Source organism: Macrotis lagotis, chromosome 2 (genome assembly GCF_037893015.1).
Source record: "Macrotis lagotis isolate mMagLag1 chromosome 2, bilby.v1.9.chrom.fasta, whole genome shotgun sequence".
In the NCBI taxonomy this organism is placed as follows: Eukaryota; Metazoa; Chordata; class Mammalia; order Peramelemorphia; family Peramelidae; genus Macrotis; species Macrotis lagotis.
In genome coordinates this window covers 5629861-5701949 of record NC_133659.1, presented here as the reverse complement: position 1 = coordinate 5701949, position 72089 = coordinate 5629861, and the positions used below count along the sequence as shown (strand labels likewise).

General features: G+C 35.6%; 1 protein-coding gene across 1 annotated transcript; it reads right to left on the bottom strand.

Moving 5' to 3' along the window:
• Positions 1 to 21529: 21529 nt before the first annotated feature.
• On the bottom strand, positions 21530 to 55301 carry LOC141510822 (uncharacterized). The gene is given in 5 exon segments (XM_074220277.1): positions 21530 to 22059; positions 22061 to 22609; positions 24424 to 24504; positions 26023 to 26073; positions 55158 to 55301. Coding segments are annotated over 5 exon segments (933 nt in total). The 3' UTR covers positions 21530 to 21951.
• Positions 55302 to 72089: the final 16788 nt, after the last annotated feature.

The window sequence follows — 72089 nt, the reverse complement described above, 5'->3', positions numbered from 1 at the left end:
ATAGCACCACAGAGATGTTGTAGGGGGAATAATACATAAGCATGTAGGAAGGACTTGAGAAGGACTACAAAAGACAACCAGAACTGTTTGTAGTTTGTCCTAGAGAGAACCAGGTTGACACTGATATTCTCACTGACATTATATAAACATGCTTACGGAAAATCATTGGCCTGAAATTAGGATAGAATAGAGAAAAGGAGACAAATTAAGATGAAAGTACAATTATCTCAACTACAGTGGATAAGAACTGAGATAAGATGGTACTTTTAACAGCAAAGACAAGGCATCAGCTGAGAGACGAGATATGGAAACAGAACCAATCAGAAATCTGTGAAATGAGCAAGAGTGAGGAGTTGAGTACAAAAAGGTCACAGTCTTGGAAGGCTGAGAGAGGATTCTTCAATAACTAATTATTTTTACATGTTTGAATTCAGTAATGCTGGTGTTTGAAATTGGTTAAGATAGAAACATTGAAATGTATAGGATATTGTAAGGTCCTATTGATGCATTTGTTCGATATGCAATATGCAATAACCACAGTTGTATACATTCTCCTAGCTCCAGTTTTTTTCCAGGGAATGATTATAGATGGAAAAGCCATATTTGAAGTTTGGCATAGGATAAGCAGATTTAGGAAACAGTGTGAGAATTTTGAGAATGAGGGAAAGTACAGTATTGAATTTATTTGTTTAATAATAGGGTGGAGGTTGAGAAGAATAATTTGAACAATGGGCAATGATGAGAGAACCTCTTGAGAAACAGAGATACCCAGGAGTTAAAAGGCAGATTACAAATAGGTTTAGAAAGCATGAGGTACAGGGAAGGATAGAATGATATAAGATTGTCAGCCCATAAGGGAAAATGCAAGCTTTTTTTTTAAAAAGTGGAAGTCTCTTGGTTGAGAGTGAGCTATTGGTTATGCCCATCCTTGGATGTGGCTGAAATGAAATTGAAAAGTAAGTCAAAGGATTTTAAGGAAAATTGATGTTTGTCCTTTGATCTTGAAGAAGATCTTGACTTCAGAGGGAAGCCATAGCAAGCAGATGACCTGAATCTGAGTGGGGGGGGGGGGGCTGTGCTAAGTCACCAGCTTTACTTTTCTCCTCTGGGTCCATCTGGGACCCGTGGCCAGATATGGATCAGGGTGACTGGTGCTGGTCCTGGATGCCCAAGGTCACACAACTAGCATCAGAGACTGGATTCAAACTCGTGTTCTCCAGATTTCAAGACCATTACTCCCACCACTTTACAACTTAGTGGGATATAAGGTGTTTAAGAAAGGATCAGTATAAACATTGTAGTTCCCCCTAGCATTTTGTTAAAATTTTGGGAAGTGAGTACATAGGAAATAAGTTGAAAGACTCCTTGAAAAAGAAAGCAGAATCATGTAGAGGTCAGTAGCCCAGTCATCATAGTCCTTATAGGGAAAGAAAGAAATAGAAGGAATATGATAGGATTAGATTACTTTTTAAAATTTTAATTAAATATTTTATTTGAGTTTTACAATTTTTCTCTTAATCTTACTTCCCTCCCCCCACCCCCACAGAAGGCAATTTGTCAGTCTTTACATTGTTTCCATGGTATACATTGATCCAAATTGAATTTGATGAGAGAGAAATCATATCCTTAAGGTAGAAACATAAAGTATAAGAAATAGCAAGATCAGACAATAAGATAATCAGTTTTTTTTCTAAATTAAAGGTAATAGTCCTTGGTCCTTGTTCAAATTCCACAGTTCTTTCTCTGGATACAGATGGTGTTCTCCATTGCAGAGAGCCCCAAGTTGTCTGATTGCTGCACTGATGAAATGAGTGAGTCCATTAAGGTTGATCATTGCCCCCATGTTGCTGTCAGAGTGTACAGTGATTTTTGGTTCTGCTCATCTTGCTCAGCATCAGTTCATGCAAATCCCTCCAGGCTTCCCTGAATTCCCATCCCTCCTGGTTTCTAATAGAACAATAGGGATTAGATTATTGCTGAGTGGTGGTACATAAGAAAGGTCCAAAAGAGGACATGGTGAACAAGGCATGTTCTGAGTATAAGGCATCACTGCTCCACCATTTTGGAGAGAATATCCATGGATTCTATGTTAGTGTTCTTTCATTTCTATCCCTTCCCCCCATTATTTACCTTCATATTCTAAATATTTTGCTTCATCATCCCAATGAATTTTGATAGTTTATCTAACAAGTATTCTGTTGGTTTTGAGTGATGCATCAATAATGAATTTTAGGTTTGATAGTTTGTGATTTTATTCTATTGACACAAACTAACCAAGATCACCAAATATTCATTTGTTGAATTTAGTTGTCCATTATTTCTGAGGAGCACGTTGTATTTGAATCTATAAAATTTTTGCTTGTGCTTTAGTATTATGACCACTGAAAATCTTATACATTTTTGAGTTATTTTCAATGAGATTCCTCTTTATATACCCTTGCATTTTATTGTCATGATGTATAAGTATTGATTTTTGTATATTTTGTAACCTGATCATTTGGTGAAGACATTGATTGCCTGCATGAGCTGTTTTGGTGTTTCTCAAAGATTTTCTGTTAACAATTATAAAATCAGTAAATGAAGATATTTTTGTCTCTCTACCTACCTTAACTTCAGCTTCCTTCTTCTTCATTACTATTACTAGTATTTAGAGAATTATTGAAATAATATAGGATATTTTTTTTAAATTCTATAATTATTATTTAAGATTTCTGTATATATCTATTACATCAGATGATTTTGATTTTAGATACATAATGATTTTAAAGATTTGAAATATATATATATATATATATAAATATATATATATATATATATATTAGAGTATCTCAGCATCCATAAGTGATAAGTGTGAGCTTTTATTTTGGGGAATTTTTTTATTTAATTTTTTTTTCATTTATATGGAAGAAGAATTTACATTGATTTTTGGTAGGATTTTGGATCTCACCTATTTTGTCTTCCCATCCATTTCCCCCACCTCTTCATGACATCAAATGATCTGCTAAAGATTATACATGTATCATCATGTTAAACATAATCCCATATTAGTCATGATATGAAAGAAGAATCAGAAATGGGGAAAAAAACATGAGAAAGAAAAAAAAAACATACAGCAAATTTTAAACAGGGAAAAGAATATGGTTTGACCTGCATTCAGACTCCCTAGTTCTTTCTCTGATTATGAATGATATTTCTCATGTCTTTTAGAATTATGTCTGATCACTGTATTGTTGAGAAGAGTTGTCTGTCTTAGCTGACCACATAATGTTGCCATTAAACTAGACTGTATCTTCTATTGACTCCATTCATTAACTAGTCATGCAAGTCTTTACAGGTTTTTGCTTAGAAATCTGCCTACCCAAGATTACTTATGACCAACAGTTTTCCATTACATTCATATAGCACAATTTGTTCAGCCATTCCCTAATTGATAGCTACCCCCTTTTGTTGCTAAAAGAACTACTATATCGATATTTTCACACATGTAGACCTTTTACCCTTTTTAAGGATCTTTTTGGGATACAGATGGAATAGTGGTATTGCTGTATCAAAGGGTATGCAAAGATTGATAATCCTTTGGGTCTAGGTCTAAATTGCTCTCCAAAATGGTTGTTTCAATTCACAACTACAGCAGCAGTGCGTTAGGGTCCTAGGTTTTCCACATCCCTTCTAATATCTGTTGTTTTCCAAAAAGGAAAAATAAGTATTGTCAGGTTAGGCAATATGACGTTGAAGGTGGCCTCTCAGAGTCATTTTAATGTACTTTTCTCTAATCAATAATGCTTTTGAGTATCTTTGTACAGGACTATACTTTTAATTTCTTCCTCTGAAAACTGGCTGTTCATATCCTTTGACTACTTCTCAATTAGGGAATGACTTGCGTTCTTATAAATTTGAATCAGTTCTCTATATATTTTAGAAATGATTCCTTTCCCAGAAACATTGGCTATAAAAAGTGTTTCACAGTTTTTTGTGTTTCATCTAGTCTTGGTCACATTGGTTTTGTTGGTGCAAAATATAATTTATTCAGAATTATCCATTTACCATTTTTAATGTTCTCTATATTTTGTTTGGTCATAAACTCCTCCCCATTCCATAGATTTTATGGATAAACTATTCCTTGCTTTGCTAATTGGTGTATGGTTTAACCTTTTATGTCTAACTCCTGTATAACTTGGTAAAGTGTGATAGTTTATTTAAGAATTGAGATATTTTTGTCTGTTTTTATTCATATAATTAATCATATTCTCTTGATAAAATTGAAACATCCATTCATTTTTGTTATAAGCAGAGTGGCTTTTGGGTAACTTTCTCTAGTCATTTTTATCATATTTTTAAAAGATCAATAAACACTAAAGATATTGGTTTAAAATTATTGTTCTTTGTTTTAAACTTCCTGGTTTTAGGATTAGGGTTGGTTATATTCGTCCTATTAAAAAAATTCAGTAGAAAATTGCTTATACAACTTTTGAGAATAATGTATATACTGTTTTTTTCTTTAAAAGTGTTAGCAAATACTACAAAATCCAAAGAGAACCAAGCATTATTCTCCCTATAACCCCCCTTTTTGTTTTTCTTTTGCAGCTTCCTCTATTTCCTTTTCTGAAATTGGGTAATTTAACATCTCTGATGTTCTGTCACTGTGAGTATCTTTTAAAAGGAAATCTATACCTTTTTTTGTTCAAGTTTTGTTGGCACATGGCTGCAAAATATTTATAATTCTGTTTATTTCTTCATGTTTTGTTATATTAATTTCATTATCATGTTGCTTTATTCTAATTTTGCCTGTTATTTGTTATTTTGTTGACTTGTTTTTCTGTCCTTTCTTGAGAATAGGAAAATTATATATATATATATATATATATATATATATATATATATATATATATATATATATATTATATACACACACACACACACATATATATACATATATGAGGTTTTCAAAGAAACCACAGAAGATTTTATAATACTCCAAAATTTTTATCAATGTGTATATTTTCCCCTAATTGTCAACATTTGCTCTTGTGTACCTATGTTTTAGGTTATTTGTTGGGCATACAATTTAAAGGGAAAATAAAGTTTCTTAAAATAATTTCCTCTTCTATTTTGTTAACATATTCTTTTAGAGTTATAATTTTCTTCCCTGAGGAGTGTTTTAGTTGTCTCCCAGACCTGTTGGTAAGTTGTTTCATCAGCATCATTGTCTTTCACATAATTATTGCAGTTTTTTATTTGTTCTTTGATTCACTTGTTCTGGTAAGATTTCATTTTTAAATCTCTGTCACATCTATGTATTTTGTTTGTGCTTGACCTCCTCATTTAAAATTGTTATGATCTAAAAAAGATGCTGATGTTTATTTCTTTTTTACAAGAAATTGCAAATATTCAATGCCAAAATTGATGGTCATTTTTATACAAGTTATATGTAGTTCTTAGGAAAAATGAAAAACATACATTATATAGATATAGATATAGATATATATACACATACATATATATATTCTTCAGTGGTCTTGTTCTGAATACAGTGTAATCATTTAACTAATTTCTTGTATAGTTTTGAATTCTATCTTTCCTTTCATATTTTGATTAAATTTTTCCAACTCAGATTAACTAAAATTAAATTCTTCTATACTAATTGTTTTATTTTTCATATTTCTGTATAATTCAGTTTTCATTTCATGACTTTATACACTATAACGTTTGAACATAGTAATTCAATATTTATATTGATTTGTAGTCTATGGTTTCTTTCTGATGAAAATATATACTATATTTCTCACAGTCCTGTAGTTCCCCTCTCCCTTTTTTATGAATGTTACATTTTACAATTTAGATCCTCAGAATAATTTGATTAACATTTCCTTGGGCTTTGGAATAGACTATTTTCTTTGTCACACAATTTTTTTAGTTTTTTTTTTGCTAGGCAATAGGGTTAAGTGACTTGCCTAAGGCCACACAGCTAGGCGATTATTAAGTGTCTGAGGCTGGATTTAAACTCAGGTACTCCTGACTCCAGGGCCGGTGCTCTATCCACTGCACCACCTAGCCACCCCTGTCACACAATTTTTAATAGAATTTTGTACATTATTTGGCTATTTTTATGCATCTTCCCTTCTAATCATAATATTTTCTGTTGATTTATCTGGTTTCACTCCAGATTTGTAACAGATGTTTTTTTCTCTCTTGAGTTTATTCTTATGTTTCGCCTTTTCTCTTCTCTGGGTCCTTTTCCTTTGACCCAGCAGAAGAGGTCAGCTTCTCATTTTGGAGAAGTTTTTTTTCACCAGCCTCAGTTCCTGCCCCAGGTGCCTTCTCAGGGGACAGAGCAGATCTCTGGTGGATTCTAAGGTCCTTTCCTTCAGGTTCAGTGCAGTCACCCAAGTCATCTTTTATCTCATTTCCCTTTATCATTTAGGACTCTGTCTAAGTCAGTATTTGATAGATTTGGAGGATGAAGATGTCTAAAATGATTTGTATTTCATTCACTTTGAGGCCACATTGGTCAAAAGGAAGCCCTATGTCCCTTTTATGAGCTCCCCTCTCCTCATGCAGTTGAATATCTGATGGTCCCTTTTTTGTTTCAATGGAACGACTGGAAATGGAGAAAGCATAGCTTCGACTATGTCACACTGTTTAATGAAATTCAGTGGCTCTCTATTTGTGTGAGGATCAATTCAAATCCTATTTGGCCTATAAAGCCCTTTCCCCTTGGTCCTTTTCTCCCACTCTGGTGTTCTTAGATTGTACTCTGTGATCTGGACACACTCCCCGCCCCTCTCTTACTGCTCTTCCACAAGCCATTCTAGATGCCTAATTATGTTAATTTGGACCCCTTGTGACTGGAATGCTTTCCCCACTCATCTTTAACTTGTTCCTTCTTACCTCCCTGGGACCTTTACAGTTTTAAAATATCATACTTTTTTTTACTGGAAAATCCCTTACAACAGTAAGGAATGGAAATAATAATATTTCCATGTAATCAATACGGAAATGGGCTGAGATAGATCAAAATGGGCCTATTGTCACACAGCCAGCAAGTGTCTTGGATAAGATTTGAATCTCAATCATCATCAAATATTTAATAAGTACCAACAATGTGAGAATAACTCCAATAAATATTGAGTTAACCTCAGGTCAGAGAACTTCAAATGGGACCCAGAACAGGTTGTGGCCCTGGAAGACATAAAGCAGACTGACTGGAGTCCTTCCTCTTGGGGTCATATGACCCTTGCAGGTTCATTTTTCTGGAGGTCTGTGTTTCTATGAATGCACTGGGTGGGATTTTTGATAGGCACCAATGCATGGCCAGAATTAGCCACTATTGGGCATCTACAGCTCCAGGCTCTACAAAGCAGCCACTCACCACACTATTTTGAAAAGTAGCTGCTTGTCTCTTCCTGGCCCTAGTTACTATTCAAAGGATGATGCAGGGTAATGATAAAAACAAGGTTTATCCAATGTTTTTGCAGGTTAGGATGATACAACAGAGTCCCTCTAGCAAGATGGGGAGAGCCCAGGAGCCCTCTAGTAATAAAGGGATATCGTGTGATATTTGGATTGCCTAGATCCTTCTGCTGATAGTGATTTTCACCAACAGGTAATGACCATTCCAGGGTCTAATAAGACCTGTTTTTTAGACTCTGGAACATTTCCTCCTCTACTGACTCCAACCTAAAATTATCTGGTTCAAAAGGAAGACAATTTTGCCCGTTTTCTGATGTATCCATCTGCTATGAGAGGCTTATGCAAATACTTTTCAACAGCCACTAATCTGGTAGCAAGAGATATTCTAGTAAGTAGAAATTCTGACAAGTCTTTTCAGTCGACTGCAGGGTTGGCAGGTAGAGCCTTGAGGGATGGGAAAAGATCTTCATTTATGTAAGTTCCTAGGCAGTGACCATGTGTCTGTCCAGGTGGTCTGTGGTCTCAAAAGCTCAGAACTAGATGATCAAATGCTCTCCTTTTTGGGGTCAGGACCAATGGTATAACTGTGTTGTCATTCATTTCTTGGAATTGTTTGTAAATCATAATAAAACTGAACAGAGACATACATGACTAATCAGGTTGGAGCCATTTAAAGAGTCATGAGTGTTAGGTTATGGTTCCAGTGTCAATTTAGACAATCGAATGATTGTACTATGCTGTACTGGGTATAGGACTATATGACCTCCTCCCTCACTAAGGATGAAACAACCATCCTAAGTTGAGATGGCCATCAATCTTCCCCTAACTGGCAAAATCCAAGTTTCCCTCTAAAGGAGAAAAGATTGTCCCTACTGATGAACAGGTTCATCTTTATGGCCTGACTATCCACATCAGCTATCTGACCATTTATCAGCCATATCTTATGACACATCATTGTTCCCCTGGAAAGGAGATGACCTCCCTTGTCCAATGATTTCTTGAATGTATTCTCTAAAAATAATACCTAATTAAAAATAATTTTTAGTTCTGTATGTCTTTGACCCTTCCTTAGCCTCAAGATTGTTGCTCATTAAGAGAGTTGAATATAATCCTGGAGAAATACCACAGATTCCCCTCCATTGTAAGAGTTCCTTTCCTTTGGAATGGTTCCAAGCTCTCCTTCCTAGAAAAGACTTGAGACGTCCAAGGATAGTCACTGGATATATTTACCTGGAAGAAATGAGATCCCTTCTTTTTCCTTATGGTGATTCTGAGTCACAAGATCAGGGTGAGGGAAACTTTTACAAAAGAATGAGGCTACCCTTCAGAGACTTGTAAGAGAGCAAAACTTTTATCCCATCCCCTTAAGACTTCTTTATTTGGCCACTGGGTCTGACAGGGCAGAGAGAGTGACTCAGGACCTGCTAAGATCCTGAGATAGATCCTGAAAGACTTAGGGACCCTTTATTCTCTTTAGGCAATGAGGAATTGTTGACTTTGTCAGAAGTGTCCATTTAGAGTCTGCAATGTAACTAGAGCTGGTCCCAATCATCATTATCACCTCATTCATTAAGAAGTGAAGAGGAGGAGAAATGGCTTGCTGTACAGAAGGTATCAACATCTGTGTGATGGTTCTGATTTCTTAGTGATTCTGTGGCCCATCATTGCCATTGTGCATGAGGACACCCAGCATCAAGTCAAAGGGGGTGCCACCACCCTTCACAAGGCACAAACTGCTACTTCCAAATCTTTTCAATCCTTTCTTCAATTCTAGAAATAGTGTTGGATCTCCAATTTAAGGAGACAAATTTGATCTTTGGTCCTCTCTGGGATCCATTCTGGAGTCTTGAAATTTTATCAAACTGTAGCAACTTCATCAGCCTGTAAGTTCCCTCTATCCCTGGATTTCTTACACTGTTAGTACATCTCTACCTTGGTGGCCTCTTATAAATTCTGTTTGGGGATAAACACAAATTGAAGTCAACTGTGTCTTTTTTTAATTTAATTTTTTTCTTTTTTTCTTTTTGGCAAGGCAATGGAGTTAAGTGACTTGCCCAAGGTCACACAGCTAAGCAAGTATTAAGTGTCTGAGGTTGGATTTGAACTCAGGGGCTCTTAACTCCAGGACTGGTACTCTATCTACTATGCCACCTATTGCCCCACTTCTTATATTTCATTAAATATTTTATTTATTTTTCTAACAATAAGGAATATTAATTTTCAGGAATCATTTAGCTGCAAAGTTTTGAGTTTTATACATTTCTCCCTCCCTCACTTCCCTCACCCTCCCCTCCCCTGATAGAAAGCAATCTAATATAGATTATAGAAGAATAACTATGCTAAACATAGATCCATATTACTCATGGTGTAAGAAGAATCAAATGCAAATGAGAAAAAATTAGAAGGGAAAAAAGACATAATACATAAGACGGCTTTTAAAAACTGAAAGTAGTAAGCTTTGGTCTGCATTTAAACGCTACAGATCCTTCTCTGGATATGGATATTACTTTCCATCATGATCCTTTAGAATTGTCTTTGATCGACTGCTGAAACGAGTAAGTCCATCAGAGCTGATCATCACCCAATCTTACTATTGGCTCTTCTGCTTCTTCTCACTTCAGGAAATATAGTTCATGCAAGACTTTCCAGGATATTCTGAAATTCCCTCGATCATTATTTCTTATAGGATAATAGTGTTCCAGAATATACAAATACCACAATTTGTTTAGTCATTCCACAGTTGATGGGTATCTCCTCAATTTCCAATTCTTTGCCTCTACAGAAAGAGCTGCTATAAACATTTTTTTTACGTGTGAGATTTTTACCCTTTTTTCGCAATCTCTTTTGGATACAGACCCAGTTATGATCTTTCTGTGTAAAAGGATATGAAGTTTGATAGCCCAAGGTTATTATAAATTTTTCTCCAGAAAGGTTGGATCAGTTCACAACTCCACCAACAATACTTTAGTGTACCCATTTTCCCACATCCCTTCCAACATTGGTCATTTTCCTTTTGAGTCATATTATTCAATCTGATATGTGTGTGAGGTGGTATATATGAGTTTTAATTTGCATTTCTTTAATAATGATTTAGAGTATTGTTTCATATGACTATAGGTAGCTTTAATTTCTTCATCTGAGAATTAATTGCCTTTTTATATCTTTTGAGCATTTATCAATTAAGGAATGTCCAATAGTCTTATAAATTTGACTCAGTTCTCTTTAATTTTAGAATTGAGTCCTTTGTCAGAAACACTTTATGTAAAAATCTTTTCCAATTTACTGCCTTACTTTTAATCCTCCTTGCAAGATTTCTTCATGCAAAAACTTTTCAAATTAATATAATCAAAATTATCCTTTTTTTGTTTTTTAAAATGTTCTCTATCTCTTCCTTGGTCATAAACTACTTCTCTTTCCACAGATGTGACAGGGAAACTATTCTTTGTTCTCCTAATTTGCTTGAGGTATCACTTTATATGTTTAAATTTTGCACCCATTTTGACTTTATCTTGGTATAAAATGTGAGATGGTGATCTGTGCCTAGTTTCTGTCACATTAATCTTCCAGTTTTCACAGCAGTTTTTATCAGAGTAAGTTCTTATCCAAGAAGCTGGAGTTGTTGGATTTATCAAATAGCAGATTACTACAGTCATTTACTTCTTTTTGAGCCTCATCTTTTCTACTGATTCACCACTTTATTTTCTGGCTGGTCTCAGTTTTGATGACTGATGCTTTATGATATAATTTAAGATCTTGGTATGGCTGACCACCTTTGCATTTTCTAATTTCATTCATTCCCTTGAAATTCTTGACCTTTTCTCCTCTGTATGAATTTAGTTACTATTTTTTCTAGTTCAGCAAATTAATTGGTTGGATGTCTGATTGGTATGGAACTGAATAAATAATTTAAGTTAGATAGAATTGTCATTTTATTATTTTATATTGACTGGTTCGCGAAGAATTGCCATTTCCTAGTTATTTGGATCTCATTTTATTTTTATGAAAAATGTTTTATAGTTGTTTCAGTATAGTCTCTGAGTCTATCTTGGCAGGTATAATTCCAAATATTATATGTTGCCTACTGATCCTTTATATGGAAGTCCTCTTTTTTATCCCTTACTGCTGTGTCTTGTTAGTAATATATAGAAATGTTGATGATTTATGTGGGTGTATTTTATTTCCTGTAGTTCTGCTAAGGATGCTGATTGTTTAAAGTAATTTTAGATGAATTTTTAGGATTCTCTAAGTATACCATCATATCATCTGCAAATTTTGAGAGCTGTGTTTCTTCATTACTTATTCTATTTCTTTTTCCTTTTTGATTTCTAAAGGTAACATTTCTAGTACAAAAATTGAATAAAAGGGCTGGTAATGGACCTCCTTGTTTCACCCCTGATCATATTGGAAATGTTTCTAGCCTATCCCCATTACATATGCCATATTTCTCCATATTTAAGATGTACCTTAATTTGGGGTCCTGAAATTTGGGAAAAAAAAGTATTACATAAAATTGAACTCAAGTTTTATTCATCGTAAAATTCATCCACTCCTCTTCTCTCCTTCAAAACTCCCATCCGTGAGCTTTTCCTCATCTTTGTTGGATAACAAATCCCAATCTTAGGAGAGGCTCTGCCTGCTATTCTGCCTGTGTCCTGGTCTGGGGTTGACCACCAGCACTCCCTGCGCCTAGTCCATTGTGTCCTCCTTGGAAATCAGACACTTTTTTTCTTCAGCCATTCTTCTTGTCTCATGTTGAACCATCTTGGTGGACACAGGAATTTCAATGCCCCTTTACTTTTCAATCCATCTCTTCAATTCCCTCTCAAACTCTCAGAGGCATTGAGCTGCCTCACCTCCCATGGCCTTTTTTCTTCCCCAGTCAGTCTTGGATTGTTTTCTCAGTTGGAGAAGGACCAAACTTACTGTAGAACAGTACAATTGCCCTTCATTTTTGCCAATTGGATAACTTTGAAATTGAATTGAGCACAATGAATAAAAATCTTTTCTGAGCCATTTCTGGACAGAATGTCACCAAATGTAACCTAATATACTGTTAACAAATGCAAGACAATGAGCGCAAAGACAACAGGTGTGAAAATGAGGGAAATGCAAGTCAAAATATCTACAAACACTATATAAGATGTTCCCAGGTTTTAGAACACATATTTTTTTGACAAAGGGTGCATCTTAAGAACATTCCATTTATTCCTATGCTCTCTAATGTTTTTAATAGGAATGGGTGCTGTATTTTACCAAAAATTTTATCAGCATCTGTGGAAATAACCATATGATTTCTGTTAGGTTTGTCACTGATATGGTCAATTATGCTGAGAGTTTTCCTAATAGTAAACCAACCCTGCATTCCTGCTGTAAATTCTACTGGATCATAATTTATTATCCTGAATGTATATATAATACCTCTTTGAGCCAAATCTGATGAGAGTAAGATTCAAGCACTTCTCACTGCCTCCCTTCTTTCCGTCTATTTCATTAAGTCCCTTGCTCCTCTTCATGTGATGTGATTTACCCCATTTTGCCTCCCTCTTCCTCCTGTATTATTAACCCCCCTTTGTAATGGTTTAATTATTTTAAAATCATTGTGTAAAAAATCAACTTATGTCTATGTCTTCAGCCTAAATATTTTCCTGCTAATAGAGCTACAGTTCTCAAGAGTTATAAGAATCTTATCATCCTTTCTGAGCTCTTCTAAGAAGTCTCTCTGGACTGGAGACCATTCATACTCACTTCTGAAGCTTCACATGTAGCCTCTCTCTGTTCTGCCCTCCTTTTCTAAGCTAGTGTTAATAGACCTGCTTTTCTCTGTCCTTTCTTATTCAATTGGGATCTGTTACTTATTGCAAAGTTATTGTGTTGGTAGAGGGGCTCCCTCACAGAGCATTGGTGTTGAGAACCCTAGATACTTGCTTACTGGTCTGGGGTTGTCCATGTTTGGAATTCCAGGGAGTCGTTCAGGAGACTGACCTGTAAGGAAGTCAGAGGCTCTTTCACTGGACTGTCACACTGGGGACATCATCTATTGATTCTGTTGACTCCCTAGGTCCTTGGGAATGGTAGGAAAACCTGGGGCTATTTCTGGGCTATTGCACTGGCACTCTGGGCTGGGAATAATAGGGACTCACTGTCCAGGTTGCACTGTTTGGACCAGTCATGTCTCCTGAATGGGGGTCCTGGTCACCCACAGACAGCCTGAACTGCAAAACCTCTGATCTTACAGTTTAGACTCTTAGGCTAGTCCCTGCCTTGATCCTCCCCACTCCCTCACCAGGAGCCAGGGCTCTGCTCTCTGCCTGGTACACATCTATGTTCTCTAGTGACAGACCTTGCTGGAAAATGTTCCACCAAGTTCTTTGGGGATTTCATCACTCTAAAAATCTGTTAATTGGTTTGATTCATGCCATTTCTGAGGAAAATTTAGGAGAGCTTTACAAAGTTTCTGACTTCCCTCTGCCATCTTGGCCAGAAATCTTTCATTTTGTGTCATTTTCATGTGAAGATGGGCTTGCTTTCTTCTATTCCAATACTAGTATCTTCTCTTTGTTATCTTTCACCTTCAGAATGTGAGTCTTTTTAAGAAGGGGTGCTCCTTTTTTCCATGTTTACCTCAGTTTTCTCAGTTGTGAAATGTACACAATAACACATTACAGAGATATTGTAAGGATCAAAAAATAAAATATTTAATAGTACAATGATGTCAAAGAGATGCTATAGAAGTGCTTGTGGGTATTTTTTTTTCAACTATCACAGTAGAGAGAGAGAGAGAGAGAGAGAGAGAGAGAGAGAGAGAGAGAGAGAGAGGGGAGGAGGAGGAGGAGGAGGTGGTGGTGGTAGTGGTGGTGGTGGTAGTTAATTGTGAGCAGGGCCCAGACACCAAAACCAGTTTTAATTGAAAGGAGGCTACTGCTCTCCTTCAAGAGCTTAAAGGAAACGTTTTGTTAACATACAATTTCCTTGATTTTCTCTAATTTCACTTAGGGAATAAGCAAATCTGAAGTGGGCAAATATTTTTTTTTTTCTAAATTACTACTAAGAGGAAAATGATCATTTGTAATATTCATAGAATCCTGTAAACATGAATTCCACTGAATGAAAACCTAAAGCAAGATTTATTAAAAAAAAACTTCAAATGTTCTGACATCTTAGGGCAAAGGTTTGGTCATCGGTAAGACGATAGGGAAAACATGGATCTGTCTTTTACAACTTTGGACATTCTTAGCCATGCAGCGTTTAGGAGAATGGCTAGCCAAATACGTTCTTCTAGTTAATATGTATTTGAAAAATGCTCTGCTTAGCACCTTGTGGCTTTCTTTGGCAATATGAATTTTCTTTTGGAAACCTCCCAATTTAAGGGCATGTTGCCCAGATTTTGGAATTGTAAACTTTGTTATTACTGCAAATAGAAGTGGAAATAACCAAAATGATCAGTTTAGTCTTAAATAATGAAGTGTTTAGTCAGGGAAAGACATCTAAGCCCTTTCATAGAGTTTGTCCATTTCAATGCACCCCCCAAAAAAAGACTGAAAACCAAAGTTGGGCTGCTCACAGTGAGTTTACTTGATTGAATTTGCAAATTCGCAGTCCTGTAAACAGCTAATTCTTCCAGCCCCATCAGTGGCTAGTTGAGGTTGTTGTTGGTGCCTATTCAGCCTCTCTTGTCATTGTAAACAGCTCCATAAATCTTTCCTGGCTTCTAGGGACATAAAGAGTCCTGTGATAAAGGAGCCGGCTTGGGGGCTTTCCGAGCTGAAGGCTAGTTTGGGGAGCTGAGGCATCCTAGGGACCTACTGTCTTAGCTCTGGCACAGTAGACCAGATTTTGATTTCCAGCCAGGGTAATTAGCGCACTTTAGGATCTCAATACACAAAGCATGATGGGCAGACCTTAGCAAAGATGTCCTAGGAGGATTCTGGAAATGGAAGGGAAAAAGAATCCAAGGGGCAGCTTCAGTGTAAAGTCAGACCTTTAAAGTAAGGACTACCCTTCTGTACATTTGGGCCTCAGGGAGGGTTGGTGTTCATTAATGCAGAAAGTACCAAAACAGTGTCTTTATTACCTGTTTCTTGAAGTTTTTTTCCCATAATTGGCACAAAGGGAAAATTAGAGAGAAAACCACACACATGCCCACACAAAAGGCTACTGATTAAGCCAAAAATCCATATTCCCAAGAGACTAGATCTCAATAGAGGCAACTTTAAAAGGCTTTCCGAGTAGCAACCCAGCTGGCCTTCAGCGGAAAGTTCCCTCCAAATACGGAACTGTTGAGCCATTCTTAAATAAGTGTCCTGGCAGGTGGATGCTCCTGATTTACCCTGGCTGACTTTTCTGTAAGCAGATGCTGGTGGTGTTGTAGTGGAGGAGAATGTTCTAGGGAGTCAGAGCTGTGATCAGAGAGGGAAAGGTCATGTAAGGACCATCTGACCCTGTGCTAGTGGAATCCTGCCCTAGCCAAATTGTGGACAAATAAATCAAAGAAGAATGTGTCATGTACCCTAAAAGTGGTCACTACTGATTGGTTGGCATCCAAGGCCAAACTCCAAATTAATTCTAACAAGTGTTGGGACCAATTTTCCAACCTTTCACCCTTAGGTATGTTTCTATTCCTTCTAGACATTTTCATTTAGACTTCCACTTTTATTTTTAAAAAAAAATTATAGATGCACCCCCTCCCCATGCATGTTTTATTGATGACAGGTGTAGAGTTAGCTGGGCTTTTTGAGGCAAATTCAAATACAAACCACTGGGTTGGGATGGCAGGTATCTATGGAAGGAGAGATGACATTCTTATGGCATCATAAAGGTTCTAATGTACTTTAGACACAGACTAGTATTTGCTTCTCACAACACTGAGCTAGGAATTCTAATGACGCTTTCTTTTTGAGTGAAGATAAGGCCAGAGGTTCAATGATGGCTGATATCGTAAGGGTACTAAGTCCACTCCAACTTCCAATCTCCAATATAGGACTCTGTCTTGCATCATGAAATCTATCTAAAGGAATAAGAACCAGCTAACAGCACATTTATGGACTAAATATGTAAGTAACATCCTTAGACTAGGGACTATATTGTCTTCTTGTGTCCTCCAAGAACAAAATGCCCTTCTTCCTCCTAGTCAACATTCAACAGATATTCATTGGGTGCAGCATCTGCAACTTCTACTATTTAAATTTGTCTTTTCCTCCCCCCCCTTCCCCAATACTTTGACAGAAGTCAAGGAAACATAGTCCCCATGTCCTATATTATTAGTTTGCTAGAGTGAGATCATCTTCAGATAGATTCAAAGCTGGGATGGACTTAAGGGGCACTGAGTCCAAGCCCCTGATGTTCCCAAGTGGAACAGGCAAGGGCCATTGGTGGACTTTCAATGTTCTCTCTGCAGTTCTCTTAGGAAAGGAATGAGGCTCATTGGTAGGGTAGAGGGAACAAGTGAGGCATTTACATCATGCCTCCCATGTGTCAGGCCCTGAAATGCTACTGATATCACAAGGGATCCTCACAGCAAGCATGAAGGGGTGACTGGAATACCCCCATATTACAGCTGAAGAAACTGAGGGTAAATGCCCATTGTCACACAGATACTGACTCTCTGAGGACAGACTGGGACTCCCGTTTCTGACTCTGGGCCTCTCACCAATGCCCACTCAGCTGATGCTATGAACACAGGAAGTAAGGAGAAGCATTTTCAATTGTGAAGTCAAATTAGTTATCTATTTGGACATTTTACTTTTCACGTATCTCTATCATATGTCTAAGGAAATCCTTAGTAGTACACATTTTTTAAAAGGTTGAAGTAATGACCTTTCGTATAAAAATATATTATAAAGTATACATACATATATATGCATGTCTATATAAATATATATGATTTACACACACACACACACACACACACACACACACACACACACACACGATGATGATGTTTGTTCATCCTTCTCAGAGAAGACCATCACATCAGGGAGGTGCCTGTAAATTAGATTTTAGTAAGGGGGATTAGGCTAAGTCACTGGCCTCACTTTCTCCTCTGGAACCATCTGGGTCCAATGGCCAGATGTGAATCATGACAATGGAGATAGCTCTGAATGAGAGATAGTCAGGGGGAAGTGACTTGCCCAAGGTCACACAGCTAGTAAGGGGCAGATTTGAACTCAGATTCTGCTGACTGGGGTTCATTCCTAGGTGCTTCTTATGCACACACATGTACACACACATATTTGTGTCTGTAGATATTTATTTTTCTCACTTGACATTTTATAAACACATCCAGAGACTATCAGCTCATGAATAGACATGTTTAATGGTTATCAAATTTCTTAGTCTGTTTATTTTAAAAGATCAGAGGTAATAGGAATCTGAGGAGTTATGTAATAAGGCCTAGTCCCCAATTTAACAGAAAAAAAAAATCACTGATGATGAGCAGTAAACTGAGTGTGTGGTGGTCATAGATTTGTGTAACAGCAAGGATGGGCCTCGAATCATCATGCTCTACCTCCAGTCTGGTAGGCTTCCAACTGTTCCACAAGGGGAAATAAAACCTAACTCATGTTTGCAGAGGAACGTATTTAAGGAAGAAGGACTTGGAGGATGGAAACTAGGATGGTAAAATAGCTAAAGATAGTCCCCAAAATAACTCTTGAAATAACTGAGGAAGTTTAACCTAGAAAAAGAAATGATTTGGGAAAGAGGAACGAGAGTTGTCTTCAAGTGTTTGAAAGACTATTATGTGGAAGGGAGCCATTAGACTTGTCTTCATTGGTCCCAGAGAGTGGAACTAAGATCAATGCATGGAACAGGGAAATTTGGAAAGACTCAAATTTAGACTTGCAAAAAAAATCTGACAATTAGAGCTCTCACAAAGGAAATGAACTGTCTTAGGAGAGAGAATGGACCCCTTCATCCAACCTCCACCCACCCAATCAATCACTAGACTGTTATTAACTGCTCTCCATATACTAGGAACTCTGCTGCAGATGAGGGATGGAAGGACAAAAATCTGGAAGTTTTCAAGGATTATCTTTTGTTCAGTATGATTGAGAGTGGATCCTTGTCAGAATGCATCAGGTCAGATAGTTGCTAAGGTCTCTTCAAATTCTGAAAGATATGCTGAAGGAAAAGAAAGATAATAATCTCATAGAAAAGCAAAGTTGTGTTATGGTAAACCATAATGCATGCCTTATACAAAAGAGATGAAAGAAATTGTAAATGTGGATTTCTTGTACATATTTTCATAATGAGGGAAGAATAACCTGCTGCTAATAATGTAAAACTCTATATGCAGAAATCCCCAAAAGTTTAATTATAATTACTCTGAATTCAGAATATTTTCCACTAAAAATGAACTCGGTTTACCAATAATTAAGAAGGATGAGTATGTGGCAGGTTTAACCTGTGCTTTCATAATGATATGATAAATTGTGAAAGATGTATTTGGAGTAAAACAGAAAGATGTTCTACGTTCTTAATTATGTGACTTTGTTGAGGTTGAAACAATAGACTTCCTTTTTAACTTATTTTTTTAGTTTTTGCAAGGCACTGGTGTTAAGTGACTTGCCTAAGGTCACACAGGTAACTCCAGGACCAGTGCTCTAGCCACTGTGCTACCTAGCTGCCCCCCTATTTATCTCTTGAAAGGTGGTATTAGAACTTAATAGAATCTATGGTTATTAGAACTCTCTCTTGTCTGTCTCTTCCTCTGTCTCTCCCCATATACAGAGACACACACTATATCCATGTATGATACACACATAGATATCATTTAGTCACTCTCATTTTTCAACTCCTGTAGGTAAAGGCCTCAGAGGAAGTGATTTCCCAATATCACACAGTTATTAAGTCCATGAGCCAGGCCTGAAGACCAGATCCCCAAACTCCACATGCAGAGCTCTTCTAACCATAGCATAATGCTCCTCTGAAGGTTCTTTCATTCTCTGATTTTATTCAATGGGAACAAAAAGCATGTTGTCAGTCCTACCAATGTAATGTGATATGGTTATGTTTGCTATGACTTTGAAAAGGCTTTTTTATTGTTTAACACTCCCTTGATATGCCGAGGCTCCGTTTAGACTAACTTACCAAAGAAATCATTTGAATAATAAATAGAAATGTAATAGCAAGTTATATTTGGGTTTTCATAATGCACTTAGAATATAAAATTTGAAAGGACCTTGGGACTCATCAACTGCAACCTACCTATTTTAGAAAAGTGAAGGCTAGGTTCTAGAGAATTGAAGTGACTTGTGCTAGGTACTGCAGGTAGAAATAAAAAGCCGACATCTATACAATGCTTTGAATTTTGGAAAGCATAGGAGCGTAGGCGAGATTTTAATCTAGGGCCTCTGCCTCAAAATTTACTGTTTTTCTACTATACATCACTGCCCCGATTCCTTGCTCATAATTAGTTCATTTATAAATATTATATTAATTCATAAATTTGGAACTCTAAGACACCTTATTAAGGAACCAATCTAGACCACTCATTTGACAGATGAAGAAACTGAGACTCAGGGTGGAGGGAAGGGAGGGTATAATTTATTGGAGTTTATATTGATAGGAAGTGAGAGGGGCTGGATTTCCACCCAGAACCTTTGTAAATTCATTACTCCTCAGCTTCAGCAAATAGTTTCCCTAGTAGCCACATGTTGAAAAGTAGCCCAGTCTCGTATTTAAAGGATTGGCAGTGGGGTTGGAAAGACCTGGCTGCTGACAAGTCCTTCAGGCACCTGTTATCTAGGTGACTGCCCAAGGAGCTTTGTGGCTCGGCAACTCCTGATGACTCTCAATTACAGACGAGTTGCCCATCTGTATTTGTGTATGGATTTTCTGTGCTGGGAGCTCAGAATACTGATAAAATCAATTAGAGAATCTTTGTTCTTCCTCAGTCACAGGGCTCTGTATTATGTTTATGCCTTTGTACTGGGTAAAAGAATTCTCTTTTGTCTTATTTCCACCCACTAAAAATCCCTGTTTTTCCTCCATAAATTTTTTCTTAGAAAATTTGTTTCTTCAAGAAGCTAAACATAGTAGTTTTCAAGAAATATCTCATCTACACTAAACTTTTTCTTATCTACCCAGTTGCTATTAAGTATCTTTTATTTTCTGGTTTTATAAATAATGCATATATATATATATATATATATACATATATATATATATATATATACATTTGTATGTATGTGTATATTGTGTGTATTTGCATGTGATTTTTTCATTGGAAATGTAAGACTGTACCATGTCTGGTAAAAGCCTTGTGGATTGGTTATTGGTAAAGAATGATGAGGTATGGGGAGGTAGAGTGATGATATTCAAAAACTGAAACTTTATTTTGTTCCTCAATATAATAATACTAATAACAGTAATAACGATATTGGGTTATATGTGCTAGGCTGGGCTAAGTGCTTCTCAATTATTATCGAATTTTATCCATATTATAGACCTGCAAGTTAGGTACTATTTTTGCCCTCATTTTACAATTGAGAAAGTAACTAAGGCAGAAGGGGATTAAGTCATTTGCCCAGAGTCACAGAACCATTAAGTGTCTGAGACTGGATTTGATCTCAGATCATGCTAAGTCCAAACTCAGAACTCTAAGCATTGGGTCATTTATGATCACAGCTACGATGATATCTGATCATCTTTGCATCTCTGACTTTCAGTCTTGATTAATGAAAACATTCTTGGCCAATGCTTTCGCTCTGCTCCGTCTTGCTCCAGTTGCCTGTCCTTCCTTCTTAATCATGGTCCCAGTTCTGAAAACCAACAAAACAGAACTGGGGGCTCCTAGTCCATTATTCCTAGCTGGGTATCTGGGTGGCTCAGGCTTATTTTGAGTGCTCTAATTTGTTCAAAGTGGGGGCTTTGGGCCCCTATTCTGCTAAGGGCATCAAGAACATAGGAGCTAGGACAGAGATGGGTCACCTTCCAGTAGGAATCAGAGGCATTATTCCCATGACCCCTCCGGACAGCTTCCAGGAAACCAAAGACTTTCGAGATTGAAGATTAACCCAAGGAGAACCAGGTCCTGTTGTTCCAGACTAGTATTTTTTTTCAGGATTAAAATCTTTTATTAGCCCAGGACATATGGCAGCCCAGAACAAGTCTCCTCCCCAAGAGCTTGGGCCTCCCACATCTGCTGCTGTCCACCTGTTTCCCCCTTCAGGGAGCCCCCTGGCCCCAGCCCTGGGCCAGAGCTAACTTTGGGGCCTTAGGATTTCTACTTTCGGATTTGAATCAGGGAAACCTCAGGCCAATGCCTGTTCCTGCTCTGGTCCTCCATCCCAAGGACGCGTCCTGGAGTCAGTGTGGCCTGACATAGGTTGGCCTAACCATGCTGCTTTCAGCTCCCCCCCTTGCCAGCCAGCTCCACCACTGCTTTGATCTATGAAGTGCTTTGAGATCCCCAGTGACTTGTCTCCAGAGAAGTGGGGGCCCATTTGGAAGAGTGGGTCTGAGTAGCCCCTACTCATAGTCTTCTCTATCGCCTGCATGCAGTAAATCAGTTAAGTTAAATGACAATCTCCGATTAGGTTTCTAGGGCCCACAAGTGTTTAGCAAGCTCATGGCCAGTCTTGTTCCAAGCTCAGGCCCAGATGCCCAGGTCCCTGCTAGGTGCTTGGCTCCTCCTGGTAGCTCAGTCAGTGTGGGAGGCAAGGCCCCTGTGGCCAGCGAGGCAGTCCCGGTGCTTGAGGTAGGACAGGTAGGTATCCCAGCCCAAGGTCATGCTGTTTACATACATCTCTTGGTAATGGGTGGGCACATAAAGGAAGTTCACCAGCTGAGCTGCCGGCCACAAACACCAATCAGCCTTGTAAATCTCCCAGAATTTCTCCTGCAGCTCCTGGCGGGCACTGTCCAGGCCCTGGCCCACTAAGCAGCCCATCCCCAGGAAGTCCTGGACTCCCAAGAGCAGGGAGGCCACCAGCTGGGCCACGAGGACCTTCTTCCGGATGGTCCGGATGCCTTTAAAGCCCATGGCAGGGAACAGCTTGTCCAGCCACTGGTGCCAGTAGGGCAGGAAGGGGCCCATGCTGCAGCCCATGGCAAACATGCCAGCCACGGCAGGTCCAGGTGCGGGAGCGGCAGCAGGCGGCCCTGAACAGCGGCTGCCAGGTGGCCAGCAGCCCCACAAAGGCCCGTGCCCCCCAGAGCCCACAGCTTGGCTCCAGCTCCGGCTCCTCTCTGTTCCAGCCTAGGATTGATGAAACTCCATGAAGCCCACTGAGATGTGAGGAAAAGATCCTGCTGACCAGTAGTCCACCAAGAATCAGTCTTGGGTATGCTGCGGTATGGCCACACACTGGTGCTTTCCTGGGAGCTCTAAGAGCATTGAGGTGCCTGACTGATGTGGGAGAGGAAACCATAGTCAAGGGCCAAGAGACCCCCATAGCATTCAGACCATCACCAGAAGTCCCATTTCCCATCAGCTCAGACCATGGGTCAGTTGGTTCTAGAAAAGGCAAATGAGAAGGATGTCTTCACTCCACATACACCTTAGAACAATAAATATAATGTGCAAGCCATGCCATCATTAATGTGATTAACGTGGTGTTTTTAGAAAATTGGAGAACCATTATTATCAATAGTAGTAGTTTTAGTTTTATTATACCACCTGAACACACACACTCATACACACACAAGTGTGTATACACCTACCCAATTATCATAATCATATGGATTTTTCAATAATATGAATATATTGCAGAGATAAAATTATCTTATAATGAAATCCTTTGATATATCCATTATTAAATCAGATTTTATGTTAGGCAAAATAAGGTGTCTCTAATCAATCCATTCAAAAATATTGTCATAAAGAAGTTTCTCTTATCATGGAACTAATAATCAATAGGTGGAAATATTCTAGCATTTAAGTAATGCGATTTTAGGACTGATCCGTCTTTTGGTCCCTAGGGCAGATGTAACATTCTAATCTCACAAGGAGATTAGAAATATCTCAATCCTACATGTCCTACAACATATCCAGCCTTCTCATTTTCACCATTATAACAATGGAGAAAGATGGAGTCAAAAATGCCCAAGAGAATATCTTTGGTCTATCATTCATGATTTGAAGAGAAAAGGAAATGAAGATAAGCAACTAAAACTGATCCATAACCCTTCAAAGATCTCTTTGCTAAAAAGATAATCATTTGTGTACTGACCTTGAAGAGGCAACTGTAAGACCATGGGACTTCAGAAGTTGAAGGGACATCAGTGACCATTCTGTCTCCCATGAGAATGAGCAAGGGTAGTGTCTACCACACCAATAATTGAAACAAAACAAAGCAAAACAAGCAACCAGACAAAAAAACCTTTCAGTGATAGAAGGATATGAAGCAAGATATAGGAAAGGATTGTCAGAGGCTGAGCCAAGCCAAGTTTTTAGAGCCATATTGCACACAAGGTATGCTTGGCAGGATCCCAGACTCCTCTCTTGCACCAAACATCTGAAGATATGTGCACCGTGTGAACATTTAGAGACACCTGTCAAGCAGCAAATAAAGACCCAAAGGCCTGCCTTATTTGGCAAGTGAAACAAACCTAGGCACCGTGCCCAGTAGCCATAGAATGTTGCCCCTACATTGAGTCCCTTAATGTCGTTGTGCCGTGGCTATAGTTTTGACAAAGAACGGTGTTTTATTCTTATTTGTCTACTTTACTAGTTTTCCAAGAAGATGATGTGCAACGGCACGCAGACTAGAAAGGAGCGCACTTCCGTTCTAACTTCCCTCATTTCTAAAATTAGGAGCTTGGGCCAAAGTCCTCTTTTTTCTAGATCTGGAATCTTCAAAGTTATGGATTCTATCTTTCTAGAATCTTTCATGCTTCTACCATGCTTTGCCTAAAATGATTCAATGGAATTAAAATCAGTCTTTGGCCTTTGACTTCTGTTTCCTTTTCACGGGAATCTTTTCTGGATTTAAGACGTGCACAAATAAGGAAATGCAAAAAATTTGGGAACAGTCAGAGCACTGGCAATTGGCAGGATCGGGAAAAACTCACTTCAAAGTTGCTTGTGATTTGAGTGAGCTTTGGAGAAGGGTAATGGTTCAAACAGGTGAACAAGGGAGTGGAGTCCAAGCTCTGAAAGTAAGAAGTATAAATGAGAAAACATAACAGCTAGCAGAAGGTCCAGAATAGGGAAACAGCACCAAGGCAGCTGGGTTGGATCTATGTTTGCCTCAGAGGAAATGACTGAAAAGAAGTCTGGCAAAGAAGGTAAGAACCAGATTAGGAAAGGTTTTAAATCAAGCTGAGGATTGGAAAGGCTGGCACCAATGACTATGTGATGAATAATTGATGAATGAATTAATAACTGAACAAGTAAATGAATGAATGAGACTTGTGGTCACAATGCCTTCATATGATTGAGAAAAACAATTAAAATTATTCACCCGATCATTAGTTTCTCTCTATTCACAATGACTACTTTCATCAACTCTGACTATATATACATCATTTGAAATTGGGCTTTTGAAGAGGTGAAAGGAAATTATAAAAAAGAAAGGAAAGGAGTAAAGTCCAAGGTAAACCAGAGCAAAGGTGGTAGGGGGCTCTTTCAGAAATAATGGAGTCCAATTAGAAGCCATCAGAATGGATGGCCGCCTAGAATTCTTTTTATTTTAGAAATTGAGTTCAGAGTTGATTGAAGTTGTTCACGATCATGGTCATCTGCCCTTCGCATTTGGTGGAGAACTGGGATCATCATCGTTGCTAGAATTTATGTGGGACTATACACTTCTCAAATCTCTTTACAAATCTTGTCTTACTCTATCCTCACAAAATCCTTGGAAGAACGTGCTATTTTGATGCTCATTTCACAGAAGAGAAAATCGAAGTGCAGATATTAAGTGATTTGCCTAGGATCTCACAACTAGTAAGCATCCTTGGAAAGAGTAGCTCACCGAAAATGAAAAGAAAGAACACAAAACCCTCATTTGAATTTTTTTTTTTTGCCGGTCCCTTTTTATTGTCCTTATTTTAGTTTCACAGTTTTATTGAGCTAGTGGAGAAACTGAGATCTCACTCACCCATTTCCACACTCTACCCCTGGCTCTGAATATTTAGCATCCTCTGTGATTTGTCTTGTTTCCATTTCCTGTGGCTTTATTATTATTTCAATCCCTTGCACACGAGTACTTCTCTCCAAACGTTAAAACACTAATTATTATTTGCTAGATACATTATGTCATGCTGCTTACCTTGGTTTGAAACAGAGAAGTGGGACTCTCACAGACATATGCTCACATCTCCCTCTGAGTACATTTGGGTCTTTGCCTGAATTTTCCTGAGAAGGCTACATTTGCTAGCATTCTGTCAAACACATAATAGAGTCTCAGCAGGTCTGGCAAGAATTTTGTGGGCCAACTGCCTTCAGATTTGCCACATTACAGCTCTGGCCCTCAGAGCCTTTAGAATTCAGAGTTCTCAGGGATCTAGTGATGGCCAATGTGCCTATTGCCTTTTAAGGGAAAGGAAAAGGACAGAACTAAGTACAACGTGGGGCGTTTAGTTGAGGAAATAATAGATATGTATGAGGAGAGAAAATGGAATCTTATATTGTAGAATCTACAGGTAGAACAGACCATCATGATCACGTACCAAAGTCTGACCTGCAGCCATAGCAGTAAAGCTCTCATTTTTAGCCAGAACCTGATGAAATGATTAGAATGTAACTGGGAAATGTTTAACAAAATAAATAAAAATAAAATATAGATTGTTCTCAAGCCAATATATGACCCATAGAAATGAGTTTCCATTTTAGTTTAGTAATATTGATAGTATTGTTTTTCTCAGTGTATACACTAAGCCACGAGCATGAGAGCTAATGAAGTGAGAGGCAATAAGACTCGTAACTAGAATTGTGATTGTGGGACTAGAGAGAAGATGTTGAAAGTAACACGCCAAGATCTGGTCATTTCTTGGATACGTGGAGTGGTAGAAAGTCATGAGTTGAGAATGGTGCTGAGGTCATCACCTGAATTAATGGAATAATGGTGCTTCTCTTCATAGAAATTGGGACGTTCAGAAAAAAAGCAGATTTGGGGAATTAGATTTAGTTTATGTAGAGTTTTTGATGTCCATGTAATGTGGAGCTCAAAATGACAAAAACAAAAGAAAGCAAATCAACCAGTTGGTGATGAGGAACTGGATTTCAGAAGGAAAATATAGCTGCACATTTAGCAACAGTTTAAAAATACCAATTAAAGCTATGTGAGTTGAGGAGGTTCTCAAATAAGAGCAAATGGAAAGACAAAAAAGGTTTTAGGGACAGGATAGAGCAAAGAGAGAGAGATACTTTTAACTATTAGACATGAAGTTCCTCAAACTCGGAGGTTATTTAATATGTTTTTCTCTATTTTATTCCCAGCCCATAGCTCAGGTTTCTGATAAATGAATCAATGAGCCAACACAGATTTATCAAGAATCTATATTGTGCCACAATCTTGGAGATATAAAGAGAGAATTTTAATTTAAAAAATCCAAATGTTAAGTTAGAGTTATTACCATTTGGCTCTTCAACTCTGTAATAAAGTGGAAAATACAAGTGGAGAAACAATTGGATGTTCAAGCTCCTGAAATAATTCATTGATTTAGTTGGGGTAGGTACCAAAGATTGAATATGAGTTAGTTCCACTATGCAATAGGAGGAAAAGTCCTGGTGAGATTGCTTTGGGGAAATTACCCAATGCTTTCAAAGATCCCAAACTGGTCCAAAGACCCATTCTTCAAACAAATATGTTCTCCCAGAAAAAAAGAAAAACAAAACATGACTGGTGATTTTAGAACAGAATATCAAAATTAATTCCCCAAAGGAGAATGGAAAAATGCATGTTTGATGCAAATAGGATGCTGAATAGTTCCAGTTATAACTTGGGCTTACAGAGTGATATAAGGGATATCATTGAAGAAATATGTAATTGAAAAGGAAGTAGCCTTGTTATTAAAAAGGGGGGTAGGAGTAAGAGGTGGACAGCCCCTAGCTATTGTCCACAAAATATAACATCTGAAGGAAGGCCATCTCTATTGAACGAATGCTCTAGGGAGAAAATATGGAAGAAAAGGGACAAGAATCCCAGAGGAGAAGACATGGGTGATTCCTAATGGATACCACTGGAGGAAATAACAATGGTGAAATTGCAGGTCCACTGGCTTTTTAAAGAAGCAAAGATGATTATGTCTCTTTCATTTTTTGAATTATGAAGTATTTGTGGCCACGCTCCTTCTAAGAAAACTCATAATTTTCAGATTAAACAAAAGAGGGTATCATGGAAGGCACACAAAGTGTGGTTATGAGCTATATTTCTAAAATACCATGATTCAACATAATGGAATTTTTAAAAAGTACAACTAAAAAAGTCAAATAAAAAATAGAACAAATCTTCATCAAATCAGATCCTTGTGTTTTCCAAAATTGAAATGTTCTAATTATTCCAGTTCCCATACATACACACATACACACACACACACACACACACACACAACACACACACATACTCACACGATAAACTAAGTAACTATAATCTATTGATTGGGAAACTTTCTTTACCAGACTGCTTCCATCTTTTAACATTTTTTCAAACTTTCCTACATTAACCCATAAATTTAACATCATTCTATGAATGGAACATTTCAAATTCTCCTTATCAGAATATTTTATATTTTGTAATAATTTAAATATGTTTTAAAAATAAAGTTGTTCATACCTATTTTGGTTAATTTGCTTTCAGTTTGGTTGCTTAGGCAAAGCATATAGGTTATGAAGGCAATTTATGAGATAAATGAGTTAGGTTGGCTTTTTATCTTTGAATAGACTAGACTCGTCCTAGCTTGGGATCACTAAATTTTTCCATTGCTTTCTCCTTAATCTTGTGGGTATATATGTCATACTTACCATTTTGTAACTATTTCTTCACATAGGTCTTTTAAAAAATTCCCTTATTCCAGGAGGGCTAGGTGGTGCAGTGGATAGAGCACCAGTCCTGGATTCAGGAGGACCTGAATTCAAATCTGGTCTCAGACACTTAATAATTTCCTAGCTGTGTGACCTTGGGTAAGCCACTTAATACCATTGCCTTGCAAAAAAAAAAAAAAAAACCCTAAAAAAAATTCCCTTGTTCCTACTGGTCCTACATTGGATTTTTGATATTTCAATTTTTGACATGTGCGTTCCAGACATAAATAGGCTACACCATATGGTTCTTGAATCACAAACAAAAAATGATCTATTATCTGTTATCACAAAGATGGTGGTCTATTCTACAAGTTTTTATTGAACACCTACTATATGGTAATTTGATGGTCCTATAGCTAAGTCTAGGGATACAAGAAAAAGCAAAAGTAAAGCCAAAAAGTGCTATCTGCCTTCAAGAAGCAATCTATGGGAGACTCAATAAGCAAAAAAAAAAAATGATACAAAAAGAGATATGCAGGATAATCTGAGGACAATCAAGAGGAAACACAGCTGATTTGAGGTAGAAGTCAAAGGTTTCTCTATAAGGGGGAATTTATCTGTGGGCAGGAGGAAGGCACGAGGCAGAAAATTCCAGTCATGAGAGATAATTAGACTCTCTTATATGGGGACATAAGCAAGCTCAATATCACTGTATCTGAATATATAGACTCATGAATAAAGAAGTTAAAATGTACTCCGGGGTAGCTAGGTGGTACAGTGGATGGAGCACTGGCCCTGAGTTCAAGTCTGGCCTTAGACACTTAATAATTGCCTAGTTGTGTGATCTTGTGGAAGTCACTTAACCTCATTGTCTTAAATAAAAATAAAATTTTAAAACAATTTTAAAAAAGGGCCATCTTATCCAAATCTCTAATGTGATAATTGAAGAAACATTGACTTCTGGGTGATTAGTAATTTGTTCTGTAGCATAAACATTAACTCCACCAGAGGAGGAAATTTCAGTTATTGCCCATCTCTTCCCTTCAAAAGAGAAAAATTAATTTTCCAACTCTGTATGTGTGTGTGTGTGTGTGTGTGTGTGTGTGTGTGTAAAGGTGATATCTAGTGAAAAAAGTTAAAAACAAAAGATCGATCGCAAATTTATTAAGAAAAGGTTTTGCAAGATGAATAATATGTTTGACATATGATGTAATATGGTTAGTAGGTTCTCATCGAGTTGGGGCACTTAATTCATAGCCAGATTATTACATTTGATTTTATATACATATATGTGCATATGGATAGAGACATATTTATAGATACTCATATATATAGGAGATATCACATTTAGGCACCTTTACCTCAATTTTATAGCAAATGTCTTATCTGTATTTTCAGTATATAAATTTAGACAAATACATACTTGGATATAAAAAGAGAGAGAAATGAAATATAGCTATAGATGAGATAGAGACAGATGTATACAAATGCAGCACGAGATGCCATAGATGCTGATAGAAGTAGAGTTGCAAATACACATAAATACCAAACTAGACATGTCCCAGATGTCAATAGACCTTATATTATTTAGACACATATCTCATATTTTGTCTTGTGTATGCATACATTTGAGAAATTTTGTGTCATCTTGTCATTATTGTTACTTTAGCAACTATTATTGAGAGTTTTTATTGAAAAATGTAAAGAGACATGCTAAAATGATCTTGCCATTAGATGGATTCAAAAGTGATTGAATGAGTGGAGTAAAAGAATCATCATTAATGTTTTAATGTTAGTTTTCAAAGGGTTCTCCAAGGCAACACAACAGAGATTTGGATTGATGAATATTTATTCAGTGTTTTAGAGAAAGCTATAGGTCCATCAGATTTGCAGATGACTCAATGCTAGATAATAATGATTATTAACAATTATAATTTATATGGCACTTTAAAATTTATGAAACACTTTACAAATACTATGCAGTTTTGTTCTCACAAAAGCCTTGTGGGTAGATATCTTCATTATACCCATTTAATAAATAAGGACACTGAGGAATAAGTAGTTAAGACATTCTAAAAATATTGGTGCATTTTCCGTTTGTCATGCTTAACAATAGTCTTGGGAGATAAATATTTCACATAGGAGTAAATAAATGATAGTCCCTCTATTTTCAGTTATAATCAGAATATATCATAATTTCTAGGTTTCACACATTTTAAGAGTCTATTGATAAAGGAAGGGATCCAAAAAGCAGGCAAACAGAATGGACCTCAAAGGAATGTCACAAGACTATTACTTACAATACCTACGGGTCATGGCCTTGTGGAAAGGAACCCAAGGACCTACTAGCCTTCGAGTACTTAGAAGATTGTCATATAGGAGAGGAATTAGGACCAATGAGTGAATGGTGCACTGAGGCAGATTTAAACACAGTGTAAAGTTGAGTGATTGGGGGAGTGAGTTCTAAATCACAGCAACCAGAGTCATAAAAATGTGGATTAGCATTCCTCAGGAGTTAGTAGGTTCTCACCTAATTGGGATGTGTAAGTATATACTGGATGAACACTCACCAGATATGGTGCACAGAGGAACAGTTTTCAGTTATGACTTGGTGCGAATGATGTCTAAATTCACTTATAATCCAGAAATTCTGTGACTTTGTATGACAAGAAATGCAACCAGGCCAAGAATAAGGGCATAAAGAATTGACTAGAGATTGCATCCAAAGTCTAAAGTCTTGAGAGCAGGGTACATTGAGTTGCATGGGACCAGAGAGTTCTTTTGGAACAACTCCTTTATTATATGAGGAAACTGAGTCCTTAAGGAATCATAAATTTGTAACTGGAAAAGACATTAGAGTTCCTCAAGTCCAACTTCATTTTACAAGTGAAGCAGCTGAGGCCAAGATTTACAAAGTGAATTATTAAAGACCATGCACGTAGTAAAAAAAAGAGCAGAGCTCCATATCCCATGGCATTGAGCAATGTGGCAGTGCCAGCCTGTTCACCAATATCCAGGTGAATAGTCTTTTATAGGAGAACAAGATGGGCTATATCTTTTAACAGATGTGGAGACGGAGGAACAGGCAGCTTGACCTCCTCCCTGGTTCCTAGTTCTTTCATGCTGATCCAAATGTGAGAGCTTATACTAGAGAATGGTGCCAGCTGCAGCCACATTGTCCTCCATTTCCATGAATCTCAAAAACTGCTAAAATACTATAAAATTAAGTGCTTGCAAAGTTTACATAATTTTGTTCTCACTGAGAACTTTCAGTTATTTAAATGTAATCTGTTCCTTTTTGGTGAAATATCCAATGTTTTGAGTCCAAGAAAGATAATGAGTAGGGCCTAATTCATTTAAATTTCATTATGTAGCCACTGTTTCAGGGGATAGACCATCCTGAAGAAGGGCTTTTGGCATGCAGGAAATACAAGTTAATAATCTTTCACTTTTCATACATGATAAGACAGGTCCCTGGATATTCTCCCCACCCTAAGTCCTAGTCCTGGTTATACTTGTACAGTGAGCAGTTTTACTTTCAACTTTGATGCATTCTTCTACTCAATAGGAGAATGGAGGCATCATATATATTCCAAAGTTGAATTTCCAAAGTTTCCTAAAATACAACTAAATTCTGTACTTGGGAAAACGAGGTCAGAGGCCGACTTGTAGATGAAGTTTTCTGCTCTTTGACCTTATTAAACCTGTAACAGGGGCAGCTATGGCCAATTCAACAATGGTCTCCACTTTCAGTAGTGTCATCACACAACATCCACATCATCTTCATCAAGCCTAGCTAATGAAGAAAAGATGGGATGTTATGGGGCTTCTTGTAATTTTGGCCATGTCTCATTCTTTGATTGCCACTAGCAAGCTCAAGGAAATAGTTTCCAATCATTCTCCTAGTGTATTTTTATTGGAAACAATTCTCCTTCTGTGGTCCTGATCCACTAACTTGGGAAGAACAAAACACTGCAAAATAGGAAGCAACAATTTCATTTTTCTTTTTCAGTATCCCCTTCAAACTTGCTCCATAAAATAGGATATAATGTTTTTTTTTTTCCCCCAGAAACTTACTGCCTGTGTGATTCTGGGATAAATTATTTAATCTCTCTCAGCCTTGGTTTCCTGATCGATAAATAGTTATAATAGCACTAACTCACAAATGAGTTAAGATTTGCAAAGTTCTTTACAAACTTTTTGGTTTACTCATTTTTCAATTGTGTCTGACTCTCAGTAACCCAAGTTGGGGTTTTCTTGGCAGAAATAATAGTTTCCTATTTTCTTCTTCAACTCATTTTATAGAAGAGAGAACTGGGGCAAACAAAGCTAAGTGACTTTTCCAGGATTACTAACTTTAAAACACCATACAAAAACTATCCATGCTCTGTTCGGCTCTTCCCTGCCTTCCATTCCAGTTTATTTCATTTTTCCATTCTTTTCTTCTATTCAGTAACATCCTCTCCCACCTTATCCCATCCCATCCCATCCCACCTCATCCTATCCTTTTCCATATTAGGTTTCACTCTATGAGACAGAAATCTCAATTTTGTGATGGGCTTTAGAATTTCAGCTTCACAAATCTCAAAAATGATAAATGACAAACTAAGCATTAAAATTACAGATAGATTGTGCACTTGCATTTTAAGGAGAGTTTTCACACAGAATCCAAGACACGCCAACTCCTGGTTCAATGATAAAACATCAAAATCAAAACAAAACTATGCTATCACTATATAATGAAAAGTTGACAGGTATATTATTTTTCAATGTAAAAATTTACAAGTTTACAAGGATCAAAAGAATACATTATTTTCCTACATGCCATGCCATTGTGAGATAAACAAACGTTGCATTACTTTATTTTTTCTTTTAATTTTTTTCCAACCATGATTTCAATGATCATTTCTTTGTAAGATTTCGAGTTTCTAACTTTTCTCTTTCTCTCCCTTTGCTCTTCCCTCCCCCGATAGCAATCTATTATAGGTTATGCATGTATAGGTAAATTAAACATTTCCATATTAATCATGCTGTAAATGAAGAAACAGAACAAAAAGAAAAAACATGAGAAGTTAAAAAAATAAAGCATAAAATAAATTTTAACAATTGAAAATAGCCAGCTTTGGTCTGCATTCGGATTCCATAGTTCCTTCTCCGTAGGTGGATGGCATTTCCATCACAAGTCCTTGAAAGTTGTCTTTGATTACTGCATGCTGACATGAGCAAGTCCTGCCTCTTAGGATTTCTTATAGAACAATAGTGCTCCATCACATTTATCTACCATAATTTGTTCAGCCATTCTCCAATTGCTGGTCATCCCCTCAATTTCCATTTCCTTGCTACTACAAAAAGGACTACTTTAAATATTGTTGGACATGTAGGTTTTTACCATTTCTTGTGATTTGGAGGGGATAGTGATCCACTAGTGGTATTGCCATATCAAACGTTATATACACAATTTAATTTCCCTTTGTGCATAGTTTCAAATTGGTCTCCAGAAAGAATTGATCAGTACACAGCTCCACCAACAATGCATTTTCCCACAACCCCCTAACATTGCACAATATGAAAAATAAAAGGAAAATGATCAATCTGACAGGTTTGAGGTTGTACCTCAAGAGTTGTTTTAATTTCAATTTCCCTAATCAATAATGATTTAGAGCAACTTTTTTGACCATAGATAACTTTAATTTCTTCATCTTCATCATCATTTTAGAAATGGTTTGTTTTCTTGTAAATTTGACTCAGTTTTCTATAAATTTCAGAGATAAATCCTTCATCAGAAACACTAATAGTAAAAATTGTTTCCCAATTTACTGTGTTCCTTTTAATCTTGGTTGCATTGGTTTTACTTGTACAAACCCTTTTTAATTTAATGTAATCAAAATAATCTATTTTGCATCTTATAATATTCTCTATCTCTGCTTTGGTCATAAAATCCTCCCCTTTACCAAGATTTGACAGATAAATGACTCATTGTTCTCCTGACTTGTGGTATTATCTTTTATGTCTAAATGCTGGGCTTATTTCAACTTTATCTTGGTTTAGGGTGTTGGATGTTAGTCTATGCCTAGTTTTGCTATGCTTATTTTCCAGTTTTACCAGCAGTTTTTGTTAAAGACTGACTTCTTGTCCCAACACCTGGAGTCTTTGGGTTTCTCAAACTAGATTACTGTAGTTGTTCATTATTATTTCTTTTATAACTAATCTATTCCACTGATCTACCAATCTATTTCTTAGTCTACACTAAGCAGTTTTGATGACTGCTGTTTTGTAATGTATTTTTAGATCTGGTGTGTCTAGCATCTTTTGTATTTTTTCCATTAATTCCCTTGATATTCTTGAGATTTTGTTTCTCCTTATGAGTTTTGTTACTATTTTTTTCAAACTCAAAAAGGTACTTTTTAAATATTTGATTAATATGGCACCAAATCAATAATTTAGTTTAGGTAGAATTATATTTATTATATTGAGTCCACTTATCCATTAGCAATTGGCAGTTGTTTATTTAGATCAGATTTTATTTGTTTGAAAAGTGTTTTGTAATTGTTTTTATATAGTTTCTGAGTTTGTCTTGGCAGGTGGACTCCCAAGTATTTTATAGTGTCTGTAGTTACATTAAATGGAATTTTTCTTTCTATCTCTTGTCACTGTACTTTGTGGGTGATATATAGAAATGCAGATGATTTATGCAGGTTTATTTTACATCCTAAAACTTTGCTTATAAGTTGCTAATTGTTTGGAAATTTTTTAAATTAATTTTTATTAAAGATATTTGAGTTTTATAATTTTCCCCCCAAACTTCCTTCCCTCCCCCCACCCCCCCCCACCATGGAAAGCAATCTATCAGTCTTTACTTTGTTTCCATGTTGTACCTTGATCCAATTTGGGTGTGATGAGAGAGAAATCATATCCTTAGAGAAGAGACAAGAAGTCTAAGAGGTAACAAGATTGGAATTTTTTTTGTTGATTTTCTAGGATTCTACAAGTATACTATCATAATCTGCAATGAGAGATCATTTTATGTCCTCGTTGACTATTTTAATTCCTTTGATTCCCTTTTCTTCTCTTACTGCTAAAGCTAAAATTTCTTTCTTTATTATTTTTTTCTTTGGCTTTGCAAGGCAGTGGCATTAAATGACTTGCCCAAAGTCACACAGCTAGGTAATTATTAAGTGTATGAGGTCGCATTTGAACTTAGATCTTCCTGACTGCCGAACTGGTGCTCTATCCACTGTGCCACCTAGCTGCCCCTAGGCAGCAATTTCTAATACAGTATTGAATAATGGTAGTGATAATAAGCATCCTTGTTTCACCCCTACTATTGTTTGGAATCTTTATTCTCATTAGAAAAAATGCTTGCTGATAGTTCTAGATTCTGCTTATCATTTTAAGGAAAACTCCATTTATTCCTTTGACTTCTAATGTTTTTTTTTTAAAGGATTTGGTATTGTATTTTGTCAAAAAAGCTTTTTCAGCACTTTTTGAAATAATCCTGATTTCTGTTAATGATATGGTCGGTTATGCTGATAATTTGTCTAATATGGAATGGATGCAGCTTCCAGGTATGAATCCTAACTTATCAGACTGTATCATGAGGCTTGTTGTGATAACTTGCTGTAATCACTTTGCTAATATTTTATTAAAAATGTTTTGTTTCTATATTCATTAGGGAAAGTGGTTTATATTTTTTCCTGGTTTTACCTTTTCTTGGTTTAGGTATCAGCACTTTATTGGTTTTTATAGAAGGAATTTGTCAAAGCTCCTTCTATAATTGAAATTAATTGTTCTTTAAATGTTTGGTAGAATTCACTTATCAATCTATCTGACCCTGGAGGTTTTTCTTTAGGGAGTTCATAAATGGTTTCTTCAATTTCTTTTTCTGCAATGGGTTGTTTAAGCATTTAATTTTCTCTTTTGTAAATCAAGGCAATTTATATTTTTGGAAATATTCATCTATCTCATCTATATTACCAGATTATTGATTTAGAGTTTGGCAAAATTGCTCCAAATTATTACTTCAATTTCCTGTTCAAAGTGTGCAACTTACCCTTTTCATTTTTGATACTTGTAATATGATTTTCTTCTTTCTATTTTTTATAAAATTAACCAAAGATTTATCTATTTTACTGTTTTTTCCATAAACCAACTCTTAGATTTACTTTTGAGTTCAATAGCTTTTCTTTTATTCTATTTTATTAATTTCTCCCTTGATTTTCAGAATTTCTAACTTGGTATTTAATTAGGGATTTTTAATTTGCCTTTTTCCTACCATTTTAGAAGTACCCCCAATTCATAGATTTCCTCTTTCTCTATTTTATTCATGAAAGCATTTAGAGATATAAAATTTCCCCAAAAACCTGCCTTGGGCATCCCAGAAGTTATTGTATGCTGTCTCATTATTATTATTGCTTGGATGAAATTTTTAATTATTTCTAAGATTTATTGTTTGAACCACTCATTTGCTTTCAATTATTTTTGTTCTATCTTTTCACTGATTACATGTGATTTTTAATTGTATCTTGATCTGAAAATGATGCATTTAATATTTGTCCATTTGCTTTTGATTGTGAGGTTTTTAATGCCCTAATACATGGTCAGTTTTTGTGAAGATGCCATATATCACGGATAAAAAGGTATACATCTTTCTCTCCCCATTCAATTTTCCTCCAGAGGTCTAGCATATCTTTTCTAACTCATCTCCTTAACTTCTTTCTTATTTATCTAATTCTGAAAGAGGGAGGTGGAGGTCTCCTATCAATACAGTTTTACTGTCTATTTCCTCCTGTTTTCTTCTAAGAATCTGGATAATATTTTTTGGTCCATTATGATTAATATTGAACATACTTCCTTGTCTATTTTATCTTTTAGGAGGATATAGTTTCTTTCCTTAACTCCTTCAACGAGATATGGTTTTGCAATTTCTTTGTCTGAGATGAGGATCACTACTCTTGCCTTTTGCACTTCAACTGAAGCATAATATATTCTGCTCTGGCCTTTTACCTTTACTCTGTGTGTATCTCTGCTTCAAATGTGTTTCTTATAAACAACATATTGTAAGATTCTAGTTTTTAATCTACTCTCCTATCTGCTTCTGTTTTATGAGAGAGTTCATCCCATTCACATAGACAGTTAAAATTATTAACTCTTTTTTTAACCTCCATCCTTTCCCTCCCAGTTTGTACTTCTCTTTTCCCTTTCACCCTATCCTTTCTCATCAGTATTTTACTTCTGATTAGTGTCTCCCTCAATCTTCTCTCCCTTTGATTGGCCCCCTCCCTTTTGTCTTTTCCATTTTGCTTTTCTCCTCTTTTTTCTCCACCCTTCTAAAAGTTCCTCCCCATCTCTCCCCTTTCCCCTCCTAAGGTTAGAAGGGTAAGATACACTTCTTAAACACAAGGAAGTGTTTGTGTTATTATTCCCTCTTTGAACCAAATCTGCTGTAAGATTCAAGAAATTCTTATGTCTTCCCTTCTTTCCCTCTACTTTAATAGGTCTTTGAAACCTTTTCATGTGATATAATTTCCCCCATTCAGCCTCCCCTTTCCTCCCATCCCAGAAGGACTCCTTTTTCTGTTTGAATTTTTTTAAACTTGTTCCATCAAAACCACCTTATGTCCATACCTTCTCTCTAAGTACACGCCCTCTAATAGAGTTACACTTCTTGAGAATTGCGTGTATCCTGTAGGTTTGTAATCAGTTTAATCTTATTGAATAATCTTCTTTTTCTTTTCCCCTGTTTAATGTGTTTATTGAGTCTCCTACTTGATCATCAAATTTTCTTTTTCAGTTCTGTTTTATCAGCTCCTTTTTCATTAGGAAAATTTGAAAGTCACCTATTTTCTTAAATGTTCATCTTTTCCTCTGAAATAATATGCTCAATTTTGCTGGTTGGTTGATTCATGGTTGAAATCTAAGCTCCTTTGCCTCAAGAATATCATATTCTAGGTCCTTCAATCCTTTAATGATGAGGCTGTAAAATCCTTTGTAACCTTGACTGTGGCTCCTTGGTATTTGATTTTTTTTTTTCTGGTTGACTGAAGAATTTTCTCCTTAATCTGATGATTCTAGAATTTGACTACAACGCTCTGGAGCTTTCATTTTGGGAATCCGTTTCAGGAGGTGATTGGTGGATTCTTTCGATGACCATTTTGCCCTCTGGTTCCAGGATATCAGGGCAGTTTTCCTTGATGATTTCTTGGAAGATGTCCAGGTTCTTTTTTGGATATTGGCTTTCATGTTTCTTATATTATCTCTCCTGGATAAATTTTCTGGTCAGTTATTTTACCAATAAAAGTATTTTGCAATTACATCTATGTTTTTTATTTTATTTTTTTTTTTAATTTTACTTGCTTGATACTTGCTGTCTCAAAGAATCATTAGCCTCCATTTGTCCAAGATTATTCTTCAAGGTATTATTTTCTGTAATTAGTTCAATTATTGTTACATCTGAGGGAAACCTGAGAAAGTTTAAAAAAAATCCCTGACTTCTCTTTGCCTTCTTGATTCCATCCCAACTTTGCTTTACTTTACATCTTTTCTTCCTAATCCCTCTTTTCTTCCATAATCCTTCCTCAGTTCTCTTTGTGTCAGTCATTCCACTATTTAGCTTTCATTATTAGTGTTTTATAGTGAAGGCAGTAGGGTTACGAAGACAAGAGCACAGTCCCTGATCTCAAAAAGTCACTAACTTAATCTGATTTTTATATGACTGATTTCATCAGACAAGACCAGATTTCTGCCTACAATAATCCATTTCTTTAGATCCAGGTATAAGAGATTTTGGATACAGGTGTAGGAGTTTAAGGGAAAATCAGATCCCTTTCAAATGTCTCTGTGTTATAGTGTAGCAGTTAGTTTAGTCTATCAAGCTTTTCTCCAAATATATAATATTAAATGAATAGCATTATAAAATATAACATATTAAAATTATAATCAATTAATAAAAATAAACTAAACAATAAATAAAATAATCAATAAAAAATAAAAAAATGTTATTGATATCATATTTTGTCACTCCCACATTGTTTGCCAGCCCCTTCGATTAAACTTTTTTCATGAGTTTCAGTCCACGTCTGTCTTCTAGAATTCTTTGCCTTGGATTGTAGAAATCCCCTATTTGTCCTCTATACCCAAACAAGAATTAATTTTCATTCCTCATGGGCCTCAGATGTCTTTGCCTCTTACTTCCCTTCTGAACAACTCCATGATAAATTCTGGGAAAATTTTTTCTTCTGTATTGCCTTTGTCCTGGCCAGTTTCTCATTGTTTTACCTCAAATACACAATTCCATTGGCAGGATGTAGTGCTGTTGTTTTCCCATTTCAGTTACCCCAGAGCCATCTATACAATAGCCCCAAATCACGAACTTTGACCTGACTTGAAGGGAGTTGATTTTCCTCTCTCACGTGATGAGCTTTCACATATTTGAAGATAGATGTTGTGCCATTCTAAACCTCCCTAGCCTTAAAAGCTAAATATCACTATCCAATTAATTATAAATGATGATAATAACAGTGATTATCCTATTGATAAATTGTTTCTATAATGCATTTAGATTTTTCAGGTGTTGGACTTAGAGTTGGGAAATCTCAGGTGCTCACTAGTTCCATGAATTTGGACAGATCACTTAATCCAGTTTGCTTCAGTTTCCTGACCTGTAAAATGAAATGGAAAAGGAAATGGCAAGCCATTCTAGTATCTTTGTCAAGAATACCCCAAATGGGGTCGCAAGGTATTTGACATGACTTAAAAAATGATCAAATGGAAATCTGCCTATGTGTCTCTCTTTCTTTCTCTGTTCCTATCTTTGATCCTCACTGCATCCTTGTTTGAGTACGTTCTATTTTTTATCTCTGTCCTACAGATAGGAAAATGAAACTAAAAGAAAATAGATGATCTTCCTAGATCTCTTAAGAAATAAATATCTGAATTAGGATTGGACTCTTAGTGTTCCCATAACAAAGATTAGAGCTCAAATTACCACTCTCTCTCCAATAGATGAATGATCAAAGGATATGAATAAACAGTTTTCAAATGAAGAAATTAAAGCTATATGAATCCTATGAAAAAATTGATCCAAATCATAATTGATTAGAGAATTGCAATTAAAAAAACTCTGAGGTATCATCAGATTGGCCAAGATGAGAAAAATGGAAGATAATCAGTGTTGGAAGAGGTTGTTGGAGGATTGGGACATTGATGCACTGCTGGTGGAGTTGTGAATAGTTCCAACCATTCTGGAGAGCAATATGGACCTGTGCCCAAAAAGCACTAAAACTCTCCATTCCCTTTGACCCAGCAATTCCAATTCTAGGCCTATATCCAGAAGAAATCATGAAAATTTGGAAAAGTCCCACATATTCCAAAATATTCTTAGCAGCTTTTTTTTTTTGTAGTGGCAAAGAATTGGAAATTGAAGGAATGCCCATCCATTGGGGAATAGCTAAACAAGTTATGGTACATGAATACTATGGGATATTACTGTTTTGTAAGAAATCACAAAGGACTGGAGTCTAGAGAAGCATAGAATGACTTATGGGATCTGCTACTGAGCCAAAAGAACAAAGTACACATCAACAACAACATTGTGAGATGATCAGCCTTGATGGAACTGCTCCACCCAACAGTCCAGAGAGCTAGCACAACTGTATTAGACTGGCTATGGACTATGTTATCCCCATCCAGAGGAAGGAAAACAAAACAATCCAAAAGAAAATCTTATATACACTTTACAAAATTATTTCTTCTGTTTTTCTTTCCCTTAATCCTAGTTCCTCATACAGAAAATGACCAATCTGCAAAGATGTTAAACACAAATGTGTCTGCACATTGCTAACCTGACTGTTCACCACTGAGGGGAGGGTGGTGGGAAGAGAGGGTGGAAGGAAATTTTGGAATTTGGATGGATGAAAAAAAAATAAAGATGCTGCTCAAAAACAATGGATTACTATTTTCTTGTTGCTTCTTTGTAGGATTCTTCTCCTGTGACTACAGTTTATTCACCTTCCTCTTTGCCGCCCGCTGTAGGTGCTCCTACTCAACAGGGTACATAGTAAAATATGTCTCCCAAATCTGAAAATGATACTGCAGATGGGAACTAATTATAGCAATATACTATGAGTTATCAATTTCTTATTCTGTACTTCATTCACTCTTTTATCTAAAAGTGGCTCTGTATTTAGAGGACTTGAGTTCAAGTCCTATCTTTGACAATTGTTCCCTGTGTGACTTTAGGGAACTCACTTATCCTCCTGGGTATGAGTTTCCTCATCCACAAAACTGACCAGTTAGATTAGTGGTTTCTGAATTGTTTTGCCTTTCTAGATTCTGAAACTATTAACTAGAAAATGGCATTTCTTGCCAGGCTAGGGAGAGTTTTCAGAAGTTAATTCACATTATTCAGGAAGCAAAAGGTTGTACAAAAGGATACATACTAATTAATTACTCTTCCATAAGATTAAATTATATTATTTTGAATCTCTCTTCTCTGAAATTTTGCTGCTTTATATAATCCAATGTGTTTACAACTTAAAGCAGAGCAGAGCAAGGGAATCAGATGAATCAATAACCAAGAAATTAAAAATTTATAAAAACAAACTTGAACCAATTTTTGCAACTGAAATCATAACTTTTCAATTAATAAGCATTTATTTTCTCCTGTTCCCACTTAATTAATTAATTTGTTTATTTATTTATTTGTTTATTTATTTATTTATTTATTTTAGGTTTTTGCAAGGCAATGGGGTTAAGTGGCTTGCCCAAGGCCACACAGTTAGGTAATTAAGTGTCTGAGACCGGATTTGAACCCAGGTACTCCTGACTCCAAGGCTGGTGCTTTATCCACTATGCCACCTAGCTGCCTCCCCCACTTAATTTAAAGGATGAAAAAGACTTGTGGCAAATATATTGTCAAATAAAACGAGTTAATATTCTTTATAGTGAGCATGTCCCATTTGACACTTTGGGGTTATCATCTTTCTGTCAAAACCTGAATAGTGTGATACATTAAAATCCACTCAATTCTTTTAGTATTATAGTTGGTCATGGCATTAGAGTCAATATATTTTCACAATTGTTTGTTTTAATGATGAATTTTTGTGAAATAATTTTTAGTGACAAGTGTTTTTCCTTTATTAATTTACATAGTGGAATAGGAAGTTTTTAAAATATAATTGTTATGGACATGTCAAGCTATCATGTGGATGGTGGTTTTAAAAATTCAATTAGGGAAATAGAAAAAGTTACTTTCTGGAGGAAAATTCATTTTTAAGAGAAAAAGAGTTTTTGTAGATTCCAATGACTTTCATTTTATGTAGGAAAGATTAGCCCTTGACTAGGTGATGATTTTAATTTTATGACAATTAAGTCTGAAGTTATCATGAGTTTCCCCTGTTCCTAATCCAGTGACTTCTGCTCCCTCCACTACTTTCCAGTGGTACAGTGAATGACATCAAATGTGAAAAAAATAATGCTTATGCTCTGGTATAAACATATTGGGACCAGAACAAGGACCCTGATTCTCCAAAGATACTGGTCTTGTTCAAATAGCATCCTCCTGAAGCCGATCAGGGATGATTCCATAAAGAATTTATCATCTTGAAAGAAATTTATTTTTTTGAATCTACAGAGCTTTCTAGTAGTATCTCCCCTCTCCCTTGAGATTGCTAAAGTCCACATGGAAACTGTTATATCACTAATGTGTCCATGAGCTGATGTGCTTCTTTAGGTTCAATGTGATCATATTACAATCCATTCTTTTTGACAAGTGAAGGATCACTAAAGCCTAACACTTCTACTCATTATCTTCCATTCCCTTCCACTGTTTATTCTTCTGTTTTTTCTATTATAGGCATATCTAACCTGTTTTTCGCTAAACTGTTCTCCTGTTTCTGCTAATTTCAATCTATTTCATTTAAAGAAATCATCTTGAGTTGTTCTTAAACCATTCCCTTCATTATATCTTGAATCACCATACTGTTTTTACATCCACATTCCATAATTTGTTCAGTTCTTTTACATTTTATGGAGAACCTCAGAACTCTGGGTTTTTTGTCATGCCAAGAGGAGCTGTATTACTTTCACCTTTCTTTGATCTTTTGGGGTTATAGGAATTATGTTTACATATAGGTATCACTGCTCAGTTATTTTAGTCATACCTGACTTTTCATGGTCCTCTTTGGGTTTTTCTTGGCAAAGGCATAGGAATGGTTTTCTGTTTTCTGCTCTAGCTCATTTTACAGATAAAGAAATTGAGGCTTGCCCATTGATACACAACTAGTTTTTTAAAGACTGGATTTGAACTCAAAAAGTTGTCTTCCTGACTCCAGGTGCAGTACTCTATCCATTGAATCACCCAGCTACCCATATTTGCACCCCCTCTACATTTAATTAGTTTATATGTACTATATGAAAAACATATTTTTTTGTTAAATTATTCTTGCTTTATTATTTTCAAGGGCTTTTTATAATTCAGAAAAATGCTGCCAGTACTCATAAACTTGCTTTTTTTCCCAAATGAATTGGAGGATTTATTTATAAATTTTATGTGTTTATTCTTGCAGTTCAGTCAAGTATGCCTAATTTTAAGGAGTTCCAAACTTCAGAGGCTCCAATTTTAGAATATTAATAGAATAAACTCCTCCACAGAATAACAGAATAAATGCTTCTACAAAATTCCGCTCTCATGTTTCAATGTGATGTGGAGTTTGTCACAAGCTCTCCAAGGTACGGTCTTAGAACCCAAACTCTTTGAGTTATTTGAAGTAGGAAAACTGTTATTTACATGCGATACATATACTATTAGATCCTTTCAAAAATTAAAGTAAGGTTGGCTAAGAATGAAATCATTCTAATTCATGGAAGTTCCTTGAAGGCAGGGAATGTCTGTATTGGTTTCTTTCTCTCAACTGTGTCAAACAGTACCTAACATACCATAAATCCCATGGAAGAGAATTGAGAGGGATTTGCTACATGAATCACAGAAATCTGACTGTCAATAGAGCTATGTACTCTACTCTCCATTGGTGGAATGTATTCTCCCTTTTGATATATTAAATAAATAGAGGTATATTGGAGGAGAAAATAGAAATTATATTAATGAAGAGAAGAATGAGATGAGTGATTGAATTAGATTAACTATGCCCAAATATGTTCTGTGAGGAAATGATAAAAAATGTCAAGATATTGCAGATATATATATGGTGTCTGAAAAAAAGCAGAAAGTCCCAAATCCCAGACTGTAGAGATTAGATAAAGATGCTTCTAAAATTGAAAATTCAATGGAGAAATCATCAATAAGAGCTTTAATTTTCTCATCAATATAAAATCTTTAGGGAAATAATTGTTCTGCAGTTTTCTAGAGAAAACTTGACTTGATTATTTTTTATAATTCCATTAAATGGATGAACTAAAACCCTTACTACCTAGCCCAAAGCATTAGTGAGAGAACAAATGAAGGAATGAAAGTACAGTACTTTTCATATGTTAAAGTAGGCTATTAATACCAGGTATACATTGACGTAGTAGTAGTAACATTAGAAGTAGAAATAGTAGTAGCAGCAGCAGTATTGTAGGAGTGGGAGGGTTATCATTTTAATAGAGGAAAAGTAAAGGGAACAGACACATTTTTGCCAATTTTATTAAATAGACCAAATCTTACTATCCATGAAACTGATGAAAAAGAATGGAAATTACTTTCCTAAAAAGGTTATTATTTAACTTCCCTGACATTCCAGAAGGGAAGGGGGGAGCAGATAGAAATTGAAAGAATCTATGGATCCTCTCCTGAAAGAGATCCTAAAATAATACCTCCCAGGAATATTATAGTCAAAATCCAGGGCTTCCAGGTCAAGGAGATAATATTACAAGGAGCCAGAAAAACAAAAACAACTGCCTCCCCCTGCCCCCCCCCCAAAAAAAAACCCCAACTCCAAAGTTGGCAACTGTTGTGCATGGGAATACTGTAAATTACCTTCACCTGGCGCCTTTGAGCATCAGAACCTTGTTTTGCTAAGTACCATGGGAGTGGGAGTGGATTAGAGACTGAAAGGGATTTAAGCACTTTTATTCTGGTGAATAAACAGAGCACTTGGAGATCTTGGTACAGTGCTTGTCTCCTTCCTCATCCTTGTCTTCCGACCCTCCAACTCTGGCCTGGGGAAGATCGAGGGAGTCCAGAAGTGGGATGCTACAGTCCAAAACATAACAATTCAAGTATCATGGAACCACCCTCACTGCTACTACTGCTGCTGCTGCTGCTGCTGCTCCTTCTACTACTATTATTACTACTTCTACTACTACTACTATTACTACTATTACTGCTGCTGCTGCTGCTACTACTACTACTACACTGCTACTATTACTACTGCTGCTATTACTACTACCATTGCTGTTGCCACTACTATTACTGCTGCTGCTACTACCACCACCACCACCACCACCACTACTACTGCTGCTGCTGCTGCTACTACCACTACTACTACTATTACTACAACTACTACTATTACTACTATTATTATTACTACTACTACTACTACTATTGTTACTGTTACTACAACTATTATTACTGCAGCTGCTGCTGTTAATGTGACTGCTACCACAACTACTACTACTAATGAATGATAATAATATTATTATTATTAATAATAATAGTAATGACAAGGAAGAAGGTTTTCAAATAGCCTAAAGCTTGCAAGAACAAATCCTTCAAAACTCTCTTTTGGACAAATACATCAAAATTCTCTCTGGTGTTTCATTGACATATGAAATCAACCCAGACTGATTGATTTTTCCTTGTTCTGAGGTGAACTCCTGGGAATTCTGTTCAATTTGTTGCAGCTGTGGCCACACGGAGCTCTTTTTGAGAATATCTTACCACCATCATTGGTCTGCTATTTCTTTTCCCAGCACATTGCAGTTTCATGTCAAGGTTTTGGTCCATTGGCTAATTCAGTTGCTCATTATAATACAGCAAGATTTTCCTGAATACAATGAGTGCTACTTATGTTTTAATGAGCATTAATGAGCTTTGTGATTTTCCTGTGGAGCTAAACTCATATCTCATTAGGTGCATTCCCAGAATGCCTAAAGGTGAGCAGACACAGCTTTAGAGATATATAAGGTAATTTCATACTTAATTAGGTCCTTACTTACCATTCCACTGATAAACATCAAGGCTTGTGGCTGAAAATGGCAAACCTGGTTTTGGCTATGAGAAATCAATGAAATGTGAGAAATCTCAGTGTTCCTGAGGGAGTGGTCAAAAGCTATTGTGCAGGTATTAAGGATCCTGGATTATTAAGGAAAAAATGACTGGAAACAGAGCATAAAAGTAAAGAGCCAAAGTTTTGTTTCTTAAATGATGTCACCGAAAGGATATTAAATAATTCAGGTTTGTTCTTAATCCAGCTTTTGAAAATGTACTGACTTTCAACATCATTGGAAGAGGAAACAGAAGAAAACTCTTAACCGATCATCTGGGTTGATAAGACTAACATTTGAGCTCTAGGCCAAAATGAGCCATTAGGTGCTCTTTCGTAAGCTTTTAAAACTTATTTTCCTTTTTTTTTTAACTTTACTTTCGAAACTGAAAATGAGGACTTTGGTTTTAAGGACTTTTAAGGACCCTTTCCACTCTAGAATTCTATGATTTTAGTGGAATTAAATGCATATTGCATTGATAATAATGAGTATTTTTCAACATTTAAAGGTCAAGCTTGTTATAAAGTCAAATATCAGTTCATCAATTCCATCCCCTTGAAATAAATGGAGTCGCTTCACTTTCAATTTTCCTATTAGTGGTTAAATTGTTGATCATTTTCAAATGAATTGCCTAATTTTCATATTGAAAATTAAAAAAAAATGCAAGGAAAGTCTAACAAATCCCAGCCATAAATTCTAAATGAATGTAAGTGATTAATGTTCAGATTGAAGATCTTTGTTTCAAGATGATTTATATAGCTATGGATCCAAATCTCACATATGCATATCTATTATAAAGCCTTCACATTCAAATGGAGCCCTTCCAATAATGTTTGTTCTTGGTTTGTTTTACAAAATGAAAGCAGAATCAACCAAACATACATAGGTCTCTCTGTTTCCCCTGAAGTTCCCAGAGAGCTGAGAATGCCCAGAGGAAGGAGGGGCATGATAAAATGGAAGAAATCAGTGTGTGGCTGCAGTAGTGTGATATACTATATCCCCACCAAACCAAATCAATGATTTAGGTTAGGCAACAAAAATGGTTTCCAATATAAACATATGTGAGTACATATATATGTGTGTGTGTGTGTGTATATATGTATGTGTGTGTGTGTATATATATATATAAACATATATAAGGAATAACTACCTGGTTCAGTGGATAAAATACTGGGTTTGGAGTCAGGAAGACCTGAGTTCAAATTTGGTCTCAGGCTTTATTATTATTAGATGGCTGACCCTGGCCAAGTCTGTTATCATCTTTCTGCTTTAGTCCCCTTGAGAAGGAAATGGCAAACAACTTTTTTAATATTCACCAAGCAAATTCCTTTGACAACTTTGGTGTGCTCTGGGACTCAGGGTCATGAAGTTCACAAAGAATTGGACTCAACTGAATGAGTAAATAACAGCACAGACATATACACATACATGTTTATGTGTAGGTATGTATGGGCATATAGGCAGAGGCATGCATGTCTTATGTTGATATATCTTTGTTTATAGGTATATACAATGTACATATGCCCTTTATGCATGACACATGTATAGATGTGTTTAAGCACATCTGTATATGTTGAAATGTATGTATGTGCAATGAGTGCATAAATCCATCTATACAAAGGCAATCACATGCTCTGGATTTCAAAAGAAGAAATATGACCCCATGAAGAAGGATGTCCCCCAAAGTCTTATTACTCAGACCTGAAGTTTAACAAAGTTCAACAAAAATATTTTGTCTCCAAGGTCAATATCCTTAGCATAACATCATGTTCCTTATTTAAAGGAAAGTCACTTTAAAAATGAGTGAATTGAGGTCAACATGGTCTTCTGATAATATGTGGGCTCTTTAAGAACCATTAAATGAGGGATCAAATGAAGTAACACTTGCAAAAGTTTTTGAAGTGTGAAGAATGAGACAGACTGGGGTGGGAGGGCGGAGAGAGAGAGAGAGAGAGAGAGAGAGAATGAGAACGAGAACACAAACTTGCTATTAAATGAGGAATTTTTTTTTACTATTGTTTCCATAATATTCTGGCTCTGAAGCATAAGCACACACCCTAATTATGTAGTTTATATTCATATAATCTATGAATGACATTTTTGGTCATCTTACAGAAATGCTTAAATTTTGGGGGAAAAAAAATAAAGAGAAATGTTCCCTCACAATCCTCAAATATAGGGTAAAGGGGCAGTAAATTGGAAACTTCTCATAAAACAAATTTAAATCGAAGGATGATTTATCTATTTGTGACCTGTTTGTATTTTTGCATTAACAAACATGTTATATATTACAAATATATACTATATTTTCATAAAGTTATAAAATTATCTCTATACCCCCTCCCCCACTGTGTATTATGCTTTGGCTAAAATTGATTTTTTTTTTTAAATACATCATGTGGGGGTAGCTAGGTGGCACAGTGGATAAAGCACCAGTGCTGGAGTCAGGAGGACCTGAGTTCAAATGGAACCTCAGACACTAAATAATTACCTAGCTGTGTGGCCTTAGGTAACCCCACCCCAGCACCAAAAAAAAAAAAAATGATGTCTCTAAAAGGTAAAAAAGATGGCTGGGATAGTTGTAGTTCAACATTTCCCTCTACTTACTGATCCTTCAGCCTTTCATAAGGAAATAGAAAAAAAAAGGTTTCTTATTTGTCTGAAAGATGAATCATGAGCACATGCATGCACACATATGCACTGAATTTTGGAGCAATCCAATTTTTACTTGTACTTGAAGAAGACCAAGGGTTGAAGGGGTTCAAATGTGAAATCAGTGGAACACAGGGCATTTTGCTAATGATAATAATTTCTTGATTTCCTTACTCATTTTGTTCTAACTTGAATCATAATACAACTGGAAGGAATCATTTTTGTGTGAGAAAAGAGGATCTATGTAAATAGGTTCCGTTTAAATTCAAAATGTTCTGCTTTGGATTAAATGATGACTAAAGAGTTATTTTCTATCATCTCTACTTTCAGACCTTGAGTTCAATATATTTATTTTGAAAGTACATTTGACATGAGCTCAAAAGGCTATTTAAAAAAAAATTCAAATCATTATTTCCCTAAGTTAGCTTTCCTCATTAAAGAGTCATTTCTTGTACACATACCTTATCCAGCACACTCACTGTCCAAGGTACTTATCAAATGAGAGAATCTGCCAGTTTTCTTATATAATAAACTATGGAGGAGATGCTGTTCTTCCCTTTTGAGATTTTATGTATTGGTAATTACTAGATATTAAGAAAACCACATAGGGTGGCTAGGTGGTACAGTAGATAGAGCACCCGCCCTGGAGTCAGGATTATCTTAGTTCAAATCTGGCCTCAGACACTTAATAATTACCTAGATGTGTGGCCTTGGGCAAGCCACTTAACCCCATTGCCTTGCAAAAAAACCCAAAACAAAACAAAACACAGAGCCAGCTTAACTTTTAAAAATTCTTAGTATAAAAGAAACATAGGGAATCTACCCCTAAAATGCTGGGAAGTTATTATATGACTTTATGTATCTATGTTTAAATGGATGCATGTAGGCACTAATAGGGTATATAGTCATATATATATATATATATATATATATATATATATATATATATATACACATACACATATATATACATATATGTGTATATATATACACATATATACATATATGTGTGTATATATATATATATATACGCACACACACACTTATATATGCCCTTGTGTATGTAGATGTATATGGTGTGCATGTATATAGATATGCTTATCTATGAAATACATTATTATGGTATTTTAGAGATAAGGGAAATAGACTTTAGATAACTGAGTGACTTGTCTATCACCACACAGATAAATGATAAAGGAAGGCCCTAACCCAGTTCTTCATGACTTTGGCCTCTACTAAGAGTTCATGTAGCTTGTTATAGGTAACAAACAAATGATTTCACTGTCGAAAAATTCTCCTTTTTTATTCACAATATTGGAATCTATATATAATTTATCTCACTCTCCATTCATCCATCTATCCATCTGTGTGTATGTACAGATACATGTTTACATATATGTGTATATGGTTATTTTTTTTCAATGTGTATATGTTGTTGTTTGGGGAGTTATGTGACACAATGGGTAGAGAGCTGATCCTGGAGTCAGGAAGACTTATCTTCCTTAATTCAGATATGGTAACAGATACCTGCTAGCTGTGAGACCTTGGGCAAGTCACTTAAATCTCTTTTTCTCCATTTATCATTTGTAAAATACGCTGGAGAAGGAAACGGAAAATCACTAGAACATCTTGGCCAAAAAAACCCCACATTAGATCATAGAGTTAGACATGATTGAAACGACAATCTCTAAATAAGTGTATATAGTTTTGTTATCTGCCAAATGGACTGGAGAAGGAAATGGCAATTCATTCCAGTATCTTTGACACAAAAATCCCAAATGGACTCAAATGTCAACAATAATAAAGTGTTTCTTTTACCTCTCTCTTTGGACCTAAAAATTACTAGTCTTGATTTTGAAGGTCATAACTGTCTTCATAGGACTATTGTAAGACCCAAATGTATTAATAAATACAAGTCTTATATGTTTTTTTTCTTTTGAGCAAAATGTTTACTTTACCCATCTTGGATTTTAGGGGGCATAATTTTGATTTTTCTAACTCAATTTGCCTCATCTTGAGAGACAACAGATGACTTGCTTCTCCACATTCATTTGTTTTTAAAATGGGCATCATTTAGAGGCTGAACCAGATGCAGAGACCCAAACATCAGGGTCCATGTCCCATGTAAGACATACCTATGGGGCGGCTAGGTAGCATAGTGGATAAAGCACCAGCCTTGGAGTCAGGAGTACCTGGGTTCAAATCCGGCCTCAGAAGCTTAATAATTACCTAGCTGTGTGGCCTTGGGCAAGCCACTTAACCCTGTTTGCCTTGCAAAAAAACAAACAAACAAACCTAAAAAAAACATACCTGGACTCAGTGATTCTGGGCAAGTCACTTCCCTTTTCAGAAATAACTCTAGGTCTAAACTCTACGTCCCCTACAAAACAAGACTGTTTAATGCCACTCTTAAAATAATGCAATAATTTTCCCCCCACCCAATATTTAGTATGGAAAGATCATGTCTGTAATTATCTGTTGATCATATTCAAAGTGGTAGATAAGACTCAAGCTCTTCTTATTTATGTGATCTAATTCTTCTTCACATATTATTTACTGAAAACATCTTCCAGAGAAGGGGTTATGATGTTAAACAATTATTTTTCCAATATAAACTGGCTTCAGCCTTCCATTTCAATTTTTTTTGAACAACTGTAACACAGCAATGAGGTAGATGTCTGTAAAGCTCACCATAAACTAGATAGACAATTTAATATTTTCATAACTGAAACACCTCCAAGTCATATCTGTCAGCTGTCAAAAGTTTGGTTTCCACAGAAATGATCCTCTGATCTGCATTTATCTACTAATGAAGTCAGAGCCAAATCAACTATAACAAAGCCAAGTTGATTGCATGATAGCAACACCATTACTATTTTCATCATCTTCTTCCTCATTCAATCTGAATTAGAAAATACTTCAAAGAATATTTAGTAGGATATTAAGTCTTCACTCACATAAAGCCCCCTGCTTCTTCAAAGGTTCTTTTTGACAGATGTAGCTATTTTGCCATGTTTTCCCCATCTTAAAGTTGGGGATTTAATTTATGAAAGTGAAGTACAGAAATTTACTCATGATGATATCAGTTAAAATTGCTTTAATTCAAAAAATATTTTTAAGTATCTACTGTGTAAGGAACTATACTGTGTAATGAATATACAACAAACAATGAAATAAATGAAATGGGTATCACCAAGAATCTTATGTTATATTTCTCTTTCCCCCTTCATTATACATTTCTTTAATGACATCTTTAATTCTGATTATTTTTTGGAATTTCCTTTTGATGCACTTTTCTATTTCGTCACAAGAGAGCAATTCAGAATCAAACAATATATCCAACAGACTGTTTATTTTAAAATGATAGATCTTAGTTTAAAGGAATAGCTTAGGTTCCTTAAAGAAATTTTGTACTTCTCCAAATACAAATTCACCTAACTCTCTTCCTCCCATTTAATATGGAATCTTACTCACTGTCATTGTCCTTTTACAGGGATTTTAGGCTAAATATCTGGATAGATATTAATATTTATATCCATAAACAGGTTCAAAGATAGCCCGCTGACTAGTTAAAAGGGAGCTAGGTCTCTAGTTGTCAAATATATCATGCCAAAAGGCAGGGTCTAATCCAAGCAGACTGGAATTCAAGTTCCATCTCTGATATATAAAACTGTTTAATTATGGACAAGTCATTTAAACTTTATCTGTTTGAGGTAACTTTTTGAGAGTAAGTTGTTGGGGAAGATTCCAATCTGTCTTGAGAGAGGTAATATTGTTACCTGGGATATTATTATATTCATTATAGCAGTAAAATAGCTTCTCTTGACTCTGTGTGTGCGTGTGTGTGTCGTGCTTTATAAATTATGTAGCTTACTATTGTTTTAAATCTACCCAAAAAGCAATTTTAATGTTCAATTCGTGTTTTTTTCATCCCCATCATTTCTGCATACATCCTTCCTAAGTTTTTGATTTAAAAAAAAGGGATTTTTAAACAATCAGCAAAACCAACAGACACTTTCATATCTAGTCATGTAAACAACAATCTACACTCGTGGTCTTAGTACACCAAAGCCAAGTTTGTTTTAGTTTTCTTGGGGTTTATATTACTGTAATGACTTTCCTGATTCTTTTTATTCCACTCTTTCTCAACTTAAATATCCTCCAGTCTTTCTCGGAATTCCTCAAAATCAATGAATCTGGAATAACAAGGGGAAACTCAAATGGGAAAAAACAATATTTGAATTATTTTTGATAATGAACAGTCTGATTTCTGAAACGTAGATGTGATTAGCCCAACTGTCTAAGACAATAAACTATATACTAACACATAAAAGGTTAGGGAATGAATTTATATGTTTTGCTTGTGAATATAATGCAGTAATATGTGTGTATCCATAAATATTATATATATTACTGAAAATAATTGCAAATTGTTAATAACCCTTTGAAAGGAAGCTCAAATTCAGCATAACCCTAAGGGGAAGTCAAATCACATCAATATCAAGTTTGGCTTTCAGTCATCAAATTAGCACAGGGTCAAAAGAGGGGAACAGTTAATGTTGAAAGAGCTGCAGGAAGCCAGACATATCAGTATTTTGTTAATAAAACTGTGAATTTATCCAATTATTCTGAAAAAAGCATAATTTGGTCACATATTTTGATCTAAATATAACATTGCTTTCCAAACACCAAAGATACTTTAAAGAAAAAAATGGTCTCATATATATATATATATATATATATATATATAATATATATAATATATATGTATATATTTTAAGACATTTTTAGTAGAAAAGAACTTAGAAGAGTTGTCTGCGCCAGTAAATTAAAAAGACTAATTTGTGGTTTATGAACATATTGGAATACTCTTAGACCATAAATAGCCATAGTATTTTATTCTTCATCCAGTTGGAATTTTTGTGTGAATAGTTAGGACAAGCTTTGTTGAATAGTTACAAACCTGTTTTATGATCTCTGTAAAATAGAGATTTATGAAACCAGTTTATTGCTTGGGCATACATGGTATGTATCTTATGCTACCATCTGAAGTGAATATCTCTATAGTTTGAACCCATAGCTATATGTCCTCCAAGATGGTGATACAGATCAGATAGGCAGGAAAAAAAAAAGTAAAGTTAAAACAAAAAAAATGGAAATTACTAGACTATCAAGAGAGGCAAATTAATGAAAAGATTTTCTTATTCATCAAAATATTTTGTGGAAACACTCTAGACATTCATCCTTAGACAATGTAAGCTAATAATGAAGAAAAAAAAGCAAAACTTTGTTCTGAGGCAGAAAACCTTGTTTTTATCCTACCTCCCATGATTGTACTCTTTGGTATCCTTAAGCAAGCTCCCTAGATCTCAGTTTCCTCCTTGGAATAATAAGGGAGGATGGATAAGTAGTGATTTAATGTTCCTTTACCTCAAAAACAGGACATTTTACATATATATATATATATATATATATGTATGTATATACATACATACATATATATATATGTATGTATGTATGTATATACATACATAGAGAGAGAGAGAGAGAGAGAGAGAGAAAGAGTGAGAGTGAGAGAGAGATGAGAGAGATAGAGATGAGAGATGATTAAATAGCTATAGATAGCTATAGATGATAGAGATGGATATAGGGATAGAGATAGATATAGATATAAAGATAGAGATAGATATAGATAGATATGTATCTATATATAATATATATATGTACACGCGCACACACACACACACACACACACATCTATTCACATCAGGAAAAACCTAAAAGAGAACAAGCAAGCATGAAACAGATACAACATCAGTGATTCTAGGTAGAATGTACTCATTCCCCTCTCTGCAACCCCTCCTTTAAAAAAGTTTTTCTGATAATGTTGATGCTAATAAAGAATAATAACCATTTCTGGCATATGGAGAATGACTGACAATTTGAAATACACTTTACAAACAATATACCATTTCATCTTTCCACCAACCTCAGGAGAAAAGTCAACCTTTATCCCATTTTGCAGATGCAGAAATGGATGTCCAGAAAAGTTAGAGGCCTTGCTCACATTCCCATAACCACCACATGCCTGGGGCTGTGTTGGGCCTGAGATCTTCCTGACTTCAGGTCCCATGATCCATTTGCTGGACCACCTAGCTGCGAGGGACTATCTAGTTAAAGCCTAATCAGCGTGATGGAATACAAATTAATTTTGCCTTTGTAATCACATGTAAATTACTCACCAATGTTTGGCTTCAGTTTTGTTTTTTTAATCTGTAAACCAGGGACTAGTCATCTTCTAGTGCCTCCTTTAGAGAGTTGTTTATGGAGATCAAATGAGATGTCACATGCTGAAGAGCTTTATGAACTTTCAAACGTTGTTGAAATGTCAGTTGTGATAATTATTCACCCCAGGGAGCTGAAGTTCAGTTCTTAAAAAAGTCAAATCTGCAGATCATTGCTTTACATTTTACATTTTGAACTAAAAGCCTTGGAATTGCCAGTAGAAACAACTACTGATGAATGTTGAATGGCGGCGGGAGGCTGATGGCCCATCATATTTGTTGACAACTGTCCACATTACTTCTTTCTTAACCAACTCTTGGTTTCCATACTTTTTATTTTCTCTGGGGCAAGGGTAATTTTTCACTTCTTAGGCCCAGGCAATGGAAACTCCCAGTCAAGTCTGTAAAATGGCTAAATATGTAATAAAGACCGTTGCTAGGTGAGCCTAATGGAGACACACGGCTGACAGGCAATTACATTTGGGGAGGATTTCTCTGCTCTAGATGAATGTTCATAAATCCCATTAACTTGAATGGGAAATACATACATGCACTGGAGGAAGAATAGGCCTATTTTTCAGGTAGATTTTTTTCCTGATAAAAGAAACTATAATTTTCTGTTGTGACACACATCACTACTACTGCTGTGATGTATATACAGCCATGACTTTGTGTATAGAGAGCAATCATCTGGCTGGTGACAGTGGATAGATCTCTGTGTGTTTGTGATGTGTTTGTGTATGTGAGATCAAAATGAGTGATGGGGAAAATGTGATAGTATTTTTCTCATGAAGGAGTAGTGGGGCCAAATGGAAGTGCCTAGTATCTAGAAATATTTGTCCTGATTGGTTTCTGCTAGGCTGAGAGTAGCCTATGTAGAGATTTCTAGTCAAGGAAAAGATTTAGTAGGAGTATTTGGACCCTTTCAATTGGGTATAGTCAATTCTGGGTAGGAGAATATGGAGCAATTCACTTGGATATCACTTCCTGAGGGTTTCTTTTGAGCAAATGTCATGAGAGAGACAACATGGTGATCACTGGCAAATGACAGTCTGATAGCCAGCAGATCAGTTTGGTTTGGGAGATATTCATGATACAGTTAAAGAGTCCTGCATTTGACATCAGAAGACTTGGCCCTGCCGCCATATTTTAGTAATCTTGGGGAATTAAAGTGGAAAATGGAGCAAGGTCTTGCTATGTATCAAGAACTGCTCTATGCAATGGGAACAGACAGAACAAGGCAAAATATTCTTGCTCTTAAAGAGTTTTCATGAACAAAATGTCCCTTACTGTATAAGGCTCAATTTTCTTATCAATAAAATATGATGTTTGGTCTAGATGACCTTTAAGGGTCCTGTCAGGTTTTCAGTTCTATGGAGATGTGAACCTAAAATTAGAAGGCTGCCTGTTTCACTATCCTTGGTGAGATCATGATTGTCAGTTAGCAGCCAGTTGCCATCTATGTGACTGGAATAGGAAGGAGGGAAGAGAGCTGGGACATCGCGATCCTACTCTCATCTCCACCTAGAGAAATAGTTCTCTGAAAAACATGTCCCACATCAAGCTAGTGACTTGTTTGAATTAGAGGTTTATAATATGCATTTCATTTGACAGTAAAGTATCCTTAGGTGAAGACAAGGCTGATTCAACGTTCCAAAACTTGCTCTATTTTCAAGTAGAATTTTTGATCTTATTTCCTTTTTTGAGAGCATTTGGTGAATCTCTTTTTTCTCGCATTGAAGAATGGAAGGAGAAGTCTGCAAACACCAGGGATGGGGTCTGATCAGGAGAACTTGTGAAAAGGCATCTGAGTGACAGAATAGGGCAGCTCTGTTATACCATGGATAATGTACTGGACCTAGAGTCAAGCAAGACCCAAGTTCAAATCTGGTTTCAATCATATATTAGTTGTAAGGTCCTGAGTAAGTAACTTATTTCTGCTTGCCCATCAAAATGAATGGAGAAGAAAATGGCAACCACTTTAGTTTCTTTGTCAAGAAAACCCCATCTATGGTTATGAGGAGTTGGACAGGATTGAAATGATCAAATACACTTGTGGGGCATTCCAATGTCCAGGAGGCCAGAATAGGACCCAGTGTAGGAAGCCTCAAGGCTTAGAGACTCCAGGGGCAGTGTAGAAAGAAGCAAGGAAGAAATAAGACCCTGGGAGCATATAGATGGGGGCTTTCTAGAAGTTCTATCATGCACCACCCATTTCAGGGTTTCAGATGGGGGAAGAAGAGCAAGTGGAGGTCCTAGCTGTTTACTAAGCAAGAAACAAGTTTGGAAACAAATGATCGCCAAGTGGCCCCGCTATCTGAGCTGAGCAATGACTCAGTTCTAGCTATTAGCCCAGCATGGAAACTCCAAATCCTCTCAGCAGGCTAAGAGTCAATGAATTCAGCAGCAGCATAATGAAACTCTAAACCATCCACATGCCAAGAGATACAAACCTGGTCAGGAATGGATAGAACTCGGGCCAGGAGGGCAGTGAACAGACCTCACCCCAGATCACATCACTGTGGTGGTATTGGAAGCTTGTGGGTCCCCTGCCGAAGCTGTGATAGGAACAGAAGGACAGAAGAGGATAGAAACTCGGGTCCCATATCCCCCTCCTCTGAAGAATGCAGAACATAGAATAAAGACATGGTTCAAGAAGGAGACCACAGAAAAAACACCACTTTTAAAATCCCAACATAAAGGACAACAGAGGGGACCTTCAGGGGAAAAAATAAACAAAATAAATAAAAACACTCAAGGAAATTTACAAGCAAATTTTTCCTTTTCTCCCCTTAGTGGAAGTTGATTTATTTTCTTTTTTCAAATAATATTTCTTCCCCCATTCCATGTTTTTTTTTTAATTTTTTAATATTTTTATAAGCAAAATTTGAAAGATAAATGTAGTTTGCATAAAATTCCAGCAAAAATTGCTGGAAGATTTATTTCGGTTGTTATCACTTAGCCATTTCTAACTCTGTGATCCCATGGACAAACTGTCCATACAGTTTTGATGGTGGTTGTTGTTTTGCTTTGTTTTTGGAAGAGATTAGTCAAATGACTTGCCCAAGATCAAACAGCTAGTAAATGCCTGAAGTCAGATTTAAACTTTGGCCTTCCTGGCTCCAGGCCCACTGCTTTATCCATTTCACCATTTAGAATCTCCAGAAGAGTGAAAGATAGAGTTTTTGAAGAACTCAAGTTATTTTTATAACTCAGTGACAGCAGTAGAGGAAAAAAATGAAAAAGATGCTAGTATTGGAAATGGAAAATATGATAAAAAGAATTAAGAGTTTAGAAAAAGACACAAAATTTTCCTGAAGAAAATATTCTCTAAAAATTAGAGAGTAGATAAAATAGACTCTAATAATTCTAAAAAACATCAAAAACTAATATACCGAAGTCAAAATACAGAAAAGTGGAAGAAGATTTGAATAACCTCATAGGGAACACAACTGACCTTAATAAATTTAAAGAGAGATAACTAAAGGACCATCAGGTTACTTAAAAGATATGAATAATCCACAAAATATAAAAACAACATAGCATCATATTTCTTTTTTATTAAAATTCATTTATTAATTTTTCCAAATTCACATAAAGATAGTTTTCAACAATCATTATTAGTAAGGTCTTAAGTTTCACATTTTTTTTTGTCTTCCTTTCCTTCCCTCCCCTTGAAAGAGAGAAATCTAGTAGAGGTTAGACATGTTTAACAACATTAAACATATTTCCATATTAATCAAGTTGTGAAAGAAGAATCAAAACAAAAAATGAAAAAACAGCAAGAAAGAAAATAAACATAAAACAAACCAAATTTTAAAACTTGAAAAATATTAAGCTTTGTTTTACATTCAAACTCCATAGTTCTTTCTCTGGAGATGAAAGGAATTTTCCATCACAATTCCTTTAGAATTCTGTTGTTGGTTATATGATTTTGCTGAGAAGTGCAAGTCCATTATATTTGATCATCACATGATGTCATTGTTAGTGTACAATGTTCTGCTTCTATTCACTTCACTCAATGTCAATTCATGCAAGTCTTTCCAGACTTTTCTAAAGTTTGCCTGCTTGTGATTTCTTACTGAACCATAATATTTATATTTGTAGTCCATAACTGTTTCCAGTTGATGGATATCTCTTCAATTTCCGATTCTTGCCGCTACAAAAAGAGCAGCTATGAATATTTTTGTGTATGTATACATATATATATGTATATATATGCATATATATACATATATATATATGTATATATATATGGATTTCCCCCCCTTTATTATGTTCTCTTTGGGATACATGCCTAGTATTGGTTCTGGATCAAAGGGTAGACACATTTTTATTGCCCTTTGCGTATAGGTCTTGATTTTTTTCTCCAGAAAGGTTGGATCAGTTCACAACTCTAGTTTTCCCACATCCTCTCCAACTTTGTTTTTTGTTATATTAGCCAATCTGATAGGTATAAAGTTGCACTTCATTTGCACTTCTCTAATCAAAAATGATTAAGAGCACTTTTACATTAGAAACATAAATAGCTTTAATTTCTTCATCTAAGAACTGCCTCTTCAGTTCCTTTGACATTTATGAATTGGGAAATGACCTGTGTTCTTGTAAATTTGATGAAATTCTCCATTTATTTTAGAAAGGAATCCATTATCAGAAATTCTAGCTGTAAAAAAAGTATTTTTCAACTTATTGCATTCCTTTAATCTTGATTACATTGGTTTTATTAGAGAAAAAAATTAATTTAATGTAATCAAAATTTTCTGTATTGTATTTTATAATGTTCTCTATCTCTTCTTTGGTCACAAACTCCTCCCCTTTTGATAGATCTATTAGATAAACAATTCCTTGTTTTACTGTTTTACTAATCATGTTTTATTTCTAAATCCTCTATCAATTTTGACATTATCTGGGCATGGAGTGTGAGAAGTTGATCTATGCCTAATTTCTGTCATACTATCTTCCAGTTTCCCCAGCAGTTATTTTATCAGAGAATGAGATCTTATCTCACAAACTGGAGTCTTTGGATTTATCAAACAGGAGATTACTGTAATCATTTTCTACTGTTCCTTTTTCACTTAATCTATTCTACTGATCCACCCCTCTATTTTTAAGTCAGTACCAGTTTTGATGATTTCTGCTTTATAATATAGTTTTATATCTGATATGGCTTGATTACCTTCCTTTCATTAGTTCCTTTGATATTGTAGCTAACTGGTTCAAGGAGCTATTAGTTGATTTTTGAGGATTCTGAAAGTGTATTATCATATCATCTGCAGAATGAGAGTTTTCTTTTCAATGCTTATTTTAATTCCTTCAATTCATTTTTCTTCTCTTATTCCTAAAGATAACATTTCTAACACAATATTGAATAATAGTGATGATAATATGCATCCTTGCTTCACCCCTGATTTTATTGGGAATGCTTCTAGCTTATGTCTATTACAATTATTCTTCCTTAGAATTTTATATATATATATATATATATATATATATATATATATATATTTTGCAAGTGATTTATAAGGAAATTCCATTTATTCCTATGCTCTGTAGCTTTTTTAATAGAAATAGGTCAAAAGCTTTTCCAGCATTTATTGAGATAATCATAGGATGTCTTTAGTTTGATTATTGAAATGGTATTTTTTATTTATTTATTAAGCTTTCTTAATATGGAACCAGCTCTGCATTCCAGGAATAAATTAAACCTGATTATTGTGTAATGTCTAAGAGATAATTTGCTGTAATTGCTTTACTAATATGTAATTTAAAAAATTTTGTGTCAATAATCTCTAGGGATATTGTTCCATAATTTTCTTTCTCTGTTTTGACTCTTCCTGTATTAGCATAATACTGGTATCATTAAAGGAATTTAAAGAACTCCATTTTCCATCTATTTTTTGAAATAATTTATATGAGAATTAATTGTTCTTTAAATGCTTGATTGAATTGATTTGTGAATCCACCAGGCCCTAGAGAATTTATTTTAGGCAGTTCATTGATGATTTCTTCAATTTATTTTTCTGAAATGGGCTGTTTAAATAATTTCTTTTTCTGTTAGTCAACTTATATTTTTGTATTTACAAAAAATTCATCCATATCACTTAGATAGTTTATTGACATACAGTTGAACAAAATATTTCTAAATCATTAATTTAATTTTCTCTTCATTGTTGGTAAGTTTATCGTTTTTCCTTTTGATACTGATAATTTGGTTTTCTTTTTTTCAGTCAAATGAGCCTAAGTTTTCTTTATTTTACTTTGGTTTTTCATAAAATCAACTTAGTTTTATTTATTACTTTAATGATTTTCTTACAATTTTTTAATATGTCTTTTGATTTTCAAAATTTCTTATTTAAAATTCATTTGAGAATTTTTACTTCATTCTTTTTCTAGCATTTTTAGTAGTTTGCCCAATACATTGATTTCTTCTTTCTATACTTTATTAATGTAAACATTCAGAAATATGCAATTTTCCCCTTTAACTGTTTTGACTATAGCCTACAAGTTTTGGATGTTGTCATACTATTGTCATTATCTTGGATGAAATTGTTAATTATATCTACGATTTGTTGTTTGATCCTCTCATTTTTTAAAAATTATGTTATTTAGTCTCCAATTCATTTTTATTCTATCATTAAATGACCCTTTATCTCAGATGATATTTATTACATTGTGATCTGAATATGATACATTAAATAATGTTGCCTTTTTGCATTTGACTATGAAGTTTTTATGAAATAATGCATGGTCAATTTTTATGTAAGTGCCACTTAGAGAAAGGTATATGCCCTTCTGTCCCCATTAAATTTTCTCCAGAGGTCTATCATATCTAACTTTTCTAAAATTTTATTCATCTCCTTAACTTCCTTCTTGTTATTTTGCATTGAGATTTATCTAATTCTGATAGAGGGAAGCAGAGGTCTCCACTATTATAGTTTTGCTGCCTATATTTGGTTCCTTTTGCTTTTCCTCTAAGAATTTGGATAACAAAGCACTAGATACAGAAATATTTAGTATTGAAATTCCTTCATTGCCAATGGTACCTTTTAGGAAGACATAGTTGCCTTCCTTGTCCCTTTTAATGGGATCTATTTTTGCTTTTTGCTTTGTTTGAGATCAGAATTTGGTACCATTGCTTTTTTTTTCCTTTTAGCTAAGAATTATATATTATATTATACTCTAGCCTTTTATCTTTATTCTGTGTGCATCTGTTTCAAATGTGTTTCTTTATTATAGGATTCTGATTTTTAATGCATTCTGTTATCCTCTTCAATTTTATGGGAGATTTCATCTCATTCACATTCACAGTTATTGATTACCCTCCTTACTCTCTCCCCTTCATTTTTACTTTTCTTTTCCTTTTCACCCTATTCCTTCTCATTAGTGTTTTACTTCTGAACAATGCCTTCCTCCTTCTGTCCCCTTCTATCAGCCTCCCTCCCTTTTCTTTCCTTTTTATGTTTTACTTTTCCCTCCTTTCTTCCCTCCCTTCTATCAATCCCTCCTTCCCTTCTCCCCTTTCCCCTCCTAATTCCCTGTAGGTGTAGATAAATATCTCAAGCCAATTGAGTATATATGCATTCACTTTTTGAACCAAATCCAATCAAAGTAAGATTAAAGCATTTCTCACCTTCTTTTCCTCAACTGTAATAGGTGCTTTGTGCATCATGTGATGCTACTTGCCTCATTCTGTGTCCCCCTTTCTCCTGTCTCAGTGCAATTCCTTCTTTATTGTCTTAATTTTTAAAAAATTGTCCCCCTCACATCATGAAAAAAAATAAAATTATCTCTTACTTCATTCTAAGTATATTTCCTCTCATTGTAATAGAATTCTCAAGAGTCATGAACATCATCCTCCCATGTAGGGATGCAACCAGTTTAATATGATTGAATTTTGCTATTTTTCTTTTCTCATTCACCTTTTTATCCTGAGTCTTAAGTGTTATGATGTAATTTTCTGATTTTTTTTTAATCAGGAATATTTTAAAGTCACCTATTTTAAGAAATATTCATCCTTTATTCCCTGAAAGAGTATGTTCAATTTTGCAGGATAGTTGATTCTTAGATGTAATACAAGTTCCTTTGCTCTCCAGGCCCTTTAATCCTTTAATGTTGATGGGTTTTTTTTGATTATGGCTTTTAGGTAGTCCCATAACTCTTATGTTATTTCTCTTGGAACTATTGTCCAGATCAGTTGTTTTTCTAATGAAGTATTTTACATTTTCATGTATTTTTCATTTTAAAAAATTACTTAAGTGATGTTTGATGTCTCCTAAAGACATTAGTTCAGTCTATTATGCAAGGAATTCTTTTCTTGTTTGCTTCTGCATCTTCTTTTCCATTTTGTCAATGCTTTTTTCAAAGGAGCTATTATCTTTTTTTCATTTGCCCAATTATATTTTAAAAAGACTAATGTTTCTTTTTGCATGATGTTGAATTTCTCTTGTATTTCTTTTCTCAATTTTTCTACGTAATTTTTAAAATCTTTTTGAGCTCTTTTAAGAAGTCTTTCTGAACTGGAGACCAATTCATATTATGTTCTGGGGCTTCAAACTGTATAACTTTTTGTATTTTCCTCTTCTGAGTTGTTTTTCCCCCATCCTTCCCTTCAAATCCACTTTATTTTGTCATGACATTTTTCTGCCTTTTTTTGTTTTTACTTATGTTGATACAGAGAATTATGGGTGGAGATTCCTTGCTCTTGAGATGTAAATTAACCCCCATTGTTTCATTACTTAATGTACAATTTGTATCCTCATTTCCTCAGTCTTCAACCTTGAACCTGATTCTGGTCACTTAAAAGGGAGTTCCCCTTTTGCCCCCAGTGCTCAGATAAGAAGCAAAGCTATAAAACCTGAATTAGACCTCCACTGGAGGCTGCCTCTGTCTCTGGTCACTTCAACTATGCCTGACTGTTCTTATCTCTGTCTCTCTACCAATCTCCCTCTCTGTCTCACTCTCTACCTGGCAACCATGCCTAACCTTTTGTTGTCTTAAGTGCTTACCTGCCCTTCAGGAGGTAAAGATTTTTCCACTGCTTACTTTGTAATATTTCATAATAAAATCCTGAGCAGTTTAAACATTCAGTGGCCCCCAATTCCTATGCTTGTCTGGTTACCCCAGATCCCATCAGCTACAATGTTGGGCTTTGCCATTCCAAACTTTTAGGGGGAGGGATCTGCTCAGGGACCTTCCCCATTGAGAACACTAGGGCCCTGCTCACTGGACAGGTGCAGTCCAGAAGCCAGCCTTCTGTGTTGAAATTGTCTGTGCCTTGTTCACTGGGCTGGACCACCCAGTCCAGTAGTGTTGATTGAACAGGGGTCCTGGGATACCTGCATTGTAACCCTCCCAACTGACCTGCTATACTGTTGGCCTTGCTGGAAAATAGTCCATTCTGTTCCTTTATGGGTTCTGTTCCTCAAGAAATCATTTAGAGGCTTGATTAACCTTATTTCTGACGGAAATCTGGGCTTTTCTCTGCCATCTTGACTCCACCCTCCCTAGACATCACACTCCAAGAAATCAAAGCAGATAACTGTCCAGATGTCATAGAACTATGATAGATGGTAAAGTAAAAATTAAAGGAATCTCCCAGTATAGAATCTATACCTATAAAGGAGTCAATAACATGGAATATGGTAACATATATGGATTTACAATTAATAATAATCTATCTAACAAAACACTATAATCTTATAGAGGGAAAAAGATTTTTTTTATTAAGTAGAGGACTTCTTGTGATTCATGAAAGAAGAGCTAATAGAACAATGAACCACAATCTATATGTAAACATGAATACATTTATGTACATAGACATATGTGTATGCATTCATATTTTTATTTGCATGTGTGCTTTTGTCACCCCCAAAATCATTATAGCACTCTCAGGAAATTGGAGCTTCAATCAAATAGAGAATTTTCCAATATTTCTAGTGAACTGATCAAAGCTAACTAGAAATTTTGAAATACATTCATGGGAGTCAAGAAAAACATAAAACATTAAATACTAATGGAACTGTTTTCATTCTAATGGGAAATAATCAAATAAGGATCCCTTTAGAATTCTATGTCATTATGAAATAATAGTTTGAATAAAATACAATAGAGACCTTGGAGTAGTGGTTTTTTTAAAAATGTTCTTGAAAAATACCAAAAAAAATCAACAACACAAAAGAATATGCCAGAGAGAAATTGGGATGGAGACATGATAAAAATTATTATCTAGCATAATGAGAGGGTGCACAAACTGAAAGTTATTAACTTTGCTTCCATACAAACCAGACAAAGAAGAATTTCACAAAAAAATCCCACACAGACAAAAGATTGATGTAGAAGTTTTACTTAACAGAGAACCAGGAAGAAAGATGTCTAGGAGAAAGGGATATAGAGAGTGGAAAAGTTTAGGGAAGGATTAATTTTAAGCAAAACAAACCCTAAGTTCACAGTAGGAATAATAAAATGAATCCAATGGAAAGGAAAATAAAAGCTGGTAAAAATATGTATGTAAGGAAGGAGTAGGAAACACATGTAGAGTAAAGACTAACATGAAAGTTTAAATGGAAATAAACACTTAACACTTTAGTTTTGGATATAAATGGCATTAACCACCCATAAATTAGAAGAGGATAGCATGCTTATGAGAAGCATACTTGAAACTTAAAACACCTACAGACTTAAAATAAAGGATTGTAGTATAGCTGAAAAGCCTGAGTGCAAATCATGATTTCAAACAAATAAGGAAAAACAGAAAGAAAAAAAAGAAAACTGAATTTTGCTAAAAACTGTCATTACCAAGGAATCATTTTCAATATTTAATATAGCAAACCACAACATGCTAGGAGCAATATGCAAATAATTTCCATTGTATAGACTTGGTTAATTTTTTGCTTGATTTCTTTTTTTAAGAGGCATTGATTCAAAATGGAAGTCTTTGGGCCAGGAGAAAAAAGGTATCAAAGGGAATTTTGATTAGTAGAAAAAATTAACGTGTTTCTCAATAACTATACTTGTTGAATACCCTTCTACTCTGACTGGGTAAATTTGTATTTATTCACTTGTTATTTCCTACATGTAGTTTATTTGTTGGGGGGGGGGTTCCCAATATATCTAAAGTAAATGCAGCCTAGATATTTCAAAGATATTGAAGAATTGTAGCAAAATATTGAGACATTGCATTAAGCTTTGGAATCCAAAAGATAGAATTTCAATTTTATCTGGTAGGTAATCAAGACCCAGGACGGACATCTTCATGTTATGACATAAACCACAGCTCTAAAATAAATAAGTGAAAATCATGATTCTTTCATTTCTATTATTCGGAATTCAATAGTATGTAACCCATGTCTAGATTCTAGACATGCATAAAAGCTCCGTAGCCCACACACAGCTCCTAATGATTGAAATAGGGACACACAGAAATGATTTTACTTTTTAATATTTTTCCCTTAGAATACTCCACTAGTAATCTCAGAATTATTAGATTTGTCATCCTCCCCTCAACAGAGTGAAGCAGTGCACTGCTTTGTGTAATAAACTCACACATCAAAGCAGAAGGTAAAAACACCTTTTGAAAGGTTTTGGTTTTTATTGGTGGGGGGGGAGAATTAAAAAAAATTGAAAAGAAAAGTTTCCCAAGGATTTTAAGCCATTGTACACCATGGCAGTCCAAGCACTGCTCCTTTTGTTTTCCTGGAATTCTCTGAGGCTTGATTGAATCATCCCATGATTTCCCTTTGTTTTAGAAAACAAGGAGACAATCAATGAACACATGCAACTGAATGAGGTACTTGGTGACATAAATGTCTGTATTTCAAAATTAGTAAAGTGGATCAATAATCATTTTTTTCCCCTACTCTCCTTTTTTCTTGCAACTGTTTAAAAGTTGCTAAAGTGCCTAAGGGGTTAAAGATAAAACCCAAAGTGAAGCTAGAGTAGTTTCATCTTTGAGCATCTAGTAGAGAGTTACCTGGACAAAGGTGTATTTAGGATCCATCAAAGCTTGCTTTTGATTGTGAAAGCTTGGACTCTAATTGTTGAAAACTAACCTCTTAAATTCATGATCAAACTAGTTTAAGTGACCCCTCAGGGAAGCCTTGGTACACTCTTTTTTTTAGGTTTTTCAAGGCAAATGGAGTTAAGTGGCTTGCCCAAGGCCACACAGCTAGGTCATTATAAAGTGTCTAAGACGGATTTGAACCCAGGGACTCCTGACTCCAGGGCCTGTGCTTTATCCACTACACCACCTAGCCACCCCAGTAGACTCTTTTATATCAAGGTAGAAGTCTTGAATAGGAGCCTCCTTGTGAAGAGGCAGTTCTGCCTTTGAGCCATGAAATCCAATGCAATGAAAAATATTGTGAGTACCTACAATGAGCCAGTCACCGCCCTAGGGGCTGGGAATGTAAAAATAAAGATAAAATGGAGTCTGTATTGAAGGAGCTGATATTAACCACAGGATGAAGGGAGGATATCAAATATGCACATATAAGAAAAAGAGGAATATATGAAAGATAGATAAAGAGGGGCACTTACACCCCAGGTCAGATCAAGCAAAGTGTTCTTGATGGAAATAGCCCTTGAACTGAGCTTTGAATGCAGATAGGGATTGCAAGAGATGAACATGAGCCAGAAGAATGCCAAGTCCTAGAGGCAGTACTAAGTTCCTTGTTCACGTTGGAAATAAAGACTCTTAAGACACTTAGTCACCAGTAAATTATTATTAAAATAGGAATTTGTCTCAGGTTTTAGGAAAGACAAATTTTGTGCATGAATTGTTTTAAATTTAATTTAGTAAGACCCAAGAATCAGGAATTACAGTGGAGTAGGATTGGAAGGGATTGGGTGGGTGGGGGGAACTTGCATGTCTTGAATTTAAAACAGTTGTGGGTTTTGCCTACATAAAATTCACCCTGCCATTTTTCACTCCAGAATTTATTTCCAATTCTACCTTGAAATGCTGTTGTACTATTCTAGGTTGTCAAGAGGCTGTTGTAGTCTACCCCACAGGTACCTGTGGTTCAGCAGTGGGTGAGTGATTTCCATATAAATACTTTCTAACGTGTTTAAGGATCTGTGAATAAAAAAAAAAAAGGATGTAACAAAAATACAAAACATCATGCCTTCCAAGCTGGGACTGAGTTAACATTGATGCTCAGTACTGACTGGTAAAAAGGCTGCATAACCTGATTCTGTAGTTGGTACTAGGGTTAGTCTAAAAGTATTTCTCTCCTTCCTGAGTCCTGATTGCCTAACAGATAAAACTGAAATTCTGCCTTTTGGATTCCAAAGCTTAATTCTCTAATGTCAATGTTCAGAACCCAAATTTCAACTTTAACTGAACTGTATCAAGAGACTAAAGCACAATGGAGCTCTCCATGGTCATTTTAACTGGAAGACAAGAGCGGAAGTGGCAGAGGGAAGACACTCGGCACTCATGACTTTCAGTTAAAAACAATTTCCATACAGAGGGGATACTCTTTAGGAAATAATAAATTGATTTCTTTTTTTTTCCTAAGTAGGACAAAAGTGAAGGATTGGGTCAAATACACAATTCTTTGTGCAAATATCATATGATATAATGAAGAGAACTTGGAGTCAGGGAATCCTGAGTTCAAATCCCAATTTGAGGACTATATTTTTGCAGAACTCTACTTTATTTCTGTGTCATTATATGTAAAATGTGATAGGTGATGACAGTTAAGAGCATAATACAAATTTGAGTGGTCTAGTCACATGTGCTGTATGTACCTCAAGCCATTCATTCATTCAGCTAATATGTATTAAGCCCCTCTTGTTTTTGAATCGCCAGATCAGCAAGAAGAAAAGATGAAATTAAAGCAAGGCCTGTTTTCAAGGGGTTTCCAGTCTGGGAATTACCGGATGATGAGAATGAATTGCTATTTTCTCTTGGCAATGTTTATGATTTTGACAGATTATAGTTCAGGTAGATATTCTAGTCAAAATGATTATAAGTTAAAATGTCCTTCTATAAAATAAGCCTGACATTAATTTAGGCCATTGATGATATTTTACTAGTTCACCAGTTATCAGGAAGTAAAATACATTTTAACATAACCTTTTTTTTCCCCTGTGAATACTTATATTTATAATATTTTTGTCAGATTACAGGACATAAATGCTAAGGTAGATATTTTGAAGAGAGATTTTTTTTTTTCTTTTCTTGGGACAGAGTCACCATTCAGGAAACTTGGATAATTAATTTTTCCCATCCAATCAGAGACTAACTCTTGCAATTATGATTCAGCATGATAAATAATACCATTTTATTAAAAGACATAAAGCAAATAAGAAGTCATTAGTCCCCCACCTCCAGTGTTAAATTTCCCAGATGTATTGTCTAGAATTTAAGAGATCTTTCTGAAATAAATTCTTTTTTCTTCAAAGATTTTTTCCTATCATTAGATATTCCTTTTTAGTTGATGACTATTTGCTGATTTAGTAAGCTGATTTTTTCCCCTCTTTCAGTATCCTTAAAAATCTATCTCTCTCTCTTTTTCTGTGCCTCTGTGTTTTTCTGAATTATGATAAACATTTTATTTTCTCTTTTACTTCAAAGAGCAAAGAAACAGGGAAAGAGATAATATTCTTACAATTGCTTCATTTGACCTTTTTCTCTGCAGCTTTTTAATGGAGGTAGAAATGTGCAAAGAGGCTAGAATGGAAGAAATAAATCCTGTGGAATCAGCTGATTAGGAGTCAAATTCAACCACCAGTGCTGATGAACTTGACAAATTAATCCAAATCTATGATCCTTGGAGCCCTCAACTTAATAATGAAGTCATTGAAATAGACAACTTTGCCACATCACATTATTTATCCTATGAATTTTTATAGGACAAAATCTAGAATTCTCTCCTCTTATGTCTTATGGTTGTAATATAGATTATCTCTTTGAAAAGCAGTGTGAAAATATGTCTTTGTCAAGTGGCTACTCTGTGGAAAACACTCTGTTAAGTGTTGGGGATATTAGAGTAAGGGAAAAGTTAGTCTCTAACCTTGAGGAATTTACAGTTGTAAAAGAGAGATGTAAAATCAAGTGATAGGCAGGACAAATGAGGAATAAGAAAGAGAGGGAAAACACTAAGAAATTTTAGCTGGGACTTGAAGTTTAAGGAGAGAGATGAAGAAAGAGAGTACCACATGAAAGGAGAATAGATAATGAAGATGCCGAGTCAGGAGATAGAGACAGAATATGTTAAAAAGTGAAAGACTTTCAAAAGAGCTCATTTATTTTATTTACAAGAAGCAATAATGTAGAAAGAAAACATATTTATAAACAAAATCTCTTCTTTGGAATCCTAGTCCTTCACTTAATATCTATTTTTTTAATTGAAAATGGCACTTTGGGCCTTAGATTATCATCTGCAAATGAGTGTCTTGAACAAAATGGCAAATCAAATCCCTTCCACAAGTAAATCAATGTTCCTTTGAACTACAAATTTGCTGGCATTCTTATAGCTTTTCTTTTGCATTTTTCCATCCTCCCTTCCTCCTTCACTTCTCCCTCCTTCTCTTCCTTCCTTCCTTCCTTCCTTCCTTCCTTCCTAGTGAATTGTAATCCCTTTTGAAGAAACTTGACAATTATTGATTGCAATAATTTTAATTTATGAACAACTTAAAAGATGACAAGAGAAATCCTAAAGGTAGAACTGTGAAAATTCTAAAAGAAGGAATCAAATTTCTAAAATAAGAAGACATCACATCATGATCATTGGAAAAGAAAGAAAATATAAGGAAAAAAATATAGTATAGCTTTTTAAGTCAGTTATAAATGCATAGTCTATATTGTGCTACTTTTGATCTAACAATACCAAGAAAAGCCAGGTTCTCCATCAGCCAGCACCACACCATGCATATGTGGAACCATCGATTTTGGCAAATGGAGTTTTGAGCATTCTGGACAAGTTCACTCACCTTGGCAGTGTCCTTTCCAGGGAGGTACACATTGACAATAAGGTTGACACTCACATTGTAAGAGTTAGCTCAGTATTGGGAGGCTCCGAAAGTAATTATAGGAGAGAAGTAATATTAGGTTGACTACCAAACTGAAGGTCAATAGAGTCACTGGGCTGACCTCATTATTCTCTGCCTTGAAACCTGGAGAATCCATCAGTGCTGTATCAGGAAAAGGAATTATTTCCATTTAAATGTTCATAGGAAGATTCTGAAGATCATCTGGCAGGAGAAGCTACCAGGCACTGAGCTCCTTTCTCAAGGTAAACTGCGTAGCATTCCAGCATTACTACTTAACACAATTATGGAGGTCTGGACACATTGTTGGAATGCCAGATATATTCTTGCCAAAAAACCCCAAAACTTTTATGGAGAACTCACACTGGACAAGCACTCCCAAGGGGTTAGAAGAAGCAATACCAAGACAACCTTCAGGTCTAATTGAAGACTTTTGGATTTGATTGTGCAGCATAGGCAATGCTGGCTTAGTACCGCCCAGCATGGGGTGCCCTCATCATCGAAGGGGCTGTACTCTATGAGGAAGGCAGAATTGCAGCAGCTCAAAAGAAACATGACATTCATAAGTTTAGTGTTCCCACCCCAGGTGTTCACATGGGCTATTTGCACCCATAGTAGGGCATTCTGAACTAGTTTTGGTCTGA